Source organism: Lissotriton helveticus, chromosome 3_1 (assembly GCF_964261635.1).
Source record: "Lissotriton helveticus chromosome 3_1, aLisHel1.1, whole genome shotgun sequence".
Taxonomy (NCBI): Eukaryota; Metazoa; Chordata; class Amphibia; order Caudata; family Salamandridae; genus Lissotriton; species Lissotriton helveticus.
This window is the reverse complement of record NC_136061.1, coordinates 1,102,578,832-1,102,650,920: the sequence shown is the minus strand read 5'-3', so window position 1 is coordinate 1,102,650,920 and position 72,089 is coordinate 1,102,578,832.

The window sequence follows — 72,089 nt, the reverse complement described above, 5'->3', positions numbered from 1 at the left end:
GTCCTCCCTGGACTGGAAACAAGGATCCAAGGACCGGTTTCGGGCTTTCAGCCTGGATAGCTTGATTCCAGTGGCGTGGAGAGCACGGGACTCACGTCTGAGCATACCCGTCACACTCAGGGTGACAATTGCAAAAACAACAGGTGATGGACAGAATGCAGAACAATCTCATACATTCACCCCAGTACACTCAGGGTGACAATTGCAAAAACAACAGGTGATGGACAGAATGCAGAACAATGTCATACATTCACCCCAGTACAGAGATCTGGGCCTAAATCCATCGTTTTTTTTGCTAACCATGCCATTCCAGTTTGAACCCAGCCATATGCAAATCAGTCTTGACCCTGTGCCCCATGGGAACAGTCCAGCCCGAACTGCCAAGCCTGGTCCTCCCTGGACTGGAAACAAGCATCCAAGAACCGGTTTCGGGCTTTCAGCCTGGAAAGCTTGATTCCAGTGGCGTGGAGAGCACGGGACTCACGTCTGAGCATACCCGTCACACTCAGGGTGACAATTGCAAAAACAACAGGTGATGGACAGAATGCAGAACCATGTCATACATTCACCGCAGTACAGAGATCTGGGCCTAAATCCATTGTGTTTTTTGCTCACCATGCCATTCCAGTTTGAACCCAGCCATATGCAAATCAGTCTTGACCCTGTGCCCCATGGGAACAGTCCAGCCCGAACTGCCAAGCCTGGTCCTCCCTGGACTGGAAACAAGCATCCAAGAACCGGTTTCGGGCTTTCAGCCTGGAAAGCTTGATTCCAGTGGCGTGGAGAGCACGGGACTCACGTCTGAGCATACCCGTCACACTCAGGGTGACAATTGCAAAAACAACAGGTGATGGACAGAATGCAGAACCATGTCATACATTCACCGCAGTACAGAGATCTGGGCCTAAATCCATTGTGTTTTTTGCTCACCATGCCATTCCAGTTTGAACCCAGCCATATGCAAATCAGTCTTGACCCTGTGCCCCATGGGAACAGTCCAGCCCGAACTGCCACGCCTGGTCCTCCCTGGACTGGAAACAATCATCCAAGGACCGGTTTCGGGCTTTCAGCCCTCATCAGCCTGGATGGCTTGATTCCAGTGGCGTGGAGAGCACGGGACTCACGTCTGAGCATACCCGTCACACTCAGGGTGACAATTGCAAAAACAACAGGTGATGGACAGAATGCAGAACAATGTCATACGTTCACCCCAGTACAGAGATCTGGCCCTAAATCCGTCCTTGTTTTGCTCACCATGCCATTCCAGTTTGAACCTAGCCATATGCAAATCAGTCTTGTGTGCCCCATGGGAACAGTCCAGCCCGAACTGCCAAGCCTGGTCCTCCCTGGACTGGAAACAAGCAGCCAAGGACCGGTTTCGGGCTTTCAGCCTGGATAGCTTGATTCCAGTGGCGTGGAGAGCACGGGACTCACGTCTGAGCATACCCGTCACACTCAGGGTGACAATTGCAAAAACAACAGGTGATGGACAGAATGCAGAACAATGTCATACATTCACCCCAGTACAGAGATCTGGGCCTAAATCCATCCTTTTTTTGCTCACCATGCCACTCCAGTTTGAACCTAGCCATATGCAAATCAGTCTTGTGTGCCCCATGGGAACAGTCCAGCCCGAACTGCCAAGCCTGGTCCTCCCTGGACTGGAAACAAGCAGCCAAGGACCGGTTTCGGGCTTTCAGCCTGGATAGCTTGATTCCAGTGGCGTGGAGAGCACGGGACTCACGTCTGAGCATACCCGTCACACTCAGGGTGACAATTGCAAAAACAACAGGTGATGGACAGAATGCAGAACAATGTCATACATTCACCCCAGTACAGAGATCTGGGCCTAAATCTATCATTTTTTTGCTCACCATGCCATTCCAGTTTGAACCCAGCCATATGCAAATCAGTCTTGACTCTGTGCCCCATGGGAACAGTCCAGCCCGAACTGCCAAACCTGGTCCTCCCTGGACTGGAAACAAGCATCCAAGGACCGGTTTCGGGTTTTCAGCCTGGATAGCTTGATTCCAGTGGCGTGGAGAGCACGGGACTCACGTCTGAGCATACCCGTCACACTCAGGATGACAATTGCAAAAACAACAGGTGATGGACAGAAGGCAGAACAGTGTCATACATTCACCCCAGTACAGAGATCTGGGCCTAAATCCATCGTTTTTTGCTCACCATGCCATTCCAGTTTGAACCCAGCCATATGCAAATCAGTCTTGACCCTGTGCCCCATGGGAACAGTCCAGCCCGAACTGCCAAGCCTGGTCCTCCCTGGACTGGAAACAAGCATCCAAGGACCGGTTTGGGGCTTTTAGCCCTCATCAGCCTGGATAGCTTGATTCCAGTGGCATGGAGAGCACGGGACTCACGTCTGAGCATACCCGTCATGCTCAGGGTGACAATTGCAAAAACAACAGGTGATGGACAGAATGCAGAACAATGTCATACATTCACCCTAGTACAGACATCTGGGCCTAAATCCATCGTTTTATTTGATAACCATGCCATTCCAGTTTGAACCCAGCCATATGCAAATCAGTCTTGACCCTGTGCCCCATGGGAACAGTCCAGCCCGAACTGCCAAGCCTGGTCCTCCCTGGACTGGAAACAAGCATCCAAGGACCGGTTTCGGGCTTTTAGCCCTCATCAGCCTGGATAGCTTGATTCCAGTGGCATGGAGAGCACGGGACTCACGTCTGAGCATACCCGTCACACTCAGGGTGACAATTGCAAAAACAACAGGTGATGGACAGAATGCAGAACAATGTCATACATTCACCCCAGTACACTCAGGGTGACAATTGCAAAAACAACAGGTGATGGACAGAATGCAGAACAATGTCATACATTCACCCCAGTACAGAGATCTGGGCCTAAATCCATCGTTTTTTTTGCTAACCATGCCATTCCAGTTTGAATCCAGCCATATGCAAATCAGTCTTGACCCTGTGCCCCATGGGAACAGTCCAGCCCGAACTGCCAAGCCTGGTCCTCCCTGGACTGGAAACAAGCATCCAAGGACCGGTTTCGGGCTTTCAGCCTGGATAGCTTGATTCCAGTGGCGTGGAGAGCACGGGACTCACGTCTGAGCATACCCGTCACACTCAGGGTGACAATTGCAAAAACAACAGGTGATGGACAGAATGCAGAACAATGTCATACATTCACCCCAGTACAGAGATCTGTGCCTAAATCCATCTTTTTTTTGCTAACCATGCCATTCCAGTTTGAACCCAGCCATATGCAAATCAGTCTTGACCCTGATCCCCGTGGGAACAGTCCAGCCCGAACTGCCAAGCCTGGTCCTCCCTGGACTGGAAACAAGCATCCAAGGACCGGTTTCGGGCTTTCAGCCTGGATAGCTTGATTCCAGTGGCGTGGAGAGCACGGGACTCACGTCTGAGCATACCCGTCACACTCAGGGTGACAATTGCAAAAACAACAGGTGATGGACAGTATGCAGAACAATGTCATACATTCACCCCAGTACAGAGATCTGGTTCTAAATCCATTGTTTTTTTGCTCACCATGCCATTCCAGTTTGAACCCAGCCATATGCAAATCAGTCTTGACCCTGTGCCCCATGGGAACAGTCCAGCCCGAACCGCCAAGCCTGGTCATCCCTGGACTGGAAACAAGCATCCAAGGACCGGTTTCGGGCCTTCAACCCTCATCAGCCTGGATAGCTTGATTCCCGTGGCGTGGAGAGCACAGGACTCACGTTTGAGCATACCCGTCACACTCAGGGTGACAATTGCAAAAACAACAGGTGATGGACAGAATGCAGAACAATGTCATACATTCACCCCAGTACAGAGATCTGGGCCTAAATCCATCCTTTTTTGCTCACCATGCCATTCCAGTTTGCACCTAGCCATATGCAAATCAGTCTTGACCCTGTGCCCCATGGGAACAGTCCAGCCCGAACTGCCAAGCCTGGTCCTCCCTGGACTGGAAACAAGCTTCCAAGGACCGGTTTCGGGCTTCCAGCCTGGATAGCTTGATTCCAGTGGCGTGGAGAGCACGGGACTCACGTCTGAGCATACCCGTCACACTCAGGGTGACAATTGCAAAAACAACAGGTGATGGACAGAAGGCAGAACAATGTCATACATTCACCCCAGTACAGAGATCTGGGCCTAAATCCATCCTTTTTTGCTCACCATGCCATTCCAGTTTGAACCCAGCCATATGCAAATCAGTCTTGACCCTGTGCCCCATGGGAACAGTCCAGCCCGAACTGCCAAGCCTGGTCCTCCCTGGACTGGAAACAAGCATCCAAGGACCGGTTTGGGGCTTTTAGCCCTCATCAGCCTGGATAGCTTGATTCCAGTGGCATGGAGAGCACGGGACTCACGTCTGAGCATACCCGTCACACTCAGGGTGACAATTGCAAAAACAACAGGTGATGGACAGAATGCAGAACAATGTCATACATTCACCCCAGTACAGAGATCTGGGCCTAAATCCATCGTTTTATTTGATAACCATGCCATTCCAGTTTGAACCCAGCCATATGCAAATCAGTCTTGACCCTGTGCCCCATGGGAACAGTCCAGCCCGATCTGCCAAGCCTGGTCCTCCCTGCACTGGAAACAAGCATCCAAGGACCGGTTTCGGGCTTTTAGCCCTCATCAGCCTGGATAGCTTGATTCCAGTGGCATGGAGAGCACGGGACTCACGTCTGAGCATACCCGTCACACTCAGGGTGACAATTGCAAAAACAACAGGTGATGGACAGAATGCAGAACAATGTCATACATTCACCCCAGTACAGAGATCTGGGCCCAAATCCATCGTTTTATTTGCTAACCATGCCATTCCAGTTTGAACCCAGCCATATGCAAATCAGTCTTGTCGCTGTGCCCCATGGGAACAGTCTAGCTCGAACTGCCAAGCCTGGTCCTCCCTGGACTGGAAACAAGCATCCAAGGACCGGTTTCGGGCTTTCAGCCAGGATAGCTTGATTCCAGTGACGTGGAGAGCACGGGACTCACGTCTGAGCATACCCGTCACACTCAGGGTGACAATTGCAAAAACAACAGGTGATGGACAGAATGCAGAACAATGTCATACATTCACCCCAGTACAGGGATCTGGGCCTAAATCCATTGTTTTTTTGCTCACCATGCCATTCCAGTTTGAACCCAGCCATAAGCAAATCAGTATTGACCCTGTGCCCCATGGGAACAGTCCAGCCCGAACTGCCAAGCCTGGTCCTCCCTGGACTGGAAACAAGTATCCAAGGACCGGTTTCGGGCTTTCAGCCCTCATCAGCCTGGATAGCTTGATTCCAGTGGCGTGGAGAGCACAGGACTCACGTCTGAGCATACCCGTCACACTCAGGGTGACAATTGCAAAAACAACAGGTGATGGACAGAATGCAGAACAATGTCATACATTCACCCCAGTACACTCAGGCTGACAATTGCAAAAACAACAGGTGATGGACAGAATGCAGAACAATGTCATACATTCACCCCAGCACAGAGATCTGGGCCTAAATCCATCGTTTTTTTTGCTAACCATGCCATTCCAGTTTGAACCCAGCCATATGCAAATCAGTCTTGACCCTGTGCCCCATGGGAACAGTCCAGCCCGAACTGCCAAGCCTGGTCCTCCCTGGACTGGAAGCAAGCATCCAAGGACCGGTTTCGGGCTTTCAGCCTGGATAGCTTGATTCCAGTGGCGTGGAGAGCACGGGACTCACGTCTGAGCATACCCGTCACACTCAGGATGACAATTGCAAAAACAACAGGTGATGGACAGAATGCAGAACAATGTCATACATTCACCCCAGTACAGAGATCTGGGCCTAAATCCATCGTTTTTTTTGCTAACCATGCCATTCCAGTTTGAACCCAGCCATATGCAAATCAGTCTTGACCCTGTGCCCCATGGGAACAGTCCAGCCCGAACTGCCAAGCCTGGTCCTCCCTGGACTGGAAACAAGCATCCAAGGACCGGTTTCGGGCTTTCAGCCTGGATAGCTTGATTCCAGTGGCGTGGAGAGCACGGGACTCACGTCTGAGCATACCCGTCACACTCAGGGTGACAATTGCAAAAACAACAGGTGATGGACAGAATGCAGAACAATGTCATACATTCACCCCAGTACAGAGATCTGGGCCTAAATCCGTTGTTTTTTTGCTCACCATGCCATTCCAGTTTGAACCCAGCCATATGCAAATCAGTCTTGACCCTGTGCCCCATGGGAACAGTCCAGCCCGAACCGCCAAGCCTGGTCATCCCTGGACTGGAAACAAGCATCCAAGGACCGGTTTCGGGCTTTCAGCCTGGATAGCTTGATTCCAGTGGCGTGGAGAGCACGGGACTCACGTCTGAGCATTCCAGTCACACTCAGGGTGACAATTGCAAAAACAACAGGTGATGGACAGAATGCAGAACAATGTCATACATTCACCCCAGTACAGAGATCTGGGCCTAAATCCATTGTTTTTTTGCTCACCATGCCATTCCAGTTTGAACCCAGCCATATGCAAATCAGTCTTGACCCTGTGCCCCATGGGAACAGTCCAGCCCGAACCGCCAAGCCTGGTCATCCCTGGACTGGAAACAAGCATCCAAGGACCGGTTTCGGGCTTTCAGCCCTCATCAGCCTGGATAGCTTGATTCCCGTGGCGTGGAGAGCACAGGACTCACGTTTGAGCATACCCGTCACACTCAGGGTGACAATTGCAAAAACAACAGGTGATGGACAGAATGCAGAATAATGTCATACATTCACCCCAGTACAGAGATCTGGGCCTAAATCCATCCTTTTTTGCTCACCATGCCATTCAAGTTTGCACCTAGCCATATGCAAATCAGTCTTGACCCTGTGCCCCATTAGAACAGTCCAGCCTGAACTGCCAAGCCATTCCTCCCTGGACTGGAAACAAGCATCCAAAGACCGGTTTCGGGCTTTAAGCCCTCATCAGCCTGGATAGCTTGATTCCAGTGGCATGGAGAGCATGGGACTCACGTCTGAGCATACCCGTCACACTCAGGGTGACAATTGGAAAAACAACAGGTGATGGACAGAATGCAGAACAATATCATACATTCACCCCAGTACAGAAATCTGGGCCTAAATCCATCATTTTTTTGCTCACCATGCCATTCCAGTTTGAACCCAGCCAAATGCAAATCAGTCTTGACCCTGTGCCCCATGGGAACAGTCCAGCCCGAACTGCCAAGCCTGGTCCTCCCTGGACTGGAAACAAGCATCCAAGGACTGGTTTCGGGCTTTCAGCCCTCATCAGCATGGATAGCTTGATTCCATTGGCGTGGAGAGCACGGGACTCACGTCTGAGCCTACTCGTCACACTCAGGGTGACAATTGCAAAAACAACAGGTGATGGACAGAATGCAGAACAATGTCATACATTCACCCCAGTACAGAGATCTGGGCCTAAATCCATCCTTTTTTTGCTCACCATGCCATTCCAGTTTGAACCTAGCCATATGCAAATCAGTCTTGACCCTGTGCCCCATGGGAACAGTCCAGCCCGAACTGCCAAGCCTGGTCCTCCCTGGACTGGAAACAAGCTTCCAAGGACCGGTTTTGGGCTTTCAGTCCCCATCAGCCTGGATGGCTTGATTCCAGTGGCGTGGAGAGCACGGGACTCACGTCTGAGCATACCCGTCACACTCAGGGTGACAATTGCAAAAACAACAGGTGATGGACAGAATGCAGAACAATGTCATACATTCAACCCAGTACAGAGATCTGGGCCTAAATCCATCCTTTTTTTGCTCACCATGCCACTCCAGTTTGAACCTAGCCATATGCAAATCAGTCTTGTGTGCCCCATGGGAACAGTCCAGCCCGAACTGCCAAGCCTGGTCCTCCCTGGACTGGAAACAAGCATCCAAGGACCGGTTTTGGGCTTTCAGCCTGGATAGCTTGATTCCAGTGGCGTGGAGAGCACGGAACTCACGTCTGAGCATACCCGTCACACTCAGGGTGACAATTGCAAAAACAACAGGTGATGGACAGAATGCAGAACAATGTCATACATTCACCCCAGTACAGAGATCTGGGCCTAAATCTATCATTTTTTTGCTCACCATGCCATTCCAGTTTGAACCCAGCCATATGCAAATCAGTCTTAACCCTGTGCCCCATGGGAACAGTCCAGCCCGAACTGCCAAGCCTGGTCCTCCCTGGACTGGAAACAAGCATCCAAGGACCGGATTCGGGCTTTCAGCCCTCATCAGCCTGGATAGCTTGATTCCAGTGGCATGGAGAGCACGGGACTCACGTCTCAGCATACCCGTCACACTCAGGGTGACTATTGCAAAAACAACAGGTGATGGACAGAATGCAGAACAATGTCATACATTCACCCCAGTACAGAGATCTGGGCCTAAATCCATCCTATTTTTGCTCACCATGGCATTCCAGTTTGAACCCAGCCATATGCAAATCAGTCTTGACCCTGTGCCCCATGGGAACAGTCCAGCCCGAACTGCCAAGCCTGGTCCTCCCTGGACTGGAAACAAGCATCCAAGGACCGGTTTCGGGTTTTCAGCCTGGATAGCTTGATTCCAGTGGCGTGGAGAGCACGGGACTCACGTCTGAGCATACCCGTCACACTCAGGGTGACAATTGCAAAAACAACAGGTGATGGACAGAATGCAGAACCATGTCATACATTCACCCCAGTACAGAGATCTGGGCCTAAATCCATTGTGTTTTTTGCTCACCATGCCATTCCAGTTTGAACCCAGCCATATGCAAATCAGTCTTGACCCTGTGCCCCATGGGAACAGTCCAGCCCGAACTGCCAAGCCTGGTCCTCCCTGGACTGGAAACAAGCATCCAAGGACCGGTTTCGGGCTTTAAGCCCTCATCAGCCTGGATAGCTTGATTCCAGTGGCATGGAGAGCACGGGACTCACGTCTGAGCATACCCGTCACACTCAGGGTGACAATTGCAAAAACAACAGGTGATGGACAGAATGCAGAACAATGTCATACATTCACCCCAGTACAGAGATCTGGGCCTAAATCCATCCTTGTTTTGCTCACCATGCCATTCCAGTTTGAACCCAGCCATATGCAAATCAGTCTTGACCCTGTGCCCCATGGGAACAGTCCAGCCCGAACTGCCAAGCCTGGTCCTCCCTGGACTGGAAACAAGCTTCCAAGGACCGGTTTCGGGCTTTCAGCCTGGATAGCTTGATTCCAGTGGCGTGGAGAGCACGGGACTCACGTCTGAGCATACCCGTCACACTCAGGGTGACAATTGCAAAAACAACAGGTGATGGACAGATTGCAGAACAATGTCATACATTCACCCCAGTACAGAGATCTGGGCCTAAATCCATTGTTTTTTTGCTCACCATGCCATTCCAGTTTGAACCCAGCCATATGCAAATCAGTCTTGACCCTGTGCCCCATGGGAACAGTCCAGCCCGAACTGCCACGCCTGGTCCTCCCTGGACTGGAAACAATCATCCAAGGACCTGTTTCGGGCTTTCAGCCCTCATCAGCTTGGATGGCTTGATTCCAGTGGCGTGGAGAGCACGGGACTCACGTCTGAGCATACCCGTCACACTCAGGGTGACAATTGCAAAAACAACAGGTGATGGACAGAATGCAGAACAATGTCATACATTCACCCCAGTACAGAGATCTGGGCCTAAATCCATCCTTGTTTTGCTCACCATGCCATTCCAGTTTGAACCCAGCCATATGCAAATCAGTCTTGACCCTGTGCCCCATGGGAACAGTCCAGCCCGAACTGCCACGCCTGGTCCTCCCTGGACTGGAAACAATCATCCAAGGACCTGTTTCGGGCTTTCAGCCCTCATCAGCTTGGATGGCTTGATTCCAGTGGCGTGGAGAGCACGGGACTCACGTCTGAGCATACCCGTCACACTGAGGGTGACAATTGCAAAAACAACAGGTGATGGACAGAATGCAGAACAATGTCATACATTCACCCCAGTACAGAGATCTGGGCCTAAATCCATCCTTGTTTTGCTCACCATGCCATTCCAGTTTGAACCCAGCCATATGCAAATCAGTCTTGACCCTGTGCCCCATGGGAACAGTCCAGCCCGAACTGCCAAGCCTGGTCCTCCATGGACTGGAAACAAGCATCCAAGGACCGGTTTCGGGCTTTCAGCCCTCATCAGCCTGGATAGCTTGATTCCAGTGGCATGGAGAGCACGGGTCTCACGTCTGAGCATACCCGTCACACCCAGGGTGACAATTGCAAAAACAACAGGTGATGGACAGAATGCAGAACTATGTCATACATTCACCCCAGTACAGAGATCTGGGCCTAAATCCATCGTTTTTTTGCTCACCATGCCATTCCAGTTTAAACCCAGCCATATGCAAATCAGTCTTGACCCTGTGCCCCATGGGAACAATCCAGCCCGAACTGCCAAGCCTGGTCCTCCCTGGACTGGAAACAAGCATCCAAGGACCGGTTTCGGGCTTTTAGCCCTCATCAGCCTGGATAGCTTGATTCCAGTGGCATGGAGAGCACGAGACTCACGTCTGAGCATACCCGTCACACTCAGGGTGACAATTTAAAAAACAACAGGTGATGGACAGAATGCAGAACAATGTCATACATTCACCCCAGTACAGAGATCTGGGCCTAAATCCATCGTTTTATTTGCTAACCATGCCATTCCAGTTTGAACCCAGCCATATGCAAATCAGTCTTGACCCTGTGCCCCATGGGAACAGTCCAGCCCGAACTGCCAAGCCTGGTCCTCCCTGGACCGGAAACAAGCATCCAAGGACCGGTTTTGGGCTTTCAGCCTGGATAGCTTGATTCCAGTGGCGTGGAGAGCATGGGACTCACGTCTGAGCATACCCGTCACACTCAGGGTGACAATTGCAAAAACAACAGGTGATGGACAGAATGCAGAACAATGTCATACATTCACCCCAGTACAGGGATCTGGGCCTAAATCCATTGTTTTTTTGCTCACCATGCCATTCCAGTTTGAACCCAGCCATATGCAAATCAGTATTGACCCTGTGCCCCATGGGAACAGTCCAGCCCGAACTGCCAAGCCTGGTCCTCCCTGGACTGGAAACAAGCATCCAAGGACCGGTTTCGGGCTTTCTGCCCTTATCAGCCTGGATAGCTTGATTCCAGTGGCGTGGAGAGCACAGGACTCACGTCTGAGCATACCCGTCACACTCAGGGTGACAATTGCAAAAACAACAGGTGATGGACAGAATGCAGAACAATGTCATACATTCACCCCAGTACACTCAGGGTGACAATTGCAAAAACAACAGGTGATGGACAGAATGCAGAACAATGTCATACATTCACCCCAGTACAGAGATCTGGGCCTAAATCCATCGTTTTTTTTGCTAACCATGCCATTCCAGTTTGAACCCAGCCATATGCAAATCAGTCTTGACCCTGTGCCCCATGGGAACAGTCCAGCCCGAACTGCCAAGCCTGGTCCTCCCTGGACTGGAAACAAGCATCCAAGGACCGGTTTCGGGATTTCAGCCTGGATAGCTTGATTCCAGTGGCGTGGAGAGCACGGGACTCACGTCTGAGCATACCCGTCACACTCAGGGTGACAATTGCAAAAACAACAGGTGATGGACAGAATGCAGAACAATGTCATACATTCACCCCAGTACAGAGATCTGGGCCTAAATCCATTGTTTTTTTGCTCACCATGCCATTCCAGTTTGAACCCAGCCATATGCAAATCAGTCTTGACCCTGTGCCCCATGGGAACAGTCCAGCCCGAACCGCCAAGCCTGGTCATCCCTGGACTGGAAACAAGCATCCAAGGACCGGTTTCGGGCTTTCAGCCCTCATCAGCCTGGATAGCTTGATTCCAGTGGCGTGGTGAGCACAGGACTCACGTTTGAGCATACCCGTCACACTCAGGGTGACAATTGCAAAAACAACAGGTGATGGACAGAATGCAGAACAATGTCATACATTCACCCCAGTACAGAGATCTGGGCCTAAATCCATCCTTTTTTGCTCACCATGCCATTCCAGTTTGCACCTAGCCATATGCAAATCAGTCTTGACCCTGCGCCCCATGGGAACAGTCCAGCCCGAACTGCCAAGCCTGGTCCTCCCTGGACTGGAAACAAGCATCCAAGGACCAGTTTCGGGCTTTAAGCCCTCATCAGCCTGGATAGCTTGATTACAGTGGCATGGAGAGTACGGGACTCACGTCTGAGCATACCCGTCACACTCAGGGTGACAATTGGAAAAACAACAGGTGATGGACAGAATGCAGAACAATATCATACATTCACCCCAGTACAGAGATCTGGGCCTAAATCCATCATTTTTTTGCTCACCATGCCATTCCAGTTTGAACCCAGCCAAATGCAAATCAGTCTTGACCCTGTGCCCCATGGGAACAGTCCAGCCCCAACTGCCAAGCCTGGTCCTCCCTGGACTGGAAACAAGCATCCAAGGACTGGTTTCGGGCTTTCAGCCCTCATCAGCATGGATAGCTTGATTCCAGTGGCGTGGAGAGCACGGGACTCACGTCTGAGCATACTTGTCACACTCAGGGTGACAATTGCAAAAACAACAGGTGATGGACAGAATGCATAACAATGTCATACATTCACCCCAGTACAGAGATCTGGGCCTAAATCCATCCTTTTTTTGCTCACCATGCCATTCCAGTTTGAACCTAGCCATATGCAAATCAGTCTTGACCCTGTGCCCCATGGGAACAGTCCAGCCCCAACTGCCAAGCCTGGTCCTCCCTGGACTGGAAACAAGCATCTAAGGACCGGTTTCGGGCTTTCAGCCTGGATAGCTTGATTCCAGTGGCGTGGAGAGCACGGGACTCACGTCTGAGCATACCCGTCACACTCAGGGTGACAATTGCAAAAACAACAGGTGATGGACAGAATGCAGAACAATGTAATACATTCACCCCAGTACAGAGATCCGGGCCTAAATCCATTCTTTTTTTGCTCACCATGCCATTCCAGTTTGAACCCAGCCATATGCAAATCAGTCTTGACCCTGTGCCCCATGGGAACAGTCCAGCCCGACCTGCCAAGCCTGGTCCTCCCTGGACTGGAAACAAGCATCCAAGGACTGGTTTCGGGCTTTCAGCCCTTATCAGCCTGGATAGCTTGATTCCAGTGGCATGGAGAGCACAGGACTCACTTCTGAGCATACCCGTCACACTCAGTGTGACAATTGCAAAAACAACAGGTGATGGACAGAATGCAGAACAATGTCATATATTCACCCCAGTACAGAGATCTGGGCCTAAATCCATTGTTTTTTTGCTCTGGGGGTGAATGTTTTGCCATTGTGCAACATTCTGTCCATCATCTTGTGTGTTTTGCTGTTCACCCTAGGTGGGAAGGGTATGCCCAGATGTGGGTCCCGTGCTCACTAAGCCACTGGAGTCAAGCTATAGCCAGAAACCGGTCCTAGGATGCTTGATTCCGGTCCAGGGAAGACATGGCTTGGCAGTTCGAGCTGGACTGTTCCCATGAGGCACAGGGTCAAGACTAATTTGCATGTGGCCATGTCTGAACTGGGGTGGCTTGGTGAGCAAAATAACGATGGATTAAACCCAAATCTGTGACTGGGGGTGAATGTTTTGCCATTGTGCAACATTCCGTCCATCATCTTGTGTGTTTTGTTCTTCTGAAACAGGGACACTCTCTATAGCTCCCTTTTCCAAGAGAGCTGTAACTTCCTCTTGGAGTAATCTTAAATGATCCTCCTTTAGCCGTTCCTGATTTGGCAGAATGAGAGGAGAAAAAGAGAGGAAAGGCAAAGAATAGCCCTCCTGGACGATCTGCAAGACCCACCTATCTGATGATATGGATCTCTAGTGGGGGAAATGATGACGAATTCTCCCACCAACTGGAGTAGTGTTGTCCTGCAGAATCAGCCTAGGAGTGCTCGGAGGTTGCTGGGGGCAGTGTGGCCGACAACTTCTGGCCTCCATTCCTAGATCGGGATGCACGCGTCCACGTCTTCGCACGGCTTTGGCAGTCCGTGCAGGATGGTGGCTGGGATAGGGCTGACGCAACTGGAAACCCTTTCTGTTGCCACGAGAGGGGCAAGGAGTGGAGGAGAGGCCCAAGGATCTGGCCGTAGTTCGAGAGTCCTTGAACCCGACCAGGGCCGAGTCTGCCTTTTCCCCAAAAAGACTGGTTCTATCTAAGGGCATATCCATCAGATTAGCATGGACATTGCCCGGGAAGCCAGTTGTTCTGAGCCAGGCTTGGGCCCTCAAGTCCACCACCACTGAAATTGGTCTGCCCAGCGAATCGAATGAGTCATTGCTAGGCCACACCATATGGGGATTTTTTTTATTTTCATCAAAATAATTTTTATTGCATTTTTGTCAAAGAAAAAATCGGACTCAAGGCACAATCCGCCAACATGCCCTCACAGGGGTATCCATTAAGCAAAGCTTGCAGCTCGTATCCATTGGCACACCCCGCGTACGGTCCTGACATATCCCAATATACCCCAGCTCCATCTGTGGCCCTAAGTACCAGGAGTACAGTCTCGAGGAGGCCGAGGTGTAGTTTCCGAGTCCGATGCGGGTCGTGAGCACTCGGGCCGGCGTTCCTTTACAAGCGTCACTGCGCTGCACGAATCTCGTAAGCCCCTTTCCCCGATCAAGTGTCAGTGTATGCCATCCGTAGGCGGACCCCCGTGGGGCTCCAAGACTCCAAGCTGTGCAGTGTACCAAGAGTCAACCCAGAAATATGAAGTAAGCCCCAACTACCCCCCCCCCCCAACTCCCACTTCCCTCCCCCCCCCACCCTCCCCAGCGTTGTTGATGCACTCCAGTAGGATCTTGACCACATAAAGTACCTCAAAGTTGGAACAAATGCATGGCCCTAACCGTGGGTGGGCAGACTGCGGAGGGCAAACCCTTCGAAAGGAAGGAGACAAGGGGTCCCCATCGGAATGCAAAGTTCTTAAAGTCTTCTCGGGATATATCAGACATGCGCTCTAAACTCAACAGGTGCCACAGGCGAGAGTGCCAAAGGGACATAGCCGGTGCCACCTTTTGCTTCCAAGCTGCCGCAATAGCTAGTTTAGCAGCCCCCAGGCAGAGCCACATAATTCTCTTGTCGGCCCTGGTTTGATGTTCCAGTAGGGGGTCCCTAACGCCCAGTAGCGCCTCAGTCATAGAGATCGGGACGGGGTATCCCAGGATGGTCTTAATCTGTGCCAGGATTACTTCCCAAAAGGGCCGAATGGAGGGGCAGTCCCACCAGATGTGTTGGAAGTCCCCCAGGAGGCCACATCCCCTCCAGCAGCGATCAGAAGTCCCGGGGAAGATTCTAGCCAGCTTAGATGGGTACAGGTACCAGTCTGACATCACCTTCAAGGGGGCTTCCCTAAGAGCAGTGGAGCGGTTCAATTTAAAGATGTCGGACCATAGGTGAGTCCAGTCTGTCTCGGAAATGTCGCGCTGGGCCATCCCCTCCCACCAAGCCATGTATCAGGGGCGCGGTGCAACTTCTGTGGATAGTAGGAGTTTGTATATGGCCGAAATAGCCCCCTTCATGGATTTTGTTTTGATGAGAAGTGATTCAAATGCAGTGAGCGGCCTGGTGGCACCCTCTCTAACCCGCGGGTCAAGAGCCCAGTGCAACAGCTGTGTGTGGTGGAACCTCTCCTGGCTTCCCACTCCGTAGTCTCTCGTGCAGTTCTCGAAGGTAAGGGGGTCATAGTTATGAAATAAGTGTGTCAATGCGAGGCAACCCCCCTCCCTCCAAGCGTTAAAGGGTCCTTCTCGGAGCGCCGGTGGGAATAGGGAGGAGAAGTGGATGGGGGTGAATGGCGACGGGAAGGATGTCCACCCCTCCCGTGTTGCTACTGAGTCCCATACCTTAAGAGTAGTGCGAGTCGGGGTACTAAGGTATGCGTTGGGGGGCCTGTCCTTTTTCTCGCGCCATATTAGGTCCCATATTGTACGACCCGCCATGCTACGATCCATATGGAGCCAGTGCTTCTCCGATTCCTTCTGAGACCATTCGACCAAGATACGAAGCTGGGCCGCCTTATAATAGAGCTTAATGTCAGGGAGACCAGCTCCCCCCTCTCTTTGCGGCCGCCGAAGCATGGAAAAAGCGAATCGAGCCCGCCCTCCTTGCCAAACAAAGCGCAGGATCATGGATTTTGCTCGTGTGAAGAAATCCTCTCCTAGTTCTATGGGGAGGGCCTGAAATAGATACAGCAGCTTGGGGAGTAGTGTCATCTTAACAGCGTGTATGCGCCCCAGCCAGGAGAGAAAGAGCGGTTTCCATCTGGTTAGGTCCGCCTGGATGCGGGAGAGTAGTGGGGGAAAGTTAGCTGCAAACAGTTTCTCCAGGGAAGGTGTCAGTTGCACCCCCAGGTAAGATATGGAAGAGGTCGCCCACGCAAAAGGCGTTAGGGATCGGAGTCTCACGGAGTCCGCGTGGGAGAGGGTCAGATTAAGGATATGGGACTTAGTCAGGCTAATCTTAAAGCCCGCCGCCCTCTCAAAGGAGTTAAGTACTTCCTGCAGGAGCGGGAGTGAAGCCGCTGGGTTAGCTAAGGAGAGGAGGACATCGTCCGCAAAGAGGGAGATCTTATGGGACTCCCTGGTGAATGGCAGACCCTCGATCCCCCGATGTTCCCTTATCGCTATAGCCAGGGGTTCAATGCTAAGGGAAAACAACAGGGGGCAACCCTGTCTGGTCCCCCTGGAGTGGCAAAATGAGGCAGACTGAACTCCGTTCACGGAGACTTTAGACATTGGATGTCTGTAATTGGCCTGAAGCATTCGTATGAACGTGGCGGAAAAGCCAAACGCCTCTAGTGTGGTCCACAGGAAATTCCAATCCACCCGATCGAACGCCTTCTCGCCATCTAGGCCGACCAGGACCGCCGGAATATTAAACTTGTTGGCCTTCTCGATCAGGTGGACGATGCGCCGGGTATTATCATGCGTTTGGCGCCCCTGTATGAAGCCAGACTGGTCTGGATGAATAATGAGCGGCATGAGGTCAGCCATGCGCTTGGCCAGTATGGAGGAGTAGAGCTTCGCGTCGATGTTCAGGAGAGCAATGGGCCGATAGGAGGAGCAGCAAGTGGCGTCCTTACCAGGTTTGGGTATTACTGAGATTACCGCTTCCACCATTGAGGCAGGAGTGTCACCCTCCGAGGCCATCTTATTAAAGAGTCGGACAAGGTGATGACCAATGTCCGCCAAGAACGTCTTATAAAAGACCGCGGTATACCCGTCTACACCAGGTGCCTTATGAGGTTTTAGTGTCTTAACGGCTAATTGCACCTCCTCCAGAGTGATACGCGCAACTAGGGTTGCATTCCACTCCTGGGAGATCTGAGGAATCTGTAGATCCTTGATGAAGGCCTGCTGGTGGGTCGAGGAAAGGGCGTCCGCCGTGTACAGCGCGCCGTAAAAGGCTCCAAAGAGTCCCGCCTTGTCTTCATCTTTGTGGAGTAGCTGCCCCGTCCTGTCCTGAATACCCCCAATGTATTCCCTCTCCCTCTTGTCCTTCAGTTGTCTAGCTAGATGCTTCCCGACTTTGTTGCCCTGAGTGTAGGAGAGGTTGCGCAGTTTGAGAAGGGTGAATTCAGCCCTATTGTTATATATGGCTCGCAATTTGCCGCTGAGTGCTGTTAGAGCGCGAAGTGTCTGCCTAGTGGGTGTAAGTTTATGGAGTCGTTCAGTGGCCTCTAATTCCTCCTCCAAGCTTTCCCTTTCCTTCGCCCTCTGTTTGTTTAGAGCTGAGTTAAGCGCTATGCATTTGCCTCGTAACACCGCCTTGAAGGCGTCCCATGTATTGAACTCAGAGGTCTCTTCTGGGCTATTCAGGGAGAAGAATTCCCTGATAGCGCCCCTTAGCTGCGTAACCGAGTCCCTATCCCTCGTCAGAGCCTCAGGGAAGTACCAACGGGCCGGTCGAGGAGGCCGACCCAACCACGAAAGGCAGATAGTGTACATACCATGGTCAGAGACAGAGATGGGCAAAATCTTGGCATCCTGGAGGACACCCTGCAGGGACTGACTCAAAAAGATGTAATCCAGCCGTGAATACGACCTGTGCACATGCGAATAGAAGGAGTAATCGCATGTGTGGGGGTATAAAGCGCGCCAAGTGTCCAAGAGGCCCATATCCCCCATTTGTGTCTGGATGGACTCAGGAAAGGTACCCATGTCGGAACGACGTGTGTGTGTGCTATCAAGTGTGGGATGCCAGACCAGGTTAAAATCCCCCAGAAGGAATAGAGGGCCCTCCGCAAAGTCGGTTACCCTCCCCAGCAGCGAAGTCAAGAAAGCTCTTTGCCCAGTATTGGGAGCATAAATCGCTACAAAGGTGCACATCCTACCCCTCAGGTGGCCCTTAAGCATCAGCCATCTCCCCTCCCTATCTCCGAGTGAGGCAGTGGGTTGGAATTGGGCACTGGAGCTGAAAACTAGAGCTACGCCTTTCTGCTTAGTGGAGGACGAGGCCTTATAAATGAGTGGGTATTTTTTGTGTTTAAGACGATGGTCCTCAGTTTTCAATAGGTGGGTTTCCTGCAGAGCCACTATATCTAAATGATGGTCTAGAATGTACTTCCAGATCTTTTGGCGTTTCTGCGGTGAGTTAAGGCCTTTGACATTCCAGGTTCCTATAGTCAGCGGCATGATAGAGCAAATCCTGGTCTACCCGCTGTAGAGGCTAATCCCCGCTCCGAGCTGCCCCGTGATGTAGTCTCATCTCTCTGCCCCTCCCGCGGTGGCCGCCCGTTACCTGCAGCGATGACAAGACTCCCTCCCCCCCGTACCGCAGTATTAAAACCTAGCCGCCCCATCTCCCTCCCCGCAAACCACCACCCTCCCCACAAGGAGCCTACTGTGAGAGGTAAAACATTGTGCACAACACCCCACCCTCCCTCCCCAAGAACACCCCTCAGAAACAACAAAAAAGAACTATGGAGCAGAAAGCCCCAACTCGTAGACATTTTCCCAGGCCTATGTAAAGTTTGTCCAGGCCCGTAGAACAGGAAAGAATGGGCGGGTTGTGTGGCAGTGGCGGCTCGAGACCCCCCGCCCCGTCCCCAAATCGCATCGCCATACTTAGCTGAACATGACCTTCATTCCAGGCAATCAAGAGTCAGCACCAGTGTCCTTGGAAACTTCATGAATCGCAGCAGCCTTTTCCTGTGCCACCGTTTCTGGATTTGGCTTGAGGTTTTTCCTGGAGGGGCGTCCTCTGCGCACTTTCTGCCAGCCGTCGCTGGTCTCACGCTGGGACCTGGACAGGGCCCCCGATGTCTGCATCTCCCCCTCCTCGACTTGCTGGGCTTCTTCGAGAGGAAGGCCCAGGAGGGCACAAGTGTCCTGCAGGGATCGCAGCTGGTGGAGGGCCCCATTCCACCTAAAGATCAATCGAAAGGGATGCCCCCACGAGTATTGAACCCCCTCCTTGCGCAGAAAAGCGGTGGCCAGTCGGAAGGACCGTCGCTTTTGCAGGGTGATAGCGGAAAGGTCCTGAAAGAGTTCTACCTCGAGGCCTTTAAATTGAAGGGGTTGTTTAAGGCGGGCTGCTTTTAGAATGCGTTCTTTAAGGGGGAAATCCGGCAGAAAAGCCAAAATGTCTGGAGGGGGGCCACGAGCTCGATGAGCCGGACCCACCCGGTGGGCCCTATCGATGCGTACTTCAAAGTCTTCATCTTCGTCGAGCACTGTGCGGAACAGGGCCTGCAGATACCCCGTCATATCATCCCCTTCTGCTGTCGGTGGTACATTGCGGACCCGGATGTTATTCCGTCTCGAGCGGTTTTCGAGGTCCTCAGTGTGGGCCTGAAGCTCAGTCTGTTGTTCGTTGAGCCGGATAATTTCCTGTCTCAGGTGTTCCACTTCTTCACTTCTGGCCTGCCCCTCAAGTTCAGCAGAGGCCACCCTCTCCCCGAGGTCGTCGACATCACGCCGCAGTTCTTTGTAATCCCCCGCCATTTCCTGTCTGAGGGCTTGAATATCTTCTTTAAGGGAGGCGAAGAGGGTCTCCATGAACGCCTTGGTCGCCGGGGCCTCCTTCTCATCGTGGTCTTTCCCCTTGGCAGGGGGTGCCTGCGTCAGCTTGTCAGGGCTTTTGTCGTTTTTAGCGGGACCCTTGGCCATCATGTCGGGTATGGTGCGGTTCCCCTTGCGATTGGAGGACGCCATCTTGTCCTCGTTGATGCGACCCAACGAGGCGCGGATCCGGCCGAGGGACGGCAATCACGCCCCGGTCACGGGCCTCGTGTCTCTCGCTGGACTCTCGCTTGGGGCCCCCGCAGTGGAGCAAGGCTCCGTTCAGTGCAGTTCCGGGGAGGCCAAGCACCCCCCCAATGGCCGCTCCTCGCCGGGGTCCCCTCCAGCGCCTTCCGCTCCCCTGGTCACGCGCTATGGGTCCTCCCTGCCTTCCCCGGTCCGTTGCTGGTCCCGTTACCCGGGTCTCCCCCGGGGGCTCGATAGCCGCCCCCCGAACACTCCTGCAGTCCTCGGGTCACCGCTGGCGCTGTAGCCCAGCCCGGCCAAGAAGCCTCCCCTGCCGGCCTCAGAGCGGCGGCGCCGCCCGCGCGACCCTCGCAGCAACCGCCAGGCCCCCAGACGTTGGAGGCTCGAGATTCGCCCCCCGATGGTCTGCTCAGCACCTGCCTGCAGTCGCTTCCGGTCGTGTCCCCGATCTCGGGACGCTGCCCTTGGTCGGCTCGTCGTCGCCGCGAAGGCCCAAGCCGGGGCCCCGCGTACGGCTCCCAGCCGCCTCCGTAGGGGCCTACGTCCGCTGACCGCCTCGCTGGTCTCCGCGGTCGAACAGCAGGGGCCGCCTCCTCCGGACCCGCACCACAGTCAGCGGGGCCCTCGGTGCCGCAATCGGGGCTCGTGGACGCGGGGGAGGGCTGCTTTCTCCTCGTCCCCGCGAGAGCTCACCCGCGGCTCCTCTGCACCTCGCTCGGCCTCTGCCCACTCCGCCGCCTCGGCGGCCACTTCACCGTCCTCCGGGCGGTTGCAGGATCCCCAGCCGCTCCCGGGGTGCCCAGGGAGCTTCCAGGCACTGACGCTGGCGGGATATCAGGAAATCGGGCTGCTTATAGGGACGATTCAGGGATCGAGACGGGGAGCCTCCGGAGATCGCGTCCAGCTATAGCCGCCAATCTTAGCCACGCCCGATCATATTGGGGAATTTTGCTGCATCCCTCCCATCCTTGACTGTTTGGGGCGAGAGTACAGCCTCCTCTGGGACCAGTGCGCAACCGTGTCCCAAAGGGAATGGGAGAAAAGGCCCAATAAGCATGCAGTATTCACCAAACGCAATGCCAGGCTGGAGGAAGAAAACAACTTCTTTTCAAATGATTCCAGCCTCTTGGATTCCCTATCCGGAGGTGTGGAAGGGAATGTGCCCTGGGATGTAGATGCCTGAACCACCAAACTTTCTGGGGTGGGGTGTTGGCTGAGGAACTTTGCATCACCTGGAGCTGGGTGATGGTGGCATGCAATTGTCCTATTCACATGTGCCCCTGTGCTAGGCTTGGACCACGTGCCTAGAAGGACATCTGTAAGTGTCTCATTACAGGGCAAAAGGGGTTCGGAAGTGGAAGCCCCTGGTTGAAGCACCTCGGTCAGGAGATTAGTCCTGACCTGCACTGAGGTTAGCTCTAGTCAGAGGACCTCAGCTGCCCTCTTTACCACCAAGGATGCCCCCTCCTCCGTAGCAGCTGTTGGCGGAGAAAGCATGCCAGTATCTGGTGAAGTGTCCAGTCCACTGGCCTCCCCAAGTTCCCCATACCAGTCCAAGTTCTCTACATAGACATCCTGGTTTTCCTGATGGTCCATAGACCCCTCCCATTCCTCTCCTGCGTCTAGCGCATCTTCAAAGTGCTCACACAACAGCATGGTACCCCTGGGTTCAATCGACGTAGGAATCAAGCGACAATGTTCCGGCTCCGTGTCGTCAGGGATGAGAATGGGACCGGCGCCGCCGATAGGCATCGGCGGCACCACAGGCACCGACTTTGGGTCCGATGCTGGAATAGGTTGCAATGCCACGACCAGCGTCAACTTGGATCTAGAAGTGGGTCCTTGAGGCCCCCCAGGCGCACTGGCCAGAGCCAGATGGGGCCCTTTCTGACCCTGTGGGACCCAAGGGCTCACCAGCAGGGTTGTTCCGTTACAATGCGCGGCGCATGGCCTTGTAAAATTCTTTTATTTAGCGGGAGTTACTCCGGTTCTGGGAAAGAGAGGGAGGCACAAAGTCAACTCTGGCTCTGCTGAACTGTGTATAGAGCATTGGTGCTCCTTGCCTCTCTTGAAGATGGATGTCAGCCGAGATGAAGATGAAACCCGCTTGGACTTCTTCTTCTTATACCTGTTCCCAAAGTGTCCGGAGGACTTCAAGTGGGAAGAAGAGGACTTGGGACTCTGAGAGCGGTCCCGCGACCTCCTCTTCGATTGGGACCGGAGCCTGTGCGTCGTCTTGCTGGACAGTGTCAAGTGCCGGGCCGCGAGGAGTTTCATCGCTCGCTCCCTCAAGGCCTTTGGAGCCATGGCCTAGCAGTCTGAGCACGACTTTGAGTCGTGGTCACGACAGAGACATACGAGTTGGGGATCAGTGACCAACATCATGCAGTGGCAGGCACCACACAGCTTGAAACCTGTCTTCCTCGAAGGCATTCTCGCACACAAAGTGGATTTTTGTTTTTGAATTCCAACAAAAGTGAACGAAAAATCTGCCAAAAAGCGGCAGAGGGGTAGCTCTTCCCGAATCTGCGCTTAACTGGTGTGTAAAGAACAGAACTGACGTCCGCATGTCTGGGTGGTGCCTATATAGGCACTGCAACGTCATAACCAACGCTACTGTTACCAACTACGTCAAGCGGCGCTGAATGGAGCCACCAGACACCGCGCACAAGGGGTATTGATCAGCAGAAGTTTCCGGATACAGCCCGATGCACAAGTTTCTTACCTTCAGTAACGATATATCTGTAAGAAACATTAGTAGTGATAGATTCCTTACCTTAGAATTACCCCCCGGCGTCAGACTGGATCCGGAAAACTTTTCATCAGCAGTACCCTTGCGCGTTGGTAGGCATCGTCGTGCGGCTCCACGTGCGTCGTTGGTGCCGTGATGACGTAGTTGGAGCTTCTTAGATGCACCCACGCGCGCTGATGTCAGTTCTGTATACGACTTTCCGTGCCAGGAACGCAGAGCCATTCAAGACCCTGACCACTGGTGCCATGATACTAGAGCCCTGAAAGGGATGACCTTAACCCTAGAAATCAGTTAGCAGAACGGGGAGGATGGTTGGGGCAGTAAGGAATCTATCACTACTAATGTTTCTTACAGATATATTGTTACTGCAGGTAAGTAACTTGTGTATCTGAAAGAAACACGTAGTGATAGATTCCTTACCTTAGAATAGATACCCCAGCAATACCAACCCCGGTGGTGGGTCTGTGAACCAAGATCACACCAGAAAGTCCTGGAGAACAGAACGGCCAATGAAGCCGTCTCTCCGGACTTGGTTGTCCAGGCAGTAGTGCTTGGTAAACGTGTGCGGCGAAGCCCACGTAGCTGCCTGACAAATGTCCCGCAAGGGAACGCTGCTTCCCAGAGCAGTAGTGGCTGCCGTCGCCCTGGTAGAATGGGCTTGCAGCCCCACCGTAGGCTCCTTTTTAGACAAGGAATAACAAGCCTTTATGCACAGAACAACCCACCGAGAAATGGTCCATTTGTGCACAGCATGGCCTTTCTTAGCGCGCATGTAGCCAACAAAGAGCTGGTCATCCACCCGGAACTGTTGTGTGCGGCTCAGATAGAAAGAGAGCGCACGTTTTGGGTCCAGACGATGGAGCCTCTCTTCCTCTTTAGAAGGATGCGGAGGCGGAAAGAAGGTGGGCAAGGTGATGGTCTGTTCGATGTGAAAGGCAGTGCCCACCTTTGGCAAAAAGGAAGAAAGAGTCCTCAGAACAACTTTGTCCGGATAGACAGAAAGGAAAGGCAGGGGACTAGCCCGGTTGGTTGCTTTGCACCGCCATGCATGGCTGCGTGACAGTGGTTTCTCAGACAATGTTCGGATGCTCTGCGAGATCTGCCCTTCAATGGTGTGGACCTTTTTGACCTTTACGCTGATTCAGCGGTCTCCCGCCTCATATCTGATCTACAGTGAATTTCTGGCCATTAGGCCTAGTTTTCCGACCATGTGGTCTTCTGCATAGGCAATGTTGTCTTGTTTGTTTTCAGTCCTGGGTTTTTAACATAGTACCCAGATGGTGTGGGCGGTTGTTTTTCCCTCTTTGACTATGTTCAGTACAGCCAATCAGCTGGTTCTGCCTTATTTTCAGTCCTCTGACTGTCACCTTATCCCAAGGGGACACCCCTCGCAGGGGTTAAGACTTGCCCTATGTGGGGTATTTGCTGGCTATTATATAGCTGCCTTCCTACAAGGAAGGCTTGGTACGCTCCTACGGAGTCTTCCTCACAGAGGTTCTGTACTCTCCTTCTGCTGTTATGCGACCCACACATTGGCTTTGCACTATTGTACTTTCGGTTACAGTTGGGGTCGATGGTTGTCCGAAGTACTTCGAAGCCTCAGTAGGGGTTCCCTACTGTAAGGCTCAGCCTCGCCTGACTTTTTCAGTGGCGTTTTTTTTTTAGCTTCGATGTGTTCCTCTTTCTCTATGTGGCTGCTCTTTTTTTCGCCAGCCAATGTCTCTTGGGACCCCCTGTTCTGTTCTGTTCGGGGACAGTTTTTCTGTGGCTGACGCCCTGCCATCATATGGTGTAAGGGTGCGGATGCTGCATGGCACAACTTTTTACTGTTGCGCGTAGTGTGGAGGCACCCTGGTATGTTCGCGATCCTATGGTGCCTGTGTTCTTCTTTCGCATCTGCGGTAACTGGTTCTATCCTCCACTCTCCGGGATCGGGTAGTGCTTTCTCGTACTTTACCTCTCTCTGGGCTTCTCTATAAGCGGTAGCATCTTCGCCACGTACGTCTATGCTGTACAGTGTCTTGTGCCCTCATTTTCTAAGCACTTCCTAACGCTGCCTTCTGCGCAAGTGTTTTCTACGCTTCTGAGATGGGTTCCTGCTGTAACACTCTCAGGGTGAGTGTTCTCTTCAGGATACTCGCTTTCTTGTCCGTACATCCTTACGCCATTATGTTGGTCCTGCCTGTTTCCACTTTTGTGTCCAGTTCCATCTCCTCATCTGTCTAGCGGGGACAGTGGCTCCTCCCAGACGGGTGGCTGATGTCGCTTATGGATCTGGCCATTATCCTGTCCAACTCTGCTTCCACATGACTGTTGGTGCTTATGGTGTACCCTTGTCTTGTTTTATGTGACACATCCCATTTAGATGTGTATCTTTCTTAATATATATCTGCTCTGTGCTCTTCCCACAACGGTGTCGTGCAGGCAACGTTCTTTGCTGCAGTGTCCGTGGTTTTCGCCCCGGTCTGCACATGGTGCGAGCTCTTGTGTATGTGTCTGGCTTGCCGGAGGCTCCTTTTTGCCGGTTGCCTACCTGGTGATGCATGCTTCACATCAGGGCTGCTCACGCTGCCCTACAGGGGGATTTACCTACACTTGGTGTGGTTCTGGCATCCACACTGTATGCGTCTGTGTATTCCTGTCTTCCACATGACTACCAGTTTTACTGTGGTTCTGTTCTGGGTGCTTCTGCTTCTTGCCGTCCGCCCTCTAACATGTCTTTGTGAAAGAGCAACTGCGTACTGGAGGGTCTTGTGTTCTAGTAATGCCGCCACTTTCTGACCATGGGTTGGCATCCAGTCACTGCTGCTCCGCGTATCTTAGCAGCTGCAGGTTCGGCACAACTTTTTTCCACTCTTGTGCACACTCGACCGGTATGCGCAGACTCTGTCATACTGTTTTGTTCTCAGGGTCTTGCTTCTGGTTGACACATCTGCTCCTGCGGATCCTTTGGACCTAGGTTCAGTTCATCTTCTTACAAAGCCATGCACTCTCACTTCCGCACCAACATTTCTGGCTTTGTGCTTCTTTATCTCACCCCGGTATACATACAGCGGTTTTTGAGCTGTTCTTTAACGGTTCGTGGTGCCTATGACTCCCATTGTTTCCGCTCTTTTCAGAGCTTCATGGTCTGGTGTTGGCTGCGCTGGCATTGCTGTCTCCACTGTGTTTCATCACTTTGTTGACGGCTAAGTTCTTCTGGAACTTGGTGAGGTTCGCTCGCAGACCCGCCTCCTCTATGGGTATGGCTTTGGTATCTATTCTAAGTTAAGGAATCTGCAACTAGATGTCTCCATCAGATGGACAAGTTACTTACCTTCGGTAACGATGTATCTGGTAGGGACACAGTCTAGCCGCAGATTCCTTAACGCCCGCCCATCCTCCCTGTTCTGCGAGGACTTTTTCAGCATGGGTTTCCCGCATTCACCTTCCTTTGGGTGGCTTTGTCTTCCTGCAGGGTGACATTTTCACTTCTCGCCTAGGCGGGGTGCTTATTCTGTTTTACTTGCTCTGCTCCACCCATTCTCGTGATTGGGTGGTATGTTCATATGTCCTTTTACATCCCTACGCCCTGGGTCGTCCAGTGTGAGGTAGGTTCATTTTCACTCCCCCTTTTTTCCATTGGCCTTGGGGACTCTCCCTCCCCTGCAGTCCATTGATTTCAAATCCACTGGCTCTGCCTCCGTTTATAACTCTCTTACAGGGGATACAACGTCCCTTTCTAATATTGACTTCTGGTGGATTGTCAATGCTCCTGTGTTCTGGACTTGTTGCCCTTCACAGTTATGTGTTATGGTTGCAGACTTCCGGTTGTCTGTCCTGATGTTTTTTCACATCTTTTTCTGCCTCATGGGAGGGTGTACCCTCTGCTTTTGTGGGGTTGCTTCTCAGAGCGGTGCTCTGCTTTTTCCTTCATTATTTTGAAGTATACCGTGCTTGGCACTGTTTTTTATGGTGCTGTTTTTCACCATTCACTTTCTATCTTTTTCAACTTTTTCGCACACTGTTCCCATACTCTCACAGTTTTTGGTGGTGGCTCCGCATTGTGGCGTGGAAAAATTTCTCCGGCGAAAACTGACGTCAGCGGGCATGGAGGGGCTTATATGGCTCCACTGATGTCATTTCCGTGGACGACGTCAGGGTGGAGCCGCGCGGCGCCGTCCCCGGCGCGCAGAGGTGCTGCTGCGGAAGGTTTTCCGAATCCAGTCTGACGCCTGGGGATATTCTAAGTTAAGAAATCTGTTGCTAGATGTCTCTATCAGATACAAGCTCCAACTAGTGCAAAATGCAGTAGCCAGACTGCTGACTGGGACACGAAAGTTTGTTTCTGTCAAAAAAGAAATAAAAAGACAACATTGGCTTCCAGTGAAACAACAGGTTCATTTCTTTTTTTTTTTGGTAAATTTTTATTGTTGCATTGCAGTATACATTGAGATACGTATCGACATTTAGTATTGTGGCTTCAACATTCAGCCATAATCAACCAAGAATGCAATTTACATTTTCTGTTTTTTTTATAACTAGTAACTAAAAAACGTCACTGATTGGATATTTGGCATCAGTTCTGACAATCAGCAGTACATTGTACAGTAGCTAAGCAGTAGTATAAGCTGCACGTTCTATGAGTTTTGTGAACTGTAGCCCCGCCCGGTGAACATATATTGTTGTAGTCTACCCATTCTCTTTACCCTACCTTCCCCCCCTCAACCCTGGTCCTCATCGTCATCCTCTCCCGAGCTATCCATGTCGTTTTCCTCTGGCAGAGGCTCGCATAAATCCCCCCTATAGGTATTCCAGGGTAGCCATATTTTTTCCATTTGCGTGGGTTAGATCTTTGTTTATACACCGCCCTCTCCGTCACCATAGTTATGTCCATGTTCTTACACCATTGGGCCAGGGTAGGTGTTTCCACTGCCCCCCACTTTTGCGCTATGTCGCGTTTCGCTAACATCATACCGATCCCTACCCATTGCCTCCCAGATGTCGATAAATAATTAGGGCCCCATATATTGAGTAGGCAAAGCCTGGGTTCAGGTGTAATGGTTAGTTGTAGAGTTTGAGCCATAGTGCGTGTTATTCTCCGCCAGTATATCATGATTGTAGGGCATTCCGAAAGTGTGTGGAACAGAGTTCCTTGTGCTCCGCATTGGCGCAGGCAGTGCGGATGTTCGGCTCTATGTATTTTGTGCAGCATAGTACGTGTATAGTAGACTCGATGCAGTATCTTAAACTGCACCAGTCTAAATCTTGCTGATATTCCGGCCTCCCTGGGGGACGCCAGTGCGGCATTCCAACAATCTTCATCTAATTCCCCAAGCTCTTCCTCCCATGTGTCTTTTAGTTTCTGCAGTGGGTCTGGCAGGTTGTTTATTAATTTACGATAAGTGAGAGAAGTAGCCTTATTTTCCATGTAGTCTGTCAGTAGTCGGTCCTCTAGGGGAGCCGACTCTGGGACCGTGGTATCAGGTTCTAATGCTGTCATTAACGCATGCCGGATCTGTATGTAGCGATATGTTTCAGTTACCCTCATGTCGTATTGTTCCCTGAGTGTTTCAAATGGTACCACTCCTCCTCCCGCCCATAGGTCCCCAACCGTTGAGATCCCAATGGTGTCCCATTGGTCAAATCCCTTGCTGTGTCTTAGATTGCCCAAGGCTTTGGAGTCCCATAACGGTGTCATGCGTGTGATCACACCCTCCCATTTCAGTCGTGTCTGGGCTTTATGCCACAGTGTCACAGTGTGCCTAGTGGGCCCTACCAGTTTCCTAAGTAGCCCTTTGTTATAGAGTGGGGCCAGAAGGGTGGCAGTTCCTAGTTGCTTCCTATCCGCTATCAACGCCGGGTCATCTTGTGGGCCGTGTAACCATCGGTTAATTACCTTAAGTTGAGCTGCCCAGTAGTACAGTTCCAGGTTTGGGAGGGCTATCCCTCCACTGTACCAGTCCCTGATCAATTTCAAATGCGCCACTCTCGCTGGTTTGTTTCCCCACAGCAGGCCCGATAGTTGATTAGAGACTTGTCTGAAGAACTGTGCCGGGACTAACGCCGGTGTATTTTCCAGGACATAGAGGAAACGGGGCAGCGCCATCATCTTGAATAGCGCTGCCCTGCCCAATAACGTCAAGGGGAGGGTGCTCCAATGTCGCACGTCTGATTTCAATCGTTCGAGCAGTGGTCGAAGATTCAGGTTCCGGAATGTATCATGATCTCGTGTAACATGGATCCCTAGATATCTGAAGGATTCTTCCTCCAGTAGTAGTGGACAGCTTGTGCTCAGATCCGGTGTCGTGCCACTTAGCATGTAGAGTACTGATTTCGTCCAGTTTATTTTATAGCCCGACGCTGTCCCATGCTTCTCGCACAGTGCTAGTAGTGCCGGTATACTTACCGGTAAGTCCATCAAGTAGATTAGCATGTCATCCGCATACAATGACACCCTGTCTTCCCATCCGTCTCCCCATTGCACTCCTCTTAGCAATCGGGTAGTCCTAATGACAGTAGCCAGAGGTTCTAGGACCAGGCCAAAAAGTAACGGCGAGAGCGGGCAGCCTTGTCTCGTACCCCTCTTCAACGATATTTCTCTGGAGAGACGGCCATTTGCCATTACTCGCGCTATCGGGTCTTGGTATAATAGTTTGATCCATGCTATAAATTTCGGGCCAAAGCCCATATGTTCCAGCACCGCAAACAGGTAGCGCCATTCTACCAGATCAAACGCCATCTTGGCGTCAAGTGAGAGGATCGCCGCCGGTTCCGTCAACAGCGGCGCCCGTGCCATCACCCCATGCAGCCGCCTTAGGTTCATCGCCGTGCTTCTATGCGGCATAAATCCTGACTGATCAGGATGGATTAGATGCCCCAGATGTGGCATCAGCCGATTGGCCAATATTTTTGCCAAGATTTTATTCTCGGCGTTTAATAGAGAAATCGGGCGGTATGAACCGCAATCCTCAGGTGGCTTGCCGGGTTTTGGAATTGTTACTATAGTTGCCGCTCGTTGGTCAGGCGGTAGTTGTCCCCGTTCTAGACTGTCTTGAAACATATTGAGTAGGGGCGTGGAGAGCGTTTCAGACATTGTTTAGTACCATTCTATCGGGTATCCCGTTGGGACCCAAAGCCTTTCCCGAGTGCAGGGCAGTTATAGCCATTTGAAGCTCCTCACTGGTCAAATCCCCTTCCAGTTCATCTATGTTGGCTTGTGATAGAGTGCGGGTGGGTATCCCCACGAGAGATGTCTCCGCCATCTCCTGGGTAACCTCGGTGTCGGGGGTGTAAACTGCCTGGAAATGGTCAGCCAGAAGTTCGACTATCATAGAAGGGTGGGTTTGCAATATACCCTCGCGATCTTTCAGATGTAATATGGCCCTTTGTCCGTCTCTTTTCCTGTCTAACCAGGCAAGGAGTCTGCCGGCTTTGTCGCCCACATCGTATATCCTTTGTTTTGTGATCGTTAAACTATCTAACACCCTGCTGCGTAGATGATCAGTGTGTCGCTGTTGACATAATTGTAGTGTGTGTCGTGTTTCCGCGGTCGGGTTAGTCTCATGGTCAGTATTGGCTGTGTCCAATTCATTTTCTAGGTCCACAAGTTCTTGCTTTTGTGTACGTTTATGACTCGCTATCATAGATATGGCCTGTCCCCGAAGGACCGTTTTATAGGCCTCCCATAGGGTGGTGGGAGACTCCACTGATCCCTCGTTTTCGGTAAAATATGACTTTGTACCCTCCCTCAGCTTTTTGGTTATCAGAGGTACTTTAAGGTATCCAGGGTAGATCGGGAAAACGCGTGTTCTGGTCCGCTCAGGGTTAGAGACAATTAGTGTTAATGGTGAGTGGTCTGAAACTCCCCTAGGTCTAATTTGCACGTCAGTAATAGTGAGGAGGCCGTGTCCCAGTGTTAGGAGATAGTCAATCCGTGACAGACTGTCATGGACTGCCGAGTGATATGTATATTGTTGAGTCTCTGGATGAAAGTGCCTCCAAAGGTCCACCAATCCTTGTGCCTCCAGGAAGCCATGCTGGCGGGAAGACCCAAGGTCGTGTGTTCGCACCGGAAATCTATCACGTGTATTATGTACCACTGCGTTAAAGTCCCCTCCCAAGACTAGATCACCCTCAGGCAGTTCCAACAGAAATTTTCCTAAATCAGGGAGTGCAACTGCGTGCAGTGCCGGTGGAATATAGACCGAGACTACATTCAATGGCCTTCCTTCCCATTGACCGTGTGCGGCTGCAAAACGGCCCTGCGTGTCCGTTTTCGTGGATTGAACGATGAATCCCGAGGAGCGGTGCATGAGGATTCCCGTGCCTCGGGACCCCCTAGTGAACTCTGCATGAGTGACCATACTGTAACCTTTCCTGTCTAGGGCCCGTGTGGCCGTGCCCGTTAGGTGTGTTTCCTGCAATAGGACCAAGGCTGGATTAAAGCGTCTTATACTCTGCAGTACTAGCCCCCGTTTGACTTTGTCCCCTAATCCTCGTACGTTCCATGACATAATACCTAACTGCGACAGCCGCCTCCTTCCCGTGTCCACCCTCTCAGTATCACCTTGAGTTAATCCCGCCATAGAGTCTGTTCGTGAGTTTAGTACCGCAGTGTTCAGGTGGAGCTAGACCGTGCTGCCTGATACCTGCCAAGCGATATGTATATGCCACGTAGTTCCAATCTTTATCAGTGTGATCATCCTGAAAATGGAAAACCTCCCCCCCCCCAACTTCCCCCCTCCCTGCCCCCCTGCTCAACGGACTCAAAACTGCACGCCCCCCCAACTTAGCAGAGTGCTTGTACCCTTCCCCAAACATAGTACTTGCACGCTGGGGTGAAGGACCCTCCGTAGTCAGCGACCCCTTTCCTCAGTTCCGGAGGCCCTTCGCCCAGTGTCCACGGCGGCACGCCCGGCCAGCGTAGCATGTGATCTGTAACTGTGTTTGTGAGACTTCTTTATTCTTCCGTATTTTCCGTTTCCGGAATGTCGTGCAGAGGTGAGTGGTGGTCTTTTTCTCCCCCGGATGCTTGGGAACTCGGACGGGAGTCATCGTTGCTGTGTACGGTCGTCCTGTTAGAACGGCGCGGGCGGGTCGTTGATCTCCACCCCTCTAGCCATTCTTGTGCTGTTTCTGGAGAGTCAAAGAACCATGTTTTATTGTCCGCTACAATCCTGAGTTTAGCTGGGAATAGCATTGAGTAGGGAATTTCCCTGGCCCTAAGTTCTTTCTTTACTTCAAAAAAGGTTCTTCTTCTTCGTGCCACTTCCGCTGTATAATCCGGAAAAAACGCCAACGTAGTGTTATGGATTCGGACCGGTGGGGAGTTCCTAGCCGCCTGTAGGATCGCATCCCTGTCTCTGAAGTTGAAGAGGCGAGCTATGATCGGTCTTGGGTTAGCTCCCTGTTTCGGGGGGCCTCCGGGAACCCGGTGTGCTCTTTCTACTGTGAAAAAGGTCGAGAGTCCTTTCGGTCGCAGGCGTTGTTGGATGAGTTCCTCTACGTACAAATCCATAGCTCTCGTGCCCTCCGATTCCAGAACCCCGATGATACGTATGTTGTTCCGTCTTGTGCGCCCTTCTTGATCATCCAGTTTGTCGCGTAGGGCCTTGTTCTCCTTCGTGACCCGTTCCATGCTCGTTTGTAGTTCCGCGACATCCTCCACCAATGACTTGGTCACTACTTCCATCGATTGCACTTTCTCTGACATCTTATGGAAGTCCGCTCTTATGAGTGTGATTTCTGACGATATTGATCCCACCGTCATCTGTACCTGGGCGAGGGCCTTCATTACATCATCTATGGTCGCCTTCTTGGTGCCCGCTGTCTCCATCGTCTTGCCTGGTGATGGTTTGGGATCTTGTGAGGAGGATGGAACTTTGTCATAGGCATATTTTTCCAGTCGGGCCTGTGCGGCTCCGCCTTTTGTGCCTTTGCCAGCCATCTCGGTGCTTATCTTCGATGTGGTGTGAACGGGTATATTTTCCCCTCCTTGCGCAGGGCCTCTGGTGGTGTGGGGTCCAAAGGGGTGGTACCCCCGTGTCTACCCCTGGAGACGTGTGGGTCAAAGTCGTGGTATTGCTGCTTTATTGAACCAGCTGGGTGTGTGATCTTCGCTCCTCACTGCTTGCTGGTATGATGGGGGGGGTAGACTGCGGGTATCAAATTGAGCACGTTTTGAGGCCCATTGCGTCACCCCAGCCTCAGTCTCTCCGTTGCAGGCATTCAGAGTCGGCACCTACTTTTCTGTTCCCCAGTGGTTGGCGTTGTCGGAGGCACGAGCTGTGGGGGTGCTAGTGTCTCAGCGGTGAAGCCCTCACGCAGCCACCCAGACGTCTTCTGTCGTGCCGCACAAATCGCGTCCCTATTGTGCTCCACCGTCCCCGACGGGACACGGGGCTTCGTGGTTCCGGGTCCGCACCCAGGAGACAGTGCGTTACTTGTGTCGAATGAGGTGCGTCAAGCGCCGGTTGATCGTGCCAGTGTTAGCGCCGTTGTCGTCCGATAGACGCTCCCGCAGTACTCCCCTCCCCCACCGGGGAGTCCGCTGCCCACGTAGTGGCTTTGTGTTCCTGGGGGCGGCGGAGGACCACCGCGGCCCACGCCGCTTGCTGTATATTCAAGTCACAAATGGGGGTGGGGTCGCACACTACTCACACACCGGCGGTGTCGCCCCTCAGGACTCTGGTCAATGTAGTAAAGTGTTCGCGATGCATCATCTTTCGATCTTCTGCTATCTTCGCTGTCTTCGCCATCCCTGGACACGTGTTTCGGGGTATTACCCCTCATCAGCAGGGATAGGCTGTGTACTGGGGTTGCCGATGGCTGCCAATATCTGCCAGGTATAGTACCACTCAGGCGCGTAGGTGCGGGATCCCAGGCTCGTCAGCCCGCTGCTCAAGGGAGCTTTAAAGTTACAAATGGGGGTGGGGTCGCACACTACTCACACACCGGCGGTGTCGCCCCTAAGGACTCTGGTCAATGTAGTAAAGTGTTCGCGATGCATCATCTTTCGATCTTCTGCTATCTTCGCTGTCTTCGCCATCCCTGGACACGTGTTTCGGGGTATTACCCCTCATCAGCAGGGATAGGCTGTGTACTGGGGTTGCCGATGGCTGCCAATATCTGCCAGGTATAGTACCACTCAGGCGCGTAGGTGCGGGATCCCAGGCTCGTCAGCCCGCTGCTCAAGGGAGCTTTAAAGTTACAGCGGGCTGACGAGCCTGGGATCCCGCACCTACGCGCCTGAGTGGTACTATACCTGGCAGATATTGGCAGCCATCGGCAACCCCAGTACACGGCCTATCCCTGCTGATGAGGGGTAATACCCCGAAACACGTGTCCAGGGATGGCGAAGACAGCGAAGATAGCAGAAGATCGAAAGATGATGCATCGCGAACACTTTACTACATTGACCAGAGTCCTTAGGGGCGACACCGCCGGTGTGTGAGTAGTGTGCGACCCCACCCCCATTTGTAACTTTAAAGCTCCCTTGAGCAGCGGGCTGACGAGCCTGGGATCCCGCACCTACGCGCCTGAGTGGTACTATACCTGGCAGATATTGGCAGCCATCGGCAACCCCAGTACACGGCCTATCCCTGCTGATGAGGGGTAATACCCCGAAACACGTGTCCAGGGATGGCGAAGACAGCGAAGATAGCAGAAGATCGAAAGATGATGCATCGCGAACACTTTACTACATTGACCAGAGTCCTTAGGGGCGACACCGCCGGTGTGTGAGTAGTGTGCGACCCCACCCCCATTTGTAACTTTAAAGCTCCCTTGAGCAGCGGGCTGACGAGCCTGGGATCCCGCACCTACGCGCCTGAGTGGTACTATACCTGGCAGATATTGGCAGCCATCGGCAACCCCAGTACACGGCCTATCCCTGCTGATGAGGGGTAATACCCCGAAACACGTGTCCAGGGATGGCGAAGACAGCGAAGATTGCAGAAGATCGAAAGATGATGCATCGCGAACACTTTACTACATTGACCAGAGTCCTTAGGGGCGACACCGCCGGTGTGTGAGTAGTGTGCGACCCCACCCCCATTTGTAACTTTAAAGCTCCCTTGAGCAGCGGGCTGACGAGCCTGGGATCCCGCACCTACGCGCCTGAGTGGTACTATACCTGGCAGATATTGGCAGCCATCGGCAACCCCAGTACACGGCCTATCCCTGCTGATGAGGGGTAATACCCCGAAACACGTGTCCAGGGATGGCGAAGACAGCGAAGATAGCAGAAGATCGAAAGATGATGCATCGCGAACACTTTACTACATTGACCAGAGTCCTTAGGGGCGACACCGCCGGTGTGTGAGTAGTGTGCGACCCCACCCCTATTTGTAACTTTAAAGCTCCCTTGAGCAGCGGGCTGACGAGCCTGGGATCCCGCACCTACGCGCCTGAGTGGTACTATACCTGGCAGATATTGGCAGCCATCGGCAACCCCAGTACACGGCCTATCCCTGCTGATGAGGGGTAATACCCCGAAACACGTGTCCAGGGATGGCGAAGGCAGCGAAGATAGCAGAAGATCGAAAGATGATGCATCGCGAACACTTTACTACATTGACCAGAGTCCTTAGGGGCGACACCGCCGGTGTGTGAGTAGTGTGCGACCCCACCCCCATTTGTAACTTTAAAGCTCCCTTGAGCAGCGGGCTGACGAGCCTGGGATCCCGCACCTACGCGCCTGAGTGGTACTATACCTGGCAGATATTGGCAGCCATCGGCAACCCCAGTACACGGCCTATCCCTGCTGATGAGGGGTAATACCCCGAAACACGTGTCCAGGGATGGCGAAGACAGCGAAGATAGCAGAAGATCGAAAGATGATGCATCGCGAACACTTTACTACATTGACCAGAGTCCTTAGGGGCGACACCGCCGGTGTGTGAGTAGTGTGCGACCCCACCCCCATTTGTAACTTTAAAGCTCCCTTGAGCAGCGGGCTGACGAGCCTGGGATCCCGCACCTACGCGCCTGAGTGGTACTATACCTGGCAGATATTGGCAGCCATCGGCAACCCCAGTACACGGCCTATCCCTGCTGATGAGGGGTAATACCCCGAAACACGTGTCCAGGGATGGCGAAGACAGCGAAGATAGCAGAAGATCGAAAGATGATGCATCGCGAACACTTTACTACATTGACCAGAGTCCTTAGGGGCGACACCGCCGGTGTGTGAGTAGTGTGCGACCCCACCCCCATTTGTAACTTTAAAGCTCCCTTGAGCAGCGGGCTGACGAGCCTGGGATCCCGCACCTACGCGCCTGAGTGGTACTATACCTGGCAGATATTGGCAGCCGTCGGCAACCCCAGTACACGGCCTATCCCTGCTGATGAGGGGTAATACCCCGAAACACGTGTCCAGGGATGGCGAAGACAGCGAAGATAGCAGAAGATCGAAAGATGATGCATCGCGAACACTTTACTACATTGACCAGAGTCCTTAGGGGCGACACCGCCGGTGTGTGAGTAGTGTGCGACCCCACCCCCATTTGTAACTTTAAAGCTCCCTTGAGCAGCGGGCTGACGAGCCTGGGATCCCGCACCTACGCGCCTGAGTGGTACTATACCTGGCAGATATTGGCAGCCATCGGCAACCCCAGTACACGGCCTATCCCTGCTGATGAGGGGTAATACCCCGAAACACGTGTCCAGGGATGGCGAAGACAGCGAAGATTGCAGAAGATCGAAAGATGATGCATCGCGAACACTTTACTACATTGACCAGAGTCCTTAGGGGCGACACCGCCGGTGTGTGAGTAGTGTGCGACCCCACCCCCATTTGTAACTTTAAAGCTCCCTTGAGCAGCGGGCTGACGAGCCTGGGATCCCGCACCTACGCGCCTGAGTGGTACTATACCTGGCAGATATTGGCAGCCATCGGCAACCCCAGTACACGGCCTATCCCTGCTGATGAGGGGTAATACCCCGAAACACGTGTCCAGGGATGGCGAAGACAGCGAAGATAGCAGAAGATCGAAAGATGATGCATCGCGAACACTTTACTACATTGACCAGAGTCCTTAGGGGCGACACCGCCGGTGTGTGAGTAGTGTGCGACCCCACCCCTATTTGTAACTTTAAAGCTCCCTTGAGCAGCGGGCTGACGAGCCTGGGATCCCGCACCTACGCGCCTGAGTGGTACTATACCTGGCAGATATTGGCAGCCATCGGCAACCCCAGTACACGGCCTATCCCTGCTGATGAGGGGTAATACCCCGAAACACGTGTCCAGGGATGGCGAAGGCAGCGAAGATAGCAGAAGATCGAAAGATGATGCATCGCGAACACTTTACTACATTGACCAGAGTCCTTAGGGGCGACACCGCCGGTGTGTGAGTAGTGTGCGACCCCACCCCCATTTGTAACTTTAAAGCTCCCTTGAGCAGCGGGCTGACGAGCCTGGGATCCCGCACCTACGCGCCTGAGTGGTACTATACCTGGCAGATATTGGCAGCCATCGGCAACCCCAGTACACGGCCTATCCCTGCTGATGAGGGGTAATACCCCGAAACACGTGTCCAGGGATGGCGAAGACAGCGAAGATAGCAGAAGATCGAAAGATGATGCATCGCGAACACTTTACTACATTGACCAGAGTCCTTAGGGGCGACACCGCCGGTGTGTGAGTAGTGTGCGACCCCACCCCCATTTGTAACTTTAAAGCTCCCTTGAGCAGCGGGCTGACGAGCCTGGGATCCCGCACCTACGCGCCTGAGTGGTACTATACCTGGCAGATATTGGCAGCCATCGGCAACCCCAGTACACGGCCTATCCCTGCTGATGAGGGGTAATACCCCGAAACACGTGTCCAGGGATGGCGAAGACAGCGAAGATAGCAGAAGATCGAAAGATGATGCATCGCGAACACTTTACTACATTGACCAGAGTCCTTAGGGGCGACACCGCCGGTGTGTGAGTAGTGTGCGACCCCACCCCCATTTGTAACTTTAAAGCTCCCTTGAGCAGCGGGCTGACGAGCCTGGGATCCCGCACCTACGCGCCTGAGTGGTACTATACCTGGCAGATATTGGCAGCCGTCGGCAACCCCAGTACACGGCCTATCCCTGCTGATGAGGGGTAATACCCCGAAACACGTGTCCAGGGATGGCGAAGACAGCGAAGATAGCAGAAGATCGAAAGATGATGCATCGCGAACACTTTACTACATTGACCAGAGTCCTTAGGGGCGACACCGCCGGTGTGTGAGTAGTGTGCGACCCCACCCCCATTTGTAACTTTAAAGCTCCCTTGAGCAGCGGGCTGACGAGCCTGGGATCCCGCACCTACGCGCCTGAGTGGTACTATACCTGGCAGATATTGGCAGCCATCGGCAACCCCAGTACACGGCCTATCCCTGCTGATGAGGGGTAATACCCCGAAACACGTGTCCAGGGATGGCGAAGACAGCGAAGATAGCAGAAGATCGAAAGATGATGCATCGCGAACACTTTACTACATTGACCAGAGTCCTTAGGGGCGACACCGCCGGTGTGTGAGTAGTGTGCGACCCCACCCCCATTTGTAACTTTAAAGCTCCCTTGAGCAGCGGGCTGACGAGCCTGGGATCCCGCACCTACGCGCCTGAGTGGTACTATACCTGGCAGATATTGGCAGCCATCGGCAACCCCAGTACACGGCCTATCCCTGCTGATGAGGGGTAATACCCCGAAACACGTGTCCAGGGATGGCGAAGACAGCGAAGATAGCAGAAGATCGAAAGATGATGCATCGCGAACACTTTACTACATTGACCAGAGTCCTTAGGGGCGACACCGCCGGTGTGTGAGTAGTGTGCGACCCCACCCCCATTTGTAACTTTAAAGCTCCCTTGAGCAGCGGGCTGACGAGCCTGGGATCCCGCACCTACGCGCCTGAGTGGTACTATACCTGGCAGATATTGGCAGCCATCGGCAACCCCAGTACACGGCCTATCCCTGCTGATGAGGGGTAATACCCCGAAACACGTGTCCAGGGATGGCGAAGACAGCGAAGATAGCAGAAGATCGAAAGATGATGCATCGCGAACACTTTACTACATTGACCAGAGTCCTTAGGGGCGACACCACCGGTGTGTGAGTAGTGTGCGACCCCACCCCCATTTGTAACTTTAAAGCTCCCTTGAGCAGCGGGCTGACGAGCCTGGGATCCCGCACCTACGCGCCTGAGTGGTACTATACCTGGCAGATATTGGCAGCCATCGGCAACCCCAGTACACGGCCTATCCCTGCTGATGAGGGGTAATACCCCGAAACACGTGTCCAGGGATGGCGAAGACAGCGAAGATAGCAGAAGATCGAAAGATGATGCATCGCGAACACTTTACTACATTGACCAGAGTCCTTAGGGGCGACACCGCCGGTGTGTGAGTAGTGTGCGACCCCACCCCCATTTGTAACTTTAAAGCTCCCTTGAGCAGCGGGCTGACGAGCCTGGGATCCCGCACCTACGCGCCTGAGTGGTACTATACCTGGCAGATAGTGGCAGCCATCGGCAACCCCAGTACACGGCCTATCCCTGCTGATGAGGGGTAATACCCCGAAACACGTGTCCAGGGATGGCGAAGACAGCGAAGATAGCAGAAGATCGAAAGATGATGCATCGCGAACACTTTACTACATTGACCAGAGTCCTTAGGGGCGACACCGCCGGTGTGTGAGTAGTGTGCGACCCCACCCCCATTTGTAACTTTAAAGCTCCCTTGAGCAGCGGGCTGACGAGCCTGGGATCCCGCACCTACGCGCCTGAGTGGTACTATACCTGGCAGATATTGGCAGCCATCGGCAACCCCAGTACACGGCCTATCCCTGCTGATGAGGGGTAATACCCCGAAACACGTGTCCAGGGATGGCGAAGACAGCGAAGATAGCAGAAGATCGAAAGATGATGCATCGCGAACACTTTACTACATTGACCAGAGTCCTTAGGGGCGACACCGCCGGTGTGTGAGTAGTGTGCGACCCCACCCCCATTTGTAACTTTAAAGCTCCCTTGAGCAGCGGGCTGACGAGCCTGGGATCCCGCACCTACGCGCCTGAGTGGTACTATACCTGGCAGATATTGGCAGCCATCGGCAACCCCAGTACACGGCCTATCCCTGCTGATGAGGGGTAATACCCCGAAACACGTGTCCAGGGATGGCGAAGACAGCGAAGATAGCAGAAGATCGAAAGATGATGCATCGCGAACACTTTACTACATTGACCAGAGTCCTTAGGGGCGACACCGCCGGTGTGTGAATAGTGTGCGACCCCACCCCCATTTGTAACTTTAAAGCTCCCTTGAGCAGCGGGCTGACGAGCCTGGGATCCTGCACCTACGCGCCTGAGTGGTACTATACCTGGCAGATATTGGCAGCCATCGGCAACCCCAGTACACGGCCTATCCCTGCTGATGAGGGGTAATACCCCGAAACACGTGTCCAGGGATGGCGAAGACAGCGAAGATAGCAGAAGATCGAAAGATGATGCATCGCGAACACTTTACTACATTGACCAGAGTCCTTAGGGGCGACACCGCCGTTGTGTGAGTAGTGTGCGACCCCACCCCCATTTGTCTATTCAAGTCCTCGGCCTCACCCAGATAGGCACTCAGGGTAGTGTCTTTGGCTCCTGTGCCCGCCTGGGCGTCTGCGCCTCGATCGCCCGATCGGGGGAGTTATGTGCGCTTCGGGACCTCTTCGAGTCGGTACCTGCAGTTTCTTGCCCGCTACACCCGGGAAAGTCTGAACTGGAGCCGATCTCGCCTCTCCGTCTCCGTTATTTACTTAGTCCCGTCTCTGAGCGGGCACTTCCGGCGGCGTCTCTCCCTCTTCGATGGACTTCCGGTCCGACCTCCTCTGCAGTCGACTCCCCGGCTCCAGCAGTCACCAACGGCCCAGACTGGTCGCTCTTGGAACTGACTTTCTCACCGTCGGATTTCGAAGCCGCTGATCTCCGCTTGTGCCGCCCGGTCCTGGGCTACAGTACCCTTCCGGAGGTGACGAGTGTTGAACGGATTAGTGCTCGGATTTCTAGGGAGGCCGCTTCAACTACGGAGCTCACCTTCTACGCTGCCACCATTGTTGGCTGCTGGCCACGCCCCCACAACAGGTTCATTTCAAATCCTTGTGTACGGTTTTCAAGGCCCTTCACGGAATTGGCCCAGACTACTTGAAGCGGCATTTCCAATGGTACATCCCCAGAAGAGCTTTTCGCTCCGCTGAAGCAAAAGGGGGGGTTATAACTCTAGCTTAAAAAGCTAGCTGGGGTGGTAGAAACTTTGTCAAATGCACCGCTCTGGCATGAAATGAACTTCCTTCCAATCTCAGGAACGCCACAGAGCTGCTTACATTCAGGAAGGGGGAATGAAAGAGTATTGGTCTGTGAGTTCTTTTGGAGCAAAATAAATTCAGAATTTAACTATTATGTGTTGCATACATATACAACACCGGTATTTATAACTCTGTGGGGAGACACTATGTTCCATGAGTATATTTTCACCATATACAATGAATGTAAAACAGGAGCGCCAAAACAGATTCAAAGAAGACTCCAAGAAGAATTGCCGCACCCTCGAGAAAGCCTGGCGCCACACCCAGACCACAGACAACATGACCTCCCTCAAGCACGCCACCCGCAGGCACCACCAGCTGATCCGCACCACCAAGAAGACAGCATTCAAAGAACGACTGGACAACAGCGCCCACGACAGCAAGGAACTCTTCAGCATCGTCAAAGAGCTCTCCAACCCCAGCGCCGGAAACAACGATATCACTCCTTCGCAAGACCTCTGCGACTCACTCGCCTCGTTCTTCCATCGCAAGATCGCCGACATACACACCAGCTTCGGCGCACCAACCACGCAACCAACCATCGAACCAACGCCCCCCACCACCACCCTCTGCAACTGGACCCCGGTCAGCACCGAAGAAACCACCCGCACGATGAACACCATCCACTCCGGATCACCTACCGACCCTTGCCCCCACCACGTCTTCAACAAGGCCGACTCCATCATCGCACCCCATCTACGGGACATCATCAACACCTCCTTCCACACCGCCACCTTCCCGGAGAGCTGGAAGCACGCCGAGCTCAGCGCCCTCCTGAAGAAACCAACAGCGGACCCCACAGACCTCAAGAACTTCCGCCCCATCTCGCTCCTCCCTTTTCCTGCCAAAGTCATCGAGAAGACCGTCAACAGACAGCTCACCGCCTTCCTCGAGACGAATGGATCCCTTGACCCCTCGCAGTCCGGCTTCCGAGCCAACCACAGCACCGAGACCGCCCTGATCGCAGCCACCGATGACATCAGATCCCTGCTCGACAACGGGGAAACAGTAGCCCTCATCCTCCTGGACCTCTCCGCAGCGTTCGATACTGTCTGCCACCGCACCCGAGTACAGCGCCTCAGCAACATCGGAATCCAAGAAAAGGCACTGGAGTGGATTATCTCGTTCCTCGCCGGAAGAACCCAGAGAGTCCGCCTCCCCCCGTTCAGATCCGAGGCCACCGAAGTCATCTGCGGCGTACCACAAGGATCATCACTCAGCCCAACCCTCTTCAACGTCTACATGAGCCCTCTCGCAACCATCGCACGCCAACACAACCTCAACATCATCTTCTACGCCGACGACACGCAGCTGATCCTCTCCCTCACCAACGACCCTGCCACCGCCAGAACCAGCCTACGCGAAGGGATGAAAGACGTCGCCGAATGGATGAAAAACAGCCGCCTGAAACTGAACTCAGACAAGACGGAAGTCCTCATCCTGGGATCATCGCCCTCCGCCTGGGACGATTCCTGGTGGCCCCCTGTCCTGGGCTCCACTCCCAAGCCAATGGACCACGCACGCAACCTGGGCTTCATCCTGGACTCCGCCCTCTCGATGACCAGACAAGTCAACGCCATCTCCTCGTCGTGCTTCAGCGCGCTGCGCATGCTCTGCAAGATCTTCCGCTGGATCCCCACCGAGACCAGGAAGACGGTCACCCAGGCACTCGTCACCAGCCGACTGGACTACGGGAACACCCTCTACGCCGGAACCACAGCCAAACTACAGAAAAGACTCCAACGCATCCAGAACGCCTCCGCACGACTCATCCTGGACATCCCCCGACACAGCCACATCTCCGGCCACCTGAGAGACCTGCACTGGCTCCCCGTTAGCAAGAGGATCACGTTCAGGCTCCACACCCACGCACACAAGGCTCTCCACGACCTGGGCCCCAAGTACCTCAACGACCGCCTGACCTTCTACACGCCCACCCGCCAGCTACGATCGACCAGCCTCGCCCTCGCCGCCGTACCACGCATCCGCAGAGCCACCGCCGGAGGAAGATCCTTCTCCTACCTGGCAGCCAAGACCTGGAACTCCCTCCCCATCCACCTTCGTCTGACCCAGGACCATCTTTTCTTCAGGAAGCATCTCAAGACCTGGCTGTTCGTGCAGTAACGTTCCCCCCCCCCCCTCCCCCCCAGCGCCTTGAGACCCTTCCGGGTGAGTAGCGCGCTATACAAATGTCATGATTGATTGATTGAAATAAACTCTGATATTTTCAAAAACACACTGGTAAAACAGACCAGTACAAGGAGACCTGTCAAGTGAGAAACATTTTACAATACTTGTTATATACAATTTGTATGCCTAGCCTTGTCTGAACTCGGCAGCATGACAACCGCGAGGCACGCTGCGCCCTTCAATTAAGATTTCTGCTTGATTCGGGTTATACTAATCAGTTGGATGCCCTACTCCAGGGCTTTGTGGAGGACTTCAAAAGGCTCTATATAGGACTTCGACTTACTGGTTTCTTAGTAGAAGCTACTTCAACTAGGAGATAAAACCGGCCCAGTTTGAATGCTCAATATACCTGTGATGCCACAGCGGCACAAGGATTAGGTTGCTTTACCCCGTCCTGAAGAAGACTCGCAGCTGAGGTCCAAATCACCCTCATTGTGCTAGTCGAGTCGAAACGTTGACGCTCTACTTCCACAATTCCGGCAATTGGCTACCTGGAAGTGCTGACACGAAGGAGTGAGAGTAAATGCGCATACGGCAGTCGCCTGAGGATACAAAGTTTACGAGAAATCGAGAGTTGAGCTCCCTCCGTTTTACAAGTGGAGGTAGTGACGGGGGCTATACAAGTGATTAGGTTACGCTAAGGTCGAGCTTTACCATATTTTACCCCCCGGCGAGTGCCCTGAAAGAAAATCCCACATCTGTGAGCTAAAGATATTTGACGACTTTTGACGCGTCTGATTGAGTAGCATCATTACATTGATCCGATATGTCTTCAATGATAGATCCACACCTTTGATGTGTACAGCTCCACCTATTGACGTGGGCAATTATTTACCCACCGACCATGATAAACCAGTGTACCCCTGGGTCCTTTTCGTCCTGAAGAAGACCCCATTGTAAGGTTTGATTTGCACCTACTGTTGTAGTCTTGGGGTCGAAACGTCGACGGCTACTATCCTACACTAGCAGACGCCACCAGTATATTGCGTATTGATTATCAGCGTCAGATGCATGGTGTTATACTGAATGTTCGGATATTAGTTATCCTATCTATTGGCTCAGGGATCTGAAGCCAGTTATATTTTTGAACTGCAAATTGTGAATATATTATAATTGCACCTTGACCCACTTTGCACACTCCCGCCCTTACACTAACACTCCATTTCCACCTTATCTCCCCTTCTACTCTGGGGCACTGTGATGACATTGTTATTATTGCTTACAATGTATTTTGAAAGAAAAGCCCATTGTGATTAAATAACAGTGTGCCTTATCTATTGTAATGTGTTTTTGATTCAGTGAAAGTAATAATTGTATGTTTACTTATTATTTGTTCACGTGGATCCTTCTTATTGTATCATATAGCACCAAGGTCCTTAGTGACTTATTTGGGTGTAACCCCCCTTATATTTAACTACTTCCACACGAGGCCTGTACCGTTGCCCCCAGCCCATTTTCCATTGTTGCATACCAATTGTATATAAAAAGTATTGTAAAAATGTTTCTCACTGGACAGGTCTCCTTGTACTGGTCTGCTTTACCAGTGTGTTTTTTAAAATATCTGAATTGTGTATTCCTCTAACCAGTCACCTTCATTTGCACTTACCTATCACGAGCACACCCAATCCCGTTTCTTTTCCTTTTTGCAACCTTAGATCAAATACTTTATTATGATTTGGATTCTAAATATACAGAATAAACAGACTTTATTTGATTCCAACTGTTTTGGCGCTCCTGTTTTACATTCATTGTATATGGTGAAAATATACTCTTGGAACATAGTGTATCCCCACAGGGTAATACATTCCAGTGTTGTGTATGTATGCAATACATAATGTTTCAATTCTGAATTTATTTCGCCCCAAAAGACCTCACGGATCAATACTCTTTTATTCCCGTATTGTACCCAGGTCTGGTGATGATTTTTGGGTTACCCCATTATTTGTAACGGACATTCAGGAAGGTGCTGAAAACCTGGCTGTTTGCCACATAGGCCAATACACATCCTGTAATTAGAAAGACAGTAGCCAGCGCCAGGACACTCTTGGATAACTGTGTGCTCAAGAAATGCAATTAATGTAACATAACATTGTAGAGCATGACGCCTGAACTACCAAGCTCTCAGGAGATGGATAAGACGATAAAAAAGCTGGATCCCCAGGCGCTACTTTGTACTGTCTTGCCACCGATCTGGACACAGCAGGGGCAGCCATAGGCTTCTGCCATACATCTAATATAGGATTCATCAAAGCCTCATTAAATGGGAGCAGAGGCTCTGTCACAGATGAAGGAGAGTGAAAAACCTCTGTCACAATGTTCAACTTGATATCCACAGTGGGCAACTGCAAGTCCAGAAGATCAGCCGCCTTTCTGATAATTTAGTGGTAAGAAGAGACCTCCTGTGAAGGAAGGCCCCCAGGAGAAGAGAGTTCCCACTCTGTAAACTTATCTAGCCCACTAGCCTCCTGAAGCCCCTCAAACTCCTGCATGGGATCAATAATCACCCCCTCTTCCTGTTGCTCCTGGAATTCTTCCTACTCCAGAAGCCTCTGTGCCTCCCTTCTTAATCTCAACTTGGGTATTGGTGTTGGCAGTGCCAGGCGCGGTGCCGGTGACTTTGGGCTGGCGTTGATGGAGGGTCTACAGGAATAGTTTAAGGTGCTGTGCAAAGCCAAGCGGGCGCGTGAGCGGAGCACAATGGTGCCAGAGAATACTCCAGTCTTCCCTTCTGGGATTGCACCGGCGTCAAGAACCTCGGTGTCGGGTGAAGCAAACTCTGAGTCATCTGCAAGAATGGCATGATAGGTGCCTGCAAAATGAGCTGGTAAGCCTCCCTGGTTGTAAGACAGCGGTCCCATAGGGCCAACAAGCGCACCAGTAGGGTTAGCCTCAGTGGTGAACATGCCATACATTGCATTTAGAAAATGTGGGTATGGATCCGGTACCACCTATTCAGGAACAACTCGAGGCTGTAAGACTGGTTATGGCTGCGACGCCTGGGACACTGGAGCCAGAGGCGGAGTGGTCCGAGACAAAGGCGAGGCTTCCCTGGGCGTCAGAGAGCCTCTCGGAGTCAACTAAGGTGAAGGGGAAGGTGAGACTTCATCCTTTCTGTGATGCCGTGGAGTTGGGGACCCCGACTTCAGTGATTTGTCCAAAGAAGAACGACATCTGGAGCCATGATGCTGCTTCTTCTTGTGCTTCCTCAATGACTTCAAGGTGTGCGGAGCAGCATGCCAACAAGGTCTTCTTATGGCTCCGATGACGTTGCGCAAGGTTGCAAGCAAAGCCGTTCCATTGTGACATCCTCGTCAATGTGGGAGAGCTATGGAGGAAAGTTTCAGTGTAATGCTGATCAAGGGGTAATTCAAAAGGTGAGGAATCCACAGGCAGATGTATCCATCAAGGAGAACCATTCAATGTTACCTCAGGAAAGAGCACCCTAATTCTCTTGCATGCTACTTAGAGCACCCTGGGGACATTTGCAAACATTTCCCATGCTCCACACACATCCATCCACCAGAATTACAACACTCTTCTTCACCTGCTTGACTTGGACAGGTTTGGAGAAATAGCACTCACCTTTTTTAATTTTTTACAATGCCACCTTATCTGATAGCCACCTATAAGCCTTCCTAATGTCCAGTCCCTTAACACCTTTCTTGCCATCATAATATTCCTTGGCTCTCTGTTGTTTCTCTGCCACATCACTTTCCACAGCCCCACTATCCACCCACACACATTCCATGCCTTTTAACCACGCAGGAACCTCCTTCAATCCTGTCTCTCTACCCTTTAACCCCTTCCACGCTCATGACGAGCTGGGCTCGTCATGCAGTAGCCTCCTGCTACGCTGATGACGAGCCCAGCTCGTCATGAATAACGATGTTTATGAATTTCCAGCACAGGGGAAAAATCCCCATAGCATTCAAGGTGTTAAGGATATAAATGGTGTTACTCCAGTCACTGAATAGGGTGTGAGCCTGTATGCCTTTTCAGCTCATTATTTCAGGACAAACCGATAGCAACAGAGAGCTGAACATTTTCCATGATCAGGCGGTTAATTCTTTTCACTAAACTATTGGCTTGATGCCTGAATAAGGCCACCCTTTCATGCTTGACCCCCTTTGAATTCAGAAATGTGCTCATACTCCTGGAAATTAATTGTACCCCATTATCACACAGCAAAGTCTTTGGGATACCCTCATTCATGAATGCCCTGTCCAAGAACCCAATCCCTTCTGTGTCAATCAAATTCATAGTTTCCACAACAAACCATTTGGAACGATACTTAATAAGCACAACAATATATTTACTCCTCACACCCAGTTATTTACCAGCCCCAAAAAATCAATAGCTACTCTCTCCCAAGGCCTTTTGGGTAAATCAACACAACACAAAGGGTGTTGTGTGGGAGACTGGCTTAGTAATTATGATGCTTACATATGTAAGTGTAGCACCCTGCATTCATCCAGACAACCCTTATGGTGATTTTAGTGATCTTAGACAACCATAGAAAGCTCTTTAAGTGGTAGCTATGGAGAGCAGCCTTCAGGCTCAGTCCAGAAGGAGTATAAAGCAGCTTGTTTTACAAATAGCACAAGTTACTACTTGTGTAACGATATATCTGTAAGAGACATTAGTTAGTGATAGATTCCTTACCTTAGAATATCCCCAGGCGTCAGACTGGATCCGTAAAGCTTTGCGTGTCGGAAGGTGGCGTCGTGCGGCTCTGCGTCCGTCGCTGGTGTCGTATGCGCTGAGATGACGTCACGGAGACTACTTAGGCGCCACCCATGCGTGCTGACGTCAGTTCTGTACACAACTTTCTGCACCAGGAACTTAGAGCCATGCAAGAAACTGACCACTGGTGCCACAAAACTAGGGCCCTGAAAGGGATAACCTTAACCCTAGAAATCAGTTCGCAGCACGGGGAGGATGGGTGGGGCGGTAAGGAATCTATCACTAACTAATGTCTCTTACAGATATATCGTACAGCAAGTAGTAACTTGAGCATCTGAAAGAGACACGTTAGTGATAGAGTCCTTATGTTAGAATAAATACCCCAGCAATACCAACCCTGTTGGTGGGTCTGTGAACAAGATTACACAAGAAAGTCACGGAGAACAGAACGGCCAAAGAAGCCGTCTCTCCGGACTTGACTGTCAAGGCAGTAATGCTTGGTAAAAGTGTACAGTGTGGCCCACGTAGCTGCCTGACAAATGTCCTGCAAGGGAACGCCGCGTTCCAAGGCAGTAGTAGCTGCCGTTGCATTGGTAGAATGGGCACACAGCCCCACAGGAGGCTCATTCTTAGCCAACGAGTAACCTGCTTTGATGCACAGAACAACCCACCGAGAGATGGTTTGTTTGTGCAAGGCCCAACTTTTTTTGGCGCCCACGTAGCCAACAGAAAGTTGGTCATCCACCTGGAACTGGTGTGTGCGCTTCAGATAGAATGAGAGCGCACGTTTTTGGTCCAGACGGTGGAGCCTTTCTTCCTCTTTTGAAGAATGCGGAGGGGAAAGAAGGTGGGCAAAGTGATAGTCTGCTGGGTGTGACAACCTTTGGCAAGAACGAAGGATTAGTCCTTAAAACCACCTTGTCCAGATGAAAAGAAAGAAAAGGAGGATTAGAAGAAAGAGCCTGGAGCAAACTCACTCTTCTGGCAGAGGTGATAGCTACCAGGAAGGCCGTCTTTAGAGTGAAAAGAGGTAAGGGACAGTTATGAAGGGGCTCAAAGGGAGCCCACATCAGGTAGGTCAAGACAAGATTTAAGTCCCATTAAGGCATTATGAAAGGCACGGGAGGAAACGTTTACATAATGCCTTTGAGGAAACGATTAACAACCGGGGACTTAAAAAGAGAAGGCGGATTTGGAAGCCGTAGAAAGGCGGAGCTGGCCGAAAGATAACCTTTGATAGTGCCCAGAGCCTTGCTGTGCCAAAGAGAGAAGGAACAGAAGGACCTCGGAAAGAGGGGCAGAAAGGGGATCCACAGCTTTCGCTGTGCACCATGCCACAAACTTGTTCCACCTACAGGCGTAAACCGTCTTAGTGGAGGGATGCCTGGCTGCCAGAATAACATCAAAGACTTTGGGAGGAAAATCGAAAGCTGTCAACTGTCGCCGCTCAATCTCCATGCATGGAGGTGGAGGCTGGACAGGTTCAAGTGGAGGAGCGTCCCCTGCTGCTGCGACAGAAGATCCTCCCAAAGAGGCAGTCGGATCGGGGGATCGATCGCCCTAAAGAGTAGCTCGGAATACCAGTATCTTCGTTCCCAATCCGGTGCCACAAGGATAACTTAGGCCTGGTTGTGCCAAACCTTCTTCAGCACTCTGGGTAGAAGTGGTATAGGTGGAAAGGCGTCAAACAGACCGCAGCTCCACTCGCGACAAAAATTGTCGCATAGCGTGTGCTGCCTTGGAAATTCCAACACGCAGAACTGATGACATTGCGTGTTCTCTTCTGTGGCGAATAGATCTAACCAAGGCTCTCCCCACTGCAGAAAGAGACCTTGCGCCACGTCCGAGTTCAGACGCCATTCGTGATCCATCATGCACCTGGCAGCGGACTTTGTCCGCCCTGGCGTTCAGAGTACCTGCCAGGTGTTGAACCACATAGGTAATGCCTTGATGTTCCAGCCATGTCCAAAGGCACAGAGCCTCCTGACATAGGGTCCACGACACCACCCTGCCCTGTTTGTTGCAATACCACGTGGCAGTAGTGTTGTCCGTGAACACCTGCACCACACTTCCCTGGACAGAGGGAAGGAATGCCTTTAGTGCAAGTCAGATCGCCCGAAGCTCCAAAAGATTTATATGGAGTCAGGACTCCGCCGGAGACCAGAGGCTTCTGATCTCCGCCTCTCCGAAGTGGCCGTCCCATCACAGGAGGGACGCATCCGTCACCACTGTGTGCTCCAGTTGGGGAAGGGAGAGGGATCTGCCATTGTCCCAATCGCGATTTGTGAGCTACTACTGCAATTGTCGTGCAGTGCCCTGATGCTGTGCCCACTGGAACTTCAGGTCCCAATGCAGAGCCCGCAGATGCCATCTGGCATGTTGCACTAACAGGATGCAGGAGGCCATCAGGCCCAGGAGCAGGAGGGTCATCCTGACTGAAAGATTGGAATCATAGCTTGAATATCCCAGGCTTGCTGCTCGGGAGGATAAACCCGAAACTGCGTCGAATCCAGAACTGCTCCGATGAAGGGGAGCTTCTGAGAAGGACTCAGGTGCGACTTCTGCACGTTGATGGAGAACCCCAGCAAATGCAGGAAGTCGCCGTAGTCTGGAGGTGGAAGGTGACTGCCTAGGGTGCGAGTCAGTCTTCAACAGCCAGTCTTTGAGATAGGGGAAGACTGGAACCCCTGATCTGCACAGATGAGCTTTGACCACTGCCAACACTTCCGAACATCCGAGGGGCACTGGTAAGGCTGAAGGAGAGCACGGCAAACTGAAAATGCTCTTGGCCTGCCATGAACCGCAGGTAACGCCGGTGGGCCGGCAGGACCAGAATATGAAATTATGCGTCCTGCAAGTCCAACACTACCATCCAGTCTCCAATTAAAATATCTTTGTGGCACTTGTAAAAATACTTTTTCCTACATTTGTGAATTAATGATCACTGGTGTGACGGTTTCAAAAGTGTGATTATACTTAAAATAATTCCTTGGGGGACAACTTTCGATTGTGTTATTGATGATACCCAGTCCTCTGGGGACTATTGGGTGGCTCTATTGTGTACGTATCTTTGAGCCCAGCACTAAACCTGAAAAGTAATTATAACCGTGATTTACTGTTAACTCAATTTTCCTCCATAGGAATACACTGCCTGATTTTTACCAGAAATTCTTCTAAGTGTCGATTTTCCAAACTTACAAATATTCCTTAAAAATCACCTGTGTAACAAAAACAATTTCTTGCAACTGTTTACAGGAAATGCACCAGGGATGAATCCAGGATCCAGCCTTGAGTAAGAAAAACATTTGTAAAGTGATTTTATTGTAAATTATGGGAAACTTTGAAAGCGTTGGGAGCACCCATTGACATAATTATTTACTTATCCCAAATCTATACCCACTTAACATCTAGGGTTCGGTTTGGAAAAATGGGTGAATGCACACCTAATTTTAGGGTCACATGTGGCATTAGACAGGGTTGTGTACTAGCACCCCTCCTTTTCTCTCTTTATATAAACAATGTTGATCCCTTTTTACAAACTCTAACTGTGGATGCCCCGAAAATTGGAACTCGCCCGACGCTAGTATTACTATATGCTGACGATGCTGTCCTAATCTCAAGCACAGCAAATGGCTTGCAATCCCTTATTGTGAACTTTGCTTTGTTCATGACTGATAAGGACCTTATATTAAACTTAAATAAAACATTTGTCATGACATGCAGGAAAAACAAGCCTAAGAACAAATCACACTATGTGACTGGGGTTCTTATTAATAGAGTCTCAACTTTTTCTTATCTGGGCATGCTTTTTAATAGGAGTGGCACTTGGAATTCTCACATTGAATTATGCAATAAGAAATTCCTAAGGGTTATAGAGAGTATCCAAAGATTTTCGGCGAAAATAGGCAACAAATCCATTCGAGAGATCTTGACTTTGTATCGGAGTAAATGTATTACTGGGGTTTGCTATGGGGCTGCAATCTGGGGGAGAGCCAATATTGCCCCCCTACAAGTTTTAGAGAAGAAATTCCTAAAGAGACTGTTGGCAGTTCCCAGGGCAACAGCAAATTATATAGTCATAAAGAACTTTCAGTCCCGTATATGAGTGACTCCATAAAATCGATTGACCTCACTCTCTGGCATGGAATTTGGGCTAAGGACGAAACTAAATACACAAAATAATTAATTATGGACTGTTTAACCCTTGACCAAAGTAGAAAAACACCTTGGCTGAAATATATTTTTGAACTGCATAAATATTGTGAAGTTACCATCGATAGTAAGAATCCTATATTTATACAGGATATTAGTAAAACAGAGTTGAAGTCAAGATTTTTAAATGTTGCAGAAAATGAAAGGGATAGAAGTGCTAGCCATAAACCTACTGTTGTTTCCTATTGTGAACGCCCACTTATGAGGGGCATACAACCATATTTAACAATGGTGAGAAACGTACAACAGAGATTTTACTTAACTAGAATGAGGATGGGTTTAATACATTATTTAGTTGCATTTCCAAAAATGGATAAATGGTATCATAAATTACCAAATTGTCCCTGCCATGGAAAATCCAAACAAACCACGTTGCATTTTATCCTTTTTTGTAGTTTTTATAAAGATATCCGGAAATCAGTTTAAAACCCCTTTTTTTATCACATAGACTTTTTAATTATAAATACGCTTTTAACTTCATATGCAGTCTGGAAAATATGAAAATTATTAATGCCGTTCTCTCTCTTTGTACGCCTCGCAATTAGGAAAAGAAAAGACTTTTCATATTTAGATGTATTGTTATATGAAAACTAGGATGAATTCTTTTAGTCTAGTCTCTTGTCCCGAGTCAGGAGGTGGAATTTGCACTTTATATAACCCAACGTACTTTTATGCATTAGCACTTTATATCGCCTGTATGTATGCTTTGTAACTTGATTAACATGAAGTATTATCAATTTTTAAAACAATGATATTGTTGCATTTTGTTTACTTGAACTTTTCCTATGCATTAGTATCTGCTCTACCTTTAAATATTATTGATGACCTCTTAAATTGTTAAAATTGTGAAAATTGCATACCTTTTTATGATATATTGTAAGATGTATTTCGTTTAGTATGCTTTTATGGTGGTATTTGTTGCACCGAATAAAGCTAATTTGATTTGATTTGATGCATTTACTTAAAACTTTCCATTGAGCTCAATGTTATTTTGTTTTTAACCTGTGTTGCATATTGCAACAACTGTAACTATTGCATTCCAAAGTCTATTGCTATTTGAAATTATTCAATTGCAGCATCTCATTCTGAGAAAGTATTTATGATACCTACTGTGGTTCTAAAATAAAGTAATTATATATTTTTATATACAAAACAATTGGCCTAGAGTTCAGTTCTTGAGTGTGTGAGAGACTATTTGCTGACTGAGTGTGTACAACAAATGCTTTAACAAAAAAGGCGATTCCTTTCTGTGTTATTCTTTTGTATGTGACCGACAGGCCTACACGTTAATATGACCGTATAACATATAATAGTGACACTAATGATTGTATCTATAGACCAGTAAGCTTATTTGAAACTCTCATATATTTATTAGTTAATTAAATTTTGATTAAAAACGTTTTTTGTATACACAACACATGTTCATGTACCATTTCAAGACAGTTGTATATTTAAATACATGATGTTACACTAAATAAAAACAAATTCTATACAAAACAGATTATCAAGTGGACATCTCATACATGATAATTAATTTTTCATATTAAACACAAAATACACCAACAAGCCTTACCAATTGTGTGCGGTGTTGGGACCAGCAAGGTCCAAGTGACTCACCACGAGCAGGTAAGTCAGTGCAGCCTACTCAAGCTCAAAATGACCCTCGAGAGGACCCACGGGCACAGGAGTTGCAAGAGGACCGCGAGCAGCTCACCAAAGTATGCAGGCCCACGGTGTAAAGGATGCGATGCAGGCGAAGATCTTGGCTGCAGGAGATGCTTGAGGTTGGAGCTTCTTGCAACCCAAAGATCTCTAGAGGAGAGAGTCAACAAGCCTTGGCAACAGCAAGTCGACGCGATGCACAGGGGTGCTGTTCCAGTGGTTCTGACGAGGGATACTGGCCTCAAACACGGTGTGAAGACAGTTCAGGCCTCGAAGGATTTGCAGAACCACCACCTGTGATCGAAGTCTATGGGAACCCAGGATCAGCATATCCGTCAGCTGCGTTGCGGTGCCTGTAGATGCAGGGGAGTGACTCCTTTATTCCAATGGAGATTCCTTCGGGTGTCTTGGAGGTCCACAGGCCTGCTGAAGAACCTGTATGGAGCACAGGCATAGACGTTGCAGCAGACTTGCAGGACGACGTGACCTGGAGCAGCAGGAGTCTTCCCAGTTGCAGTCTCGGTCCCCAACGCGATGTCCAGCAAGGTCCAGAGGGCCTAGACGGTCGAAGTTTAAGTGGTATTTGATCTGAATCGTGTCCCACGACGAATCTAAGGACCCATCCACAGGTAAGCCCTAAAGTACCCTAAGGAAAGGGTTAGAACGATTCAGGGGTATCTCCCAGAGGAGAGGCTGGACAGTGGGGAGTATACTCCCATGTCCTTTGTCCTGTTTCGAGCCAGAGTGGGAACCAATGGCTCGCTGAACTGGTATGGACTGGAGTATGCCAGGAGGGCACCAAATGTGCCCTTCAAGCAGTCTGAGTGGCGCTGGCAAGTGCCCCCACCCTTTCCCAATACACTAAGTCTTGTCTGGGAGGTGGTCACACCTCCCTGTGACAGGATATCTATTGTTGTGTACTTATTTCCTTCTCCATAGAGCGCTGCTTCCCCTTTTCCCTGAGCCGTGGCCAGGTGGGGTGAGGTCTGTACCTCTTGCAAGCATGGTAAGATGGTTTTTTGTTTGCTATATTGGTATTCTTTAAATCTGATCCAATGTTGAGACAATTGCACCTAATTTCATGGTGCTGCTGGTGTACATAAAGTTGATACCGAACACTAAAATGGATACATACTACTGGTGTACAGAGTCACGAATGTAACCGTGTACGCGGTGTTTATCTGTAGGTTACCTATTTTGACCTTCATGTTTTCACTGTTTTTCTAGTGTATTCACATGACTTAGAAGAGTAAAGAAAACGATGCGAACACCTAGTGAATTCAGGTGATCTCTGTATCTGTTTTTCTGATTTTGAGCACAGTTTTTGTTTTCATTATCACTATTGTTGCAGTAGCTATCAGTAAATACGGTCCTGAAGAAAGCAATGACAAAACGTGTCATAAATTGCTGAAACATGTTGACCTTATAATACATCTGGGCAGTCCTTATTGATGTGACTGTCACTGACTACTTTTTAATATTGGAGGAGTGGGTAGCATCCGAATAAAATTTTCAGTACCCCCTCATCCAATTTTATGAACACCTTTTTTCTTATTTCTTTCACACTTTTGTGCACTGCGACATCAGTCCGACCCCCTTTTTGTGTGCCAATATCCTCATAATTGAGTAGCAAGACCACAGTACGACCTATCTGACCGGCTGAGGGCTCCCTTTCAACATCTGGGCCCCCTTCCGTGAAAGCTTAGTGGCACTCCTAATGGTGGTCTTGAAGGAATCCCAAATGATGAAGGGCGGTTCCGTGTGGTGACTGATGGGCATCCTTGCCTGACCACTATGTGGATCTGCTGAAGGGATGACCCTAGTTAGATACACACATGATAGGGACACCTAGGTTTTCCTGTCAGGTTACATTTTGCGTACACATTAGTTCTCTCACTAGACCCTCTGATATCTTTTGTGTAGTTTAATATCTATTGTCCTGCCTTCCTCTGCTCGAGCTTGGCTCAGCAGCAGGAGGGCAGAATCGTGTCGCTGGTCGGCAACAGTCATAGTTTACTGTCTGTGTCTAGAAGACTGTTACTTGGAGCACTGACGGTCTCACGGAGGAGCTTTACAGTGCCATGGAATCATACCTCCCACACAGTTTACGGTGTGTGGGTATGATTCCCACATGTTTGATACCAAACACGACAGGAATCGTTACAGCCAGTTTAGAGATGGTCATCATGTAATGGCGAATGGCCCTTCTATGTATCTCAATGGCCGATGCACTTACAACCCAGGAGAATGGACTCTGAACGTTGTAGGGGTGTGTAGGCGAGTAGGGTCTGCTTCCTATGGTCACCCCCACTTTTTGCTGTGATTTTCTGGTTTTTCGACTTTAGTGTGGCTGTGGGCCTGCTAATCAGACCCACAGCCCAGCTGTTCTCTCTCTAAATTGATACCACGTACTTTAGGTACATACCTGATTGGGTATTGGGTCACCTTTGTGAGCCCCTGTATAGTGTACCATAGGTACCCAGGGCATAGGTGCATCCAAGGCCCACCAGGGGCTGCAGCATGTATTATGCCACCCCTGGCTGGCCATCCAAACTAACACCACCGGCTGATCACTCAGCTTGGGCAAGGTGGTGTAATCACCCCTTGCTTAGATATAGTATACCTAGATCTACCCTTATATATAGACACATATCTACCTATAAGTCACTCCTATGGCAGGCCTTGACAATCCTGAAGGCAGAGTGCTTGGGTTTATGTGAGAGGGTGCTCTAGCATGAGCTGAGCCCCTCTGCAGCTTTCAGGACCATGTCCTTATAGCTGTTCTATGATATAGCCATACCATATACTCTTAAGTGCGTTATAATCCTCGCAGTTAATGCTAACTTTGGTTTGGCTTTATCAAAACATGCCGTATAAGTTGTCACTTTGGAATACTACCCTACCCCCCCAGTTCAGGCGGCGGGGTAGCATTCCACCCTTCTAGAGGGAAAAGACATGTAGTTACTGCTTTACCCAGTTAAAGTTAAACAGAGCCTCAGCCTCACAAAATGGATGCTGCTGCCACAGACATGAGTCTGACCTCCTGCTGCTAGACGAAACTCCGGCAGGGGAGACCTGGACAATAGGTTTCCTGCCTTGGGAGGTGACAGCACCTCCCCAGACAAGCTTTTAGTGTATTGGGGCAGAAGGGCTGCAAAATGAGACACTGGCTGGGCCACACAAGGTGCTCCATGCATAGCCCGGTTCAAACCAGTTGCTGGGGCACTCCAGCATCAGCTCTGGCGCGAAACTTGACAAAGAGAAAGGGGTGTAACCACCCTCTTCTCAGGGTCCACCCATAGGAGGGACCTAGCAGGTAATCCAGACCCTTAGATTAGTATAAAGATAGGAGCTGTGTCTAGAGACATTAGATTATCCTGGACTGAAACTCTGAAACAGAACTCTTGGACCTTCGAAGTTCTATATCGACTAGAAGACTGAAGACATCTCCCTTGTGGTCAAGGAGTGACCACCCTGTGCAAACAGGCACCATCAGTAACTTGCTGGTTTGCTTTGTCAATGCTCCTGCCGGAATCCGAAGACTCAACGACTCAGGAACTGGACTTCCAGACTTCTCCGACTCCGATCCACATCCACAGGAAAGCTGAGATCCGTGGCGTACACGTGAGACTTGGGACCGGACACCCTGGACTGCCTGCTCTTTGCTAAACCGTGCAGCTTCTGAGGTACCCACGAAGTTGTGCATTGGGGTTTGAGAAGCCCCAGACCCAAGCGCTATTTGCACTGAAGCTCAGCCCTCCACACTCCACGAGTGCCGCGTGGGGCCTGCTCCTGCATTTCAGCTCGACGTGTCTTCCCGGTTGCTAGCCCGTTGGCTAGTTAGCCCTCCAAAGACTTTCTTTTAAAACTACACCGCTTGCCTGGTTGCTCCGGGCTTTCTTCAGCTTCCCTGCGAAGGAGAAGCTCCCCAGACCTTGCTGGTCTGACCTGAAGCCAATCTTCCCTTCCTGCGTGGATTACGTTTGCCAAGGCTTGTTGGGTCAAATCCGGATACCGACACCGCAGTCAACTAGATCCTTTGTGGAACAGCTCGAATCCAGCTCCTGGTTGTCCTCGACGCCTCCTGGTCCTTGTGGCTGCAGAGACAAGCTTCACCTCTACACCTGATTGCATCTCGACATCGCCTGGTTCCTTCCTGGTCACTGGCTAGTGACCCGGACTCTGTCTCCTCTGCTTTCAGGTTCTTCTCATCTTCAATCCACCCGGACACTTTTCTCCTGGTCGCCTGCAGCACTTCTTTGCAGCTCTCCATAGGAAACAGTGACGAAACCCGACACGAAAAGACACCTATGCACCCGGCTTCCCTGGGTGAGGTAACTCGAGTACTCCGGTGCTCCAATGGGTGTTGACTCTCGAAGTGTCCTAGTTTAACAGGGTTTTACCGTAGTCCATCCGGAAGTGTCCTTAATCTACTACTTTGTAACTTTTACATTCCCATTATAACTCTATGGTAACTCGAGACTGTGTTCCCACACTGCACGCGTCTCCCGTGGGTCTCCTACTTCCTAACCTTTGGTTCTGTAGGGTGCTTATACCACTTACTTAGTATATGGTTCATGAGGCCCCTAGGGCAGAATTGTATTTGTGCAACTTATAGTATGCTAAATGAGTAACTTGTAACGTATCTCGAACTCTGACCTCATAAAGAGTGCAGAGGGGTTGTGTTATTAATAAATACATATATATTTGATATATGCCTGGTGTGGTGTCCTTTCATTTGATATTCAAGGCATTATATATGGTAAAAACAGCTGGCTTCACATGCTCTCTGAAATTTTAGCCTAAGACTGCTGGTTCATGCTACCACAAGGATAGCTGATCTATAAGGTTGACTTTATAACTAACCCTAGGCGAAGAACTACGCTCCGTTCGCGGAGCTTGCGGAGTTTCGGCAACTCCGCGTTCCGCGGAGAACGCATAGCTGTCGATTACTCCGCGATCCGGTTCGTAGCATAGTTCTCGCGCGCTGAATAACATTATCGCGTGCGCGGCAATGGCTTACCTTGGTTCTGCGTTCGCTTTTTCCCGGTCGCGTGTGCCACCATGTTTGTAAACCCTCCCGCACAATCCCGTGCGACTGTGCGAATGCGATAACGTCATTTGGATGCGCGATAGCGTCATAAGGACGCGCGAGGATGCTTGTTGGTAAGATCGAGTTGCCGAACACGCAAAAACTGCAATCTTGCACAGAATAACTCGCGAGCATGTTAAAACCATAATAAATTACCATTTTGGTTAGCAAAAAAGTGAAAAACCCCTTAAAGTTGTACCTTTGGCTGTATTTTTTGGGGGGAAGGAGTCCTCTTTTTGTTTCTACTCTTTTTTTGAAGAGTAAGGAGGAAGGGCCCTTGAGTTTACAACTTCCTGTTCCTGTCCACCAGGCTCCTCCCAGTGCTTCGCGCGATATTTAGCGCGATCACGCACTTTTGTAGTGCGAACGAGAAGATGAGTTCCCGAACATGTCTTGCACAACCCGAACACGTTACTTGTGACCCGGAACAGGAAATAAGGGAACGCAAGCGGGCGGGACAAACCTCTTGGGTAACTTAGCGCGCTAGCCATCCCGAGCATGCAGGCAGCGCCCCGAACACGTGCACCGCGCTCCCGAAGACGAAAAATGGCGCGCGAACGGGTCTAGCAAGCAACTACGCATGTCCGCGGAGCTACGCGTAGGTCGCGGAGTGCAAGTGCGTCTTCGCGTAGCTCCGCGGAGTGCGGCTCCGCGAACTACGCCCAGGGTTATTTATAACCACCATCACAAGAGTCGTTTAGACTGGTGCAAGGTGGCCATTAGAATAGTGGACAACATATGCCAGGCTAACTTCTCACAGGGTGTCCCACTCATGCAGGGGCACCCTCACACTTACAACCAATAACCCTGCCTTGAGGATTGAAAGGCCTGCCTTAGGGGTAACTTATAGGTTTTAAGTGCAGTGATCTCAGATATAAGGAAACATATCTGTCGTAAGCAGTGATACCACCTGCTTACACAGGCTGCAATGGCAGGGCTGTAGTCACAATTTGAGTGGTCTCTCATGGGTGACATAATGCATGCTTCAGCCCAGGGGAGACCACTAGTGTACCTATGCCCTGGGTACCTTAGTATCATGTACTAGGGACTTATCAGGGTACACCAGTAGTCAATCTGGAGTTTACCCAAGTACTCAATCAATCAGTGAATTGTAAGAGCGCTACTCACCCGTGGGGGGGTCCGCAGATCTGTTTAGCCGAAGAGCCAGGTCTTGAGGGTCTTCCTGAAGGTGTTCAGGGAGGGGACGCATCTGATGTCTGCCTGTAGCTCGTTCCAGGTCTTGGCTGCAATGTGAAAGAAGGATCTAACGCCTGCTCTTGGTCTGTGGATGCGCTGGGTTTCGGCCAGTGCGTGGTTGGAAGATCGGAGGATTCTTTTGGGAACGTGGAAGTTGATTCTGTCATTGAGGTATTTTGGTCCGATGTTGTGTAGGCATTTGTAGGCGTGAGTGAGGATTTTGAAAGTGACTCTTTTCTCCAGGGGGAGCCAGTGAAGACTTCGTAGGTGTTGGCTGATGTGTTTGTGTTGGGGGATGCCAAGGACGAGTCTAGCGGCGGCGTTCTGTATTGTCTGGAGTTTGCGGAGTAGGGACTTGTTGATGCCGGCGTAGAGTGCGTTTTCATAGTCCAGTCTGCTGATGATGAGTGCGTGGGTGACTGTTTTCCTTGACTCAGGAGGCATCCTCTTGAAGGTCTTGCGGAGGATGCAGAGGGTGTTGAAGCAACTAGAGGTGACGGCGTTGACCTGTTGGTTCATTGTGAGTGATGAGTCAAGTATGATGCAGAGGTTCTTGGCGTGGTCTGAAGGGGTAGGTGGGCTTCCGAAGGCGGTCAGCCACCCCATGCAGAAGGGGTGGTACTGAGAATGAGGACTTCTGTCTTCTCGGTGTTGAGCTTCAGGCAGCTATTGGTCATCCAGACTACAACGTCTTGCATTCCTTTCTGGAAGTTGAGTTTGGCAGTGGTGGGGTCTTTGGTGAGGGAGAGGATGAGCTGGGTGTCGTCGGCGTAGTATACGATTTTGAGGCTGTGTTGTCGGACGATGGCTGCAAGGGGAGTCATAAAGATGTTGAAGAGGGTGGGGCTTAGTGATGAACCCTGTGGGACTCCGCAGGTGATTTTTGTGGGGTCGGAGAGGAAGGTCGGGAGTCTGAACCTTTGGCTTCTTCTGGTGAGGTTTGATCAGATCCAGTCCAGGGCTGTTCCTTGTATGCCTGTGTCATGTAGTCTGGCGACTAGTGTGTGGTAGGAGACGGTGTCGAAGGCCACTGATAGGTCGAGTAGGGTGAGGGTAGGGTGAGGGCTGCGGAGTGGCCTTGGTCCAGGAGGGTGCGGATATCGTCTGTGACGGCGAGTAGGGTGGTCTCTGTGCTGTGGTTGTTTCGGAATCCGTATTGGGACGGGTCAAGGACGGCGTTCTTTTGAATGAATTGTGTTAGTTTCCTAGTTTCCTGTTGACTGTTTTCTCTGCAACTTTGGCTGCGAAGGGGAGGAGCGAGATGGGCCGATTGTTCTTGAGGTCGTTGGGGTTCAGCTGTGGGCTTCTTGAGCAGGGGTCTGACTTCTGCGCGCTTCCAGTCGTCTGGGAAGGTACCTGTTTTGAAGGTGGTGTTGATGGTGCACAGCTCTGTGGTAGATGTGAGGCGGAGAGGGGTCGATGGGGTGCTCCCGAGTGAACGCTTTTCATGGTCTTCGGCCGTGATCGGTGTCCAGTTGGAGATAGTGGGCTGTCTGGTGTTTCTGGGGTGCGGGGGGTCCTCTGTGGCACCTGGTGGATGGTCGATGAAGTTGTCATAGAGGTTTTTGATCTTGGTGGAAATAGGTTCCAAGCTTGTTGCAGAGGTCTTGGGATGGGGTGATGTCTGTACCTTCGCTGCATGGGTTGGTGAATTCTTGAATGACACTGAAAAGTTCCTCGGAGTTGGTGGAGTAGGCCAGGATTTTGTTTTGGATGAAGTTCCTCTTGGTGGCTCTGTTCTGGTTGTGGTAGTCCGTCATGGCGTCCTTTTAGGTGGTCTGGTTTTCGGTTGTTTTGGTGTTTCTCCAGTTCTTCTCCAGGCTGCTGCAGGTGCATCTAGCTTCTTGGAGAGTGTTGGTGAACCAGGCGGCTTTCCTGGGGTGTGATCTATCGGGGTTGCGTAGCGGGTCGAGCTCGTCTGCGCAGTTGGAGATCCAGGTGTCGAGTTCTCTGGCTGCATCATTTGCGTCGGGTGCCCAGGTGTGGTTGTCTCGGGTGAGGGTGGAGTTAAGTTGCTCGTCGGTAACCTTGCTCCAGTTCCTTTGTGGTGGGTGTGGGGCTGGTTTGGGTGCCTTGGTTTTGTTGATAGCGAAGTGTACGCAGTGGTGGTCCGTCCATGGTGGCTGCGTTGTGTGGCTGAATTGGACGCTGTTTCCTGCGGCAAAGATGGGGTCGAGGGTGTGTCCTGTTCTCTGGTTCTGTATGTTTACGAGTTGTTGAAGTCTGATACTGGCGAGGTTGTCACAAAGGATAGTGGAGTATGGGTCGCTGGGGTTGTCGAGGTGGAAGTGCAGGTCTTCAATGAGTATGTAGTTTGTTGAGGCGATGGTGTAGGGTGCGATGAAGTCGGTGATGGCGGTTGTCGGGGGTGTGTAGACGAGGGTTCCTCGGAGTGTGGCTTTGGGGGTGGTCTGGATCTGGAAGTGCAGGTGTTCGGCGAAAGGGAAGGTTTTGCTGGAGGTGGTGAGGTGGAGGGTACTCTTGTGGGCGATGGCGAGGCCCCCTCCTCGGTGGTTGGGGCGGTCTTTCCTCTGGATCTTGTATCCATCTGGGATGGCGGTTCTGATGTTGGGGGCAGAGGATGCGTTGGTCCAGGCCTCTGTGAAGAAGGCGATGTTGGGCGAGAGAGTCGAGTAGGTTCCAGATTTCCATGGCGTGTTTGTGTACGGAGCATTGTAGGGGGTGCCGGTGCTGGAGTCGGCGGTGTTGGAGGCCGGGGTGGCGGTGAGGGTCTGGCGGCAGTGGAGGCAGGAGAACTGCCCGTGGATCGTGTTCGGCGAGGCCTGTTGCCATTCTCTAAGTCTTTCAGGGTTGAGGGCGAGGAGGGTGGTGGTGTCATAGCGATGGGTAGTGGGAGGTCCAGGGTTCCTGGCGCTTGCCGCGGTCGGTTCGTGGATGGGCACAGACGGGCTTGCCTTTGGTGCGCCTTTGGCACCCTGGCGGCGCGACTGCGCAGTCGACACCATTAAGTAGGGGAGGTGGGAGGGAAGAGAGGCTGGGAGCAGGGGAAATCCGGGGAGAGGGGCCGCAGGGGCAACAGCGGTGAAAGGTACAGGCAGACACGAGAAAATAAAAACGGTGGTGGAATTAGAGCAAGATGCATATGGGCACAATAACAGTGGCACAACAGGGAAAACATTAAGAAGAAAAAAACAGCCTAGAATGGTTATGGTGGTTGCAGGCAGTGTGGTCCCAGTTGGAGCGGGCAGCAGGCGTAGGAGCGGGCAGCAGGCGCAGGAGCAGGCAGCAGCCTCGAACCTCCCAAAGGGTGTACAAGCAAATAAAAATCAATCAGCATATAGTCATGTAAGGAAGTAAAATCAAATGAACCTAACAATACATGACTTAACAACTATTCCAATAAAATCATAAGCAACAAATTTCATAATGAGGTTAATTTGTTTTTACTTCCTTCCATGACTATATGCTGATTGATTTTTATTTGCTTGTACTCCCTTTGATATTTATTCAAATATATAAAAATATATATTTTCAAACTACTAGGCTCTCCCGTGTGATCCATGTTAAGATATCTTATTGTTTGATGTTGTCTAATGACACTTTGGCGTTTGTTCCGTAAGGACTAACTCCCTGATTAATTTTTGATTAACAAAAGATCGTCGCAAATCCAATCCCTTGTAGGCTTTTTTTACCTTTCATTACACTGCCCAAGCCTCCAAGGGTACATTGGGTTTTCCAAACTATTGATTGTGTGACATCATTAGCATCGGTTATGTTGTTGCGGTCACCTATATAGGCGCCACCCAGGCGTGCTAAAGTCAATAATTTTCACTTTTCCATGCCAGAAGCGCAGAGCCATGGAGTTACTGACATGAGTGTGGATCATAACTAGGACCCTGATAAGGAACACCTCTAGCCCTAATAAATGAGTCCGCATAGCGGAGGAGGCATCAGTGGGACTGCAAGGAATCTGCAGCTAGATATCATCTCTGTGTATCCGAAGGTAAGTAACATATCCATCTGATAAGAGACTACTAGCTGCAAATTCCTTACCTTTGAATAGATACCCAAGCCATAATATCCAGGCGGTGGGCTGCAGACAGATTTCTCACACTAAGAAGACCTGCAGGACCTAACAGGCAAAATGCCCATTCCTGCGGACCCGACTGTCCAGGCAGTAGTGCTTGGCAAACGTGTGCAAAGATGCCTACATTGCTGCCTGGCAGATGTCTAGGACTGGGACACCCTGAGCCAATGTCACGGTTGCAGCCCCCCACCCCCGGTGGAATGATCTCGTAAGCCCTCGTGAGGATGCTTCTTAGCGAGGGAGGTGCAGATCTTAAAGCAGAGATTGATCCAGCGAGAAATGGCCCATCTCTGCACTGTCCAACCTTTTTTAGCTCCCACTTACCCCACAAAGAGTTGGTCGTCCACCCGGAACTCTTTTGTGCAGTAAAGGTAGAACGACAAAGCTCATGTTGGGTCCAGACGGTGAAGACGCTACTCTTCCTTCAAGGGAAGTGGGGAAGTAAAAAAGGTGGGCAGCGTGACTGATTGACCCAGATGGAATGGGGTCACCTCCTTTGGCAAGAATGATGCACCACTTTATTTACAAAGATCAACAAACATGGAGGCTTGGATGACAATGCTGATGTTGCCACCAGAAAGGCTGTTTTGATGGTAAAAAGCCGGAGGGGACAATTATGGAAAGGCTCAAAAGGAGTGCGCATAAGAAAAGTAAGGAACAAATTAAGGTCCCACTGTGGCATGATAAAGGGCATTGGAATGCCCAAGTCCTTTTAAGAATCTATTCTAGGAGATTTGATAGGTTTAAGTGAGAAACCCTTCCCTGCTGCTGCAACAGAAGATCCTCCCGAAAGGGCAGCCTGATCGGAGGATTGATGCTGATTTTCAGAAGCACTGGATACTAGACTCTCCTTGCCGAGTCCAGAGCCACAAGAAGGACTTGAGCCTGACTGTTCTTGGTATGGGTAGAAATGCGCACATCGGGCCAGAGCTCCACCCACGACTAAAAGCGTTGCAGAGCGATAGCTGCCTTGGAAACTCCAGTGCGCAAAACTGCAGACATTGCGCGTTCTCTTTGGAGGCGAACAGATCTAACCAAGGCTCGTCCCACTGTTGGAAAAAGTCCTTGCGCCACCTCTGACTGGAGACGCCATTCGTGATATGCTAGGCATCGACTGCAGAGTTAGTCTGCTCTGGCATTGGGGTTATGTCCTGCTGTTCCAGCCCAAGTCCAAAGATGCAGGGCCTCTTGACAAAGGGTCCATGCCCCATCCCGCCCCGATTATTGCATTACCACATAGCAGTGGTGTTGTCTGTGAACACCTGCACTAACTTCCAATTGACAGAGGGAAGAAATGATTTCAATGCCAACCAGATCGCTTGAAGCTCCAACAAATTGATGTGGAGCCCCTACTCCGCCGGAGACCAGTGTCCCTTGATCTTCACCTCTGCCCGATGACCGTCCCATCCCATCCCAGAAGTGACGCACCTGTCACTACTGTGAGATCTGGTTGGGCAAGGGAGAGGGGTCTGTCTCTGATCCATTCGCGGTTTGTCAACCGCTGCTGGTCTTTTGCAGTTCCCTCTGAGGTCTGGACCATGTCAGAGAGATTCCCCTGATGCACAAGTTACTACTTGTGTAACGATATGTCTGTAAGAGACATTAGTTAGTGATAGATTCCTTACCTTAGAATATCCCCAGGCGTTAGACTGGATCCGGAAATTTTTGCGTAGCAATACCCCTGCGCGTCGGTAGGCGTCGTCTGCGGCTCCGCGTCCGTCGTCGGCGTCGTTAGCGCCGGAATGACGTCGTCGGAGTACTTAGACGCCGCCCATGCGCGCTGACGTCAGTTCTGAAACACAGCTTTTCCGCGCCAGATACGCAGAGCCATGACAGAACCAACACTGGTGCCAAGAAACTAGGGCCCTGAAAGGGGATGACCTTAACCCTAGATATCGGTTCGCAGAACGGGGAGGATGGGTGGGTCGGTAAGGAATCTATCACTAACTAATGTCTCTTACAGATATATCGTTACACAAGTAGTAACTTGTGCATCTGAAAGAGACACGTTAGTGATAGATTCCTTACCTTAGAATAGATACCCCAGCAATACCAACCCCGGTGGTGGGTCTGCGAACCAATAATCACACCAGAAAGTCCTGGAGGACGGAACGGCCAAAGAAGCCATCCCTCCGGACTTGACTGTCCAGGCAGTAGTGTTGTGCGAACGTGTGCAGCGAGGCCCACGTAGCTGCCTGGCAAATGTCCTGTAAGGGCACTCCCCGGCCCAGGGCAGTTGTAGTCGCCGTGGCCCGAGTGGAATGAGCCCTCAAACCAACAGGGGGCTCCTTCTTAGCCATGGAGTAACATGCCTGGATACACAAGATGATCCACCGGGAGATGGTCCGCTTGTGTACCGCCTTCCCCTTCTTAGCACCCACGTAGCCAACAAAGAGTTGGTCATCCACCCGGAACTGGCGAGTGCGATCCAAATAGAATGAGAGCGCACGTTTTGGGTCCAGACGGTGGAGCCGCTCTTCCTCTTTAGAGGGATGCGGAGGCGGAAAGAAGGTTGGCAAGGTGATGGACTGCCCAATGTGGAAGGCTGAGACAACCTTGGGCAGGAAAGATGGCTTGGTACGCAACACAACCTTGTCCGGATGGACAGAAAGGAAAGGTGGAGTACAAGAAAGGGCCTGGAGCTCACTCACTCTCCTGGCAGAGGTGATGGCAACCAGGAAAGCAGTCTTTAGAGTCAGAAGACGAAGAGGACAGTTGTGAAGTGGCTCAAAGGGAGTGCACATCAGGAAGGTAAGAACAAGGTTCAAGTCCCACTGGGGCATCACGAAGGGAACAGGAGGGAACATGTGCGTGATGCCCTTAAGAAAACGATTTACAATAGGGGATTTGAACAAAGAAGGCTGATCAGGTAGCCTTAAAAAGGCAGAAAGGTAGCCCTTGACAGTGCCCAGAGAAGAGCCCTGCTGGGCAAGAGAAAGAAGGAAGAGGAGAACCTCAGAAAGGAGGGCAGAGAGTGGATCCACAGCCTTTGCTGTGCACCATGCTACAAATCTGTTCCACCTGCAGGCGTATACCGACTTTGTGGAGGGACGCCTGGCTGCCAGAATGACATTACAGACTTCGGGAGGCAAGTCAAATGGCCTCAACTGTCGCCGCTCAATCTCCATGCTTGTAGGTGGAGACTGGACAGGTTCGGGTGGAGGACCGTCCCCTGCTGCTGCGACAGAAGGTCCTCCCGAAGGGGCAGACGAATCGGGGGATCTACTGACATGCTGAGTAGCTCGGGATACCAGTATCTTCGTGCCCAGTCCGGAGCCACAAGGATAACCTGGGCCCGGTCGCGCCTGATCTTCTTCAGCACTCTGGGCAGAAGTGGTATAGGCGGAAAGGCGTACAACAGACCGCAACTCCACTCGCGACGAAAAGCGTCTCCGAGCGAGTGCCGCCTTGGAAATTCCAACGCGCAGAATTGATGACATTGCGCGTTCTCTTCGGTGGCGAATAGATCTAACCAAGGCTCTCCCCATTGCTGAAAGAGGCCTTGCGCCACGTCCGAGTTCAGACGCCATTCGTGATCCATCATGCACCGACGGCTGAGTTCGTCCGCCCTGGCATTCAGAGAACCTGCCAGGTGTTGAACCACCAGGGTCACGCCCTGATGTTCCAGCCACTGCCAGAGGCGCAGAGCCTCCTGGCATAGGGTCCACGATCAAATTAAAAGTTACGGGGACTTGTGATACCAAAAACATCATCTATACAATTAAGTGCCCATGTGGCAAAGTGTATGTTGGCCAAACGGAGCGTAAATTAAAAACAAGGCTCACAGAACATAAAAGCAATATCCGAACGAAAGTAATGAAATCAGCAGTATCCGCACACTTTGTGGAACATAGACATCAAATCAATCAAATCAAAACCTGCATTCTAGAAATAGTGGAAAGAAAAGAAGACCAAGATAATAGAAAGACTTTGCTTATGAGAGAGAATTATTGGATTTTTTATTTACAGAGTTTGACCCCAGATGGAATTAATGAAAGGGTTGAATACAGTTGCTATTTGTAAATGAAAGACTTGTGCTGTGCCATGCTTTAGTTATTCACATCAATTTAAGTTTGTAATGTTTTTCTGCTCATTTCCATTCATTTGTTGTAAGGTTACATCTATACACAAAACTCAAACGTATTATAGAGGTACATATATCCATTAGTGAAGAGTTTGGTTCCCACTCTAAACGCATTATAGTAGTACATATATCCATTAGTGAAGAGTTTGGTTCCAACTCTAGTAGTGCGTAGGTCCCTTTAAGTATGGGAGAGTCCTTTATGAGCTACACTTCCGGTAGATGCGTCACACGCCGCCGATCGGAGTTGAAGCAGCACACGCCGTTTGATAACGCGTGAACTCCTCGATTATTTCGGGTAAGAGTGAATATTTCCCTAGGTTAAGCCATGCGCGTAAGCCGCTGGGTTTAGAAAGCAGATACTTAGTTGAAGCAGCACACGTCGTCAGATAACGCGCGAACTCCTCGACCAGTCTGGGTAAAAGTGAAAATTTCCCTAGATTAAGCTATGCGCATAAGCCGCTGGGTGTAGAATGTCGATACTTAATACAATACACAGTACAGAATGATCGTGCAGCACTTAGGGAGCCTGGCTAAACCGATTATGAGAATGAGAAGATGTAGCGCACACCTGCATATGAACAGGCGCAGTATATATATAGGATTATTAAGAAATTCCTTGACCCTTAAGAACTACTGTGGGATAGACATGTAAGGAAGCAATGTAACAGCGAGTATCCTTAAATACACCTTCGCTTGGAACGTTTGTATTAATAACCACTATCGTTTGAGATTTGAGCAGAGCAAAGCATTTGAATTGAAAAGCATCATGTGATGTAATTGTTAATGGATTAAGTTCGGAATGGTGATAGATATGTTTTTATGTTGTAGATTTCCCTGATGAAGCCCGATGGGCGAAATGCATTGGAAATTGTCATGGAGTGTTAAATTTTGCTTCTTGATCAAAAAGATGAATGATAATATAAGAAATCGAAAGCAGAACACATAATTGAAATCCAAGAATATGAATAAAATATCTTGATGAGAAAATCAAAAGGAAAAAGTTTCTTTCAGTGTTTAAACTATCGTCAAATAAAACTTTATTGACAAACTTTATTGACTACTTTAGCTGAAGTTATCAGCATTCTTTGACCGGTGCCCTGGGAGCCACTCTTGCATGTCTTGCGTAGGTGCTATCTCTAAATAGGGTCCACGACCCCATCCCGCCCTGTTTGTTGCAGTACCACATGGCGGTGGTGTTGTCCGTGAACACCTGCACTACACTCCCCCGGACAGAGGGGAGGAATGCCTTCAGTGCTAGACGAATCGCCCGTAACTCCAACAGGTTGATGTGGAGCCGGGCCTCCGCCGGAGACCAGAGTCCTCTTAACTCCGCCTCTCCCATGTGGCCACCCCAGCCCTGGAGGGACGCGTCCGTCACAACTACGTGCTCCGGGTGGGGTAGGGAGAGGGACCTGCCACTGATCCAATCGCGGTCCGTGAGCCACCACTGCAACTGTCTTGCAGTGCCCTCCGAGATCAAGACGTGATCGGACAAGTTGCCCTGATGCTGGGCCCACTGAAACTTCAGGGCCCACTGCAGAGCCCGCATCCGCCGCCGGGCGTGACGCACCAGAAGGATGCAGGAGGCCATCAGCCCCAGAAGCCGCAGTGTCAACCTGACCGAGACTCGGGATAAAGGCTGAAAGATGGGAATCAGAGCCTGAATATCCCGAACCCGCTGTTCGGGAGGGTAAACCCGAAACTGCGCCGAGTCTAGAACCGCTCCGATGAAGAGGAGCTTCTGAGAGGGACACAGGTGCGACTTCGGCACATTGATGGAGAACCCCAGCAAATGCAGGAGGTCGGCCGTAGTCTGGAGGTGGCTGACGACTGTTTGGGGCGAGCCCGCCTTCAACAACCAGTCGTCGAGGTAGGGGAAGACTGACACCCCTAACCTGCGCAGATGAGCTGCGACCACCGCCATCACCTTCGTGAACACCCGTGGGGCGCTGGTAAGGCCAAAGGGGAGCACGGTAAACTGAAAGTGCTCGTGGCCTACCGTGAACCGCAGGTAACGCCGGTGGGCCGGCAGGACGGGGATGTGAAAATAAGCGTCCTGCAAGTCCAACGCTACCATCCAGTCTCCGGGGTCCAGGGCAGCTAAGACCTGAGCCAAAGTCAGCATCTTGAACTTCTCTTGACGGAGGAAGCCGTTGACGTTCCGTAGGTCCAAGATCGAGCGCAGGCCCCCCTTGCCCTTCTTGGGCACCAGAAAGTAGTCGGAGTAACATCCACACCCTACTTCTGGCCCAGGAACGCGCTCGATTGCCCCCTTGGCCAAGAGGGCCGTGACTTCCTCTTGCAGAAGTTGTAAGTGATCCCCCGACACGCGGTGGAATTGTGGTGGCATGGCTGGAGGGGTCGCCTCGAAGGGGAGGGAGTAGTCCCTTCGGACGATTTGCAGCACCTACTTGTCCGATGTGACAGTGCGCCAGTGGAAGTGGTGATGGCGAACCCTGCCTCCCACAGGCGTCACATGGGCCTGAAAGCTCGGACTAGGAAGGTTTGGAGGCAGGTGCTGCGGAGGGAGGTGTGGCCTCGCCGCTGACCCCGACCGCCGCCGCCACGGCGGTTTCCACGGCCGCCACCGCGCTGCTGTGTATTCTGCGGTGCGTGGCTGGCAGTACGTGTGGGGACGCACCTTCCGTGGCCACAAAAGGAGCGAAAGGCACCCGATTGCTGGCGCGTGGTCGAGAGACCTAAGGACTTGGCCGTAGCCCTGGAGTCCTTAAAGCGCTCCAGCGCATGGTCTGCCTTGTCGCCAAAAAGGCGACGGCCATCGAACAGCATATCCAGGAGGGTGGCCTGGACATCGGCTGAGAAATTGGCGGACCTCAACCAGGCGTGGCGTCGAACCGCCACCGTCGTTGCCATCGCCCTGCCCAGTGAGTCCGTGGTATCCAGTCCACACCGGATAGAGTATCGTGCCGCATCTCGACCCTCCACAAGGGCTTGGGCGAGTTTAGCCCGGACCTCCACTGGGCATTGTGGCAGCACGTCCGCGACCGTGTCCCACAGGGTGTGGGTGTAGCGGCCCAAGAGACACGCGGTGTTGACAGACCGCAGCCCCAAACTCAGGGACGAGAACACTTTCTTTCCGAACTGTTCGTATCTCTTGGATTCCCGATCGGGCGGGGCCGTCGGGAATGCGGTCTGGGAAGTGGAGGCCTGGATAACCAGGCTCTCGGGGGTGGGGTGGGTGGACAAAAAGCAAGGGTCGCCCGGGGCCAGGCAGTAGCGTCTGGCCACGTTCCTATCCACAGGCGGACCTGTGGCGGGCTTGGACCAAGTGCCCACAAGAACGTCACATAGGGCTTCATTAAACGGCAGCAGTGGCTCGCTGGAGCTTGCCTGCGGTTTAAGAACCTCAGTGAGGAGGTTAGTCCTCACGGCCGCGACGGGGAGCTCCAGGCCCAAGGCCTTGGCTGCCCTCATCAACACTACGCTGTAAGCGCCCCCTCTTCCGTAGCCACGGTGGGAGGGGAGACAAATCCAGTGTCTGGCGAGGTGTCAATACCACTGGCCTCCCCAAGCTCATATGTCCAGTCCTCTTGTGACTGGCAATCCTGTGCCAGAGGGTCCTCAGACCCCTCCCAATCACCTCCGTCATCAGTCTCCTGTAACC